Consider the following 69,935-nt stretch of genomic DNA (forward strand, 5'->3'; position numbering starts at 1 on the left):
GCCGCTCTCTCCGGCTCCCGGAGCCGAAGAAGCGGCTTCTTCGCGCAAAGACGATTGTACCGCTCACAGTGCTCTCTTAGCGCCGCTTCTGCCGAAAGACGCCCGGGAGCGGCGCTTAGTTCCGGAGAGCATCGTCCCTTCGTCTTTAGCGTCTTTTGTGGTCTATATCCTAGCAGAAAGCTTTTCCACTCTGTCTGGCAAGGAAAACCTGCGGGAGCACAGTAAACATCTCCCATCGTGTTCTGGACGTTGCACGGAGGTCTGAAAAGTGTTTGGCATAAAGAAATGAAAAGCTGTCCAAAACAGATTCTTATCAAATATTCATGTGACTGGAAAAGTCAGGAGAATGGTAAGGAACTGTTTTCTATCAGTTGGCAAGTTCAGCACACAATCCCAGTGTTGTACAGCTTCCTTCTTCACCTTTCCGATGCTGCCGCTCTCTCCGGCTCCCGGAGCCGAAGAAGCGGCTTCTTCGCGCAAAGACGATCGTACCGGTCACAGTGCTCTCTTAGCGCGGCTTCTGCCGAAAGACGCCCGGGAGCGGCGCTTAGCTCCGGAGAGCATCGTACCTTCGTCTTTAGCGTCTTTTGTGGTCTACACCTTAGCAAATAGCGTTTCCAGTCTGTCTGGCAAGGAAAACCTGCGGGAGCACAGAAAACATCTCCCATCGTGTTCTGGACATTGCACGGAGGTCTGCCATGTGTTTGGCATAAATAAAGGAAAAGCATTCCAAAACAGCTTCTTATCGAATATTCATGTGATTGGAAAAGTCAGGAGAATGGTAAGGTACTGTTTTCTATCAGTTGGCAAGTTGAGCACACAATCCCAGTGTTGGACAGCTTCCTTCTTCACCTGAGCCGAAGAAGCGACTTCTTCGCGCAAAGACGATTGTACCGGTCACAGTGCTCTCTTAGCGCCGCTTCTGCCGAAAGAAGCCCGGGAGCGGCTCTTAGCTCCGGAGAGCATCGTCCCTTCGTCTTTAGCGTCTTTTGTGGTCTACATCCTAGCAGAAAGCTTTTCCACTCTGTCTGGCAAGGAAAACCTGCGGGAGCACAGAAAACATCTCCCATCGTGTTCTGGACGTTGCACGGAAGTCTGCCAAGTGTTTGGCATAAAGAAAAGAAAAGCTGTCCAAAACAGCTTCTTATCGAATATTCATGTGACTGGAAAAGTCAGGAGAATGGTAAGGTACTGTTTTCTATCAGTTGGCAAGTTCAGCACACAATCCCAGTGTTGTACAGCTTCTTTCTTCACCTTTCCCATGTTGCCGCTCTCTCCGGCTCCCGGAGCCGAAGAAGCGGCTTCTTCGCGCAAAGACGATTGTACCGGTCACAGTGCTCTCTTAGCGCGGCTTCTGCCGAAAGACGCCCGGGAGCGGCGCTTAGCTCCGGAGAGCATCGTCCCTTCGTCTTTAGCGTCTTTTGTGGTCTACACCTTAGCAAATAGCGTTTCCAGTCTGTCTGGCAAAGAAAACCTGCGGGAGCACAGTAAACATCTCCCATCGTGTTCTGGACGTTGCACGGAGGTCTGCCAAGTGTTTGGCATAAAGAAATGAAAAGCTGTCCAAAACAGATTCTTATCGAATATTCATGTGACTGGAAAAGTCAGGAGAATGGTAAGGAACTGTTTTCTATCAGTTGGCAAGTTCAGCACACAATCCCAGTGTTGTACAGCTTCCTTCTTCACCTTTCCGATGCTGCCGCTCTCTCCGGCTCCCGGAGCCGAAGAAGCGGCTTCTTCGCGCAAAGACGATCGTACCGGTCACAGTGCTCTCTTAGCGCGGCTTCTGCCAAAAGACGCCCGGGAGCGGCGCTTAGCTCCGGAGAGCATCGTCCCTTCGTCTTTAGCGTCTTTTGTGGTCTACATCCTGGCAGAAAGCTTTTCCACTCTGTCTGGCAAGGAAAACCTGCGGGAGCACAGAAAACATCTCCCATCCTGTTCTGGACGTTGCACGGAGGTCTGCCATGTGTTTGGCATAAAGAAAGGAAAAGCTGTCCAAAACAGCTTCTTATCGAATATTCATGTGATTGGAAAAGTCAGGAGAATGGTAAGGTACTGTTTTCTATCAGTTGGCAAGTTTAGCACACAATCCCAGTGTTGTACAGCTTCCTTCTTCACCTGAGCCGAAGAAGCGACTTCGTCGCGCAAAGACGATTGTACCGCTCACAGTGCTCTCTTAGCGCCGCTTCTGCCGAAAGAAGCCCGGCAGCGGCTCTTAGCTCCGGAGAGCATCGTCCCTTCGTCTTTAGCGTCTTTTGTGGTCTACATCCTGGCAGAAAGCTTTTCCACTCTGTCTGGCAAGGAAAACCTGCGGGAGCACAGAAAACATCTCCCATCCTGTTCTGGACGTTGCACGGAGGTCTTCCATGTGTTTGGCATAAAGAAAGGAAAAGCTGTCCAAAACAGCTTCTTATCGAATATTCATGTGATTGGAAAAGTCAGGAGAATGGTAAGGTACTGTTTTCTATCAGTTGGCAAGTTGAGCACACAATCCCAGTGTTGTACAGCTTCCTTCTTCACCTGAGCCGAAGAAGCGGCTTCTTCGCGCAAAGACGATTGTACCGGTCACAGTGCTCTCTTAGCGCGGCTTCTGCCGAAAGAAGCCCGGGAGCGGCGCTTAGCTCCGGAGAGCATCGTCCATTCGCGTTTAGCGTCTTTTGTAGTCTACATTTTAGCACATAGCGTTTCCACTCTGTCTGGCAAGGAAAACCTGCGCCAGCACAGAAAACATCTCCCATCGTGTTCTGGACGTTGCACGGACGTCTGCCAAGTGTTTGGCACAAAGAAAGGAAAAGCTGTCCAAAACAGCTTCTTATCGAATATTCGTGTGATTAGAAAAGTCAGGAGAATGGTAAGGTACTGTTTTCTATCAGTTGGCAAGCTGCGCACACAATCCCAGTGTTGTAGAGCTTCTTTCTTCACCTTTCCGATGCTGCCGCTCTCTCCGGTTCCCGGAGCCGAAGAAGCGGCTTCTTCGCGCAAAGACGATTGTACCGGTCACAGTGCTCTCTTAGCGCGGCTTCTGCCGAAAGACGCCCGGGAGCGGCGCATAACTCCGGAGAGCATCGTCCCTTCGTCTTTAGCGTCTTTTGTGGTCTACACCTTAGCAAATAGCGTTTCCAGTCTGTCTGGCAAAGAAAACCTGCGGGAGCACAGTAAACATCTCCCATCGTGTTCTAGACATTGCACGGAGGTCTGCAAAGTGTTTGCTTGAAGAAATTAATAGTTGTCCAAAATAACTTTCTATCAAATATTCTTGTGATTGGAAAAGTCAGGAAAGTGGTAAGGTAATGTTTTCTATCAGTTGGCAAGTTGAGCACACAATCCCAGTGTTGGACAGCTTCCTTCTTCACCTTTCCCATGTTGCCGCTCTCTCCGGCTCCCTGAGCCGAAGAAGCGGCTTCTTCGCGTAAAGACGATTGTACCGGTCACAGTGCTCTCTTAGCGCGGCTTCTGCCGAAAGACGCCCGGGAGCGGCGCATAGCTCCGGAGAGCATCGTCCCTTCGTCTTTAGCGTCTTTTGTGGTCTACACCTTAGCAAATAGCGTTTCCAGTCTGTCTGGCAAAGAAAACCTGCGGGAGCACAGTAAACATCTCCCATCGTGTTCTGGACGTTGCACGGAGGTCTGCCAAGTGTTTGGCATAAAGAAATGAAAAGCTGTCCAAAACAGCTTCTTATCGAATATTCATGTGATTGGAAAAGTCAGGAGAATGGTAAGGAACTGTTTTCTATCAGTTGGCAAGTTCAGCACACAATCCCAGTGTTGTACAGCTTCTTTCTTCACCTTTCCCATGTTGCCGCTCTCTCCGGCTCCCTGAGCCGAAGAAGCGGCTTCTTCGCGCAAAGACGATTCTACCGGTCACAGTGCTCTCTTAGCGCGGCTTCTGCCGAAAGAAGCCCGGGAGCGGCGCATAGCTCCGGAGAGCATCGTACCTTCGTCTTTAGCGTCTTTTGTGGTCTACACCTTAGCAAATAGCGTTTCCAGTCTGTCTGGCAAAGAAAACCTGCGGGAGCACAGTAAACATCTCCCATCATGTTCTGGACATTGCACGGAGGTCTGCCAAGTGTTTGGCATAAAGAAAAGAAAAGCTGTCCAAAACAGCTTCTTATCGAATATTCATGTGATTGGAAAAGTCAGGAAAGTGGTAAGGTAATGTTTTCTATCAGTTGGCAAGTTGAGCACACAATCCCAGTGTTGGACAGCTTCCTTCTTCACCTGAGCCGAAGAAGCGACTTCTTCGCGCAAAGACGATTGTACCGGTCACAGTGCTCTCTTAGCGCGGCTTCTGCCGAAAGACGCCCGGGAGCGGCGCATAACTCCGGAGAGCATCGTCCCTTCGTCTTTAGCGTCTTTTGTGGTCTACACCTTCGCAAATAGCGTTTCCAGTCTGTCTGGCAAAGAAAACCTGCGGGAGCACAGTAAACATCTCCCATCGTGTTCTGGACGTTGCACGGAGGTCTGAAAAGTGTTTGGCATAAAGAAATGAAAAGCTGTCCAAAACAGATTCTTATCGAATATTCATGTGACTGGAAAAGTCAGGAGAATGGTAAGGAACTGTTTTCTATCAGTTGGCAAGTTCAGCACACAATCCCAGTGTTGTACAGCTTCCTTCTTCACCTTTCCGATGCTGCCGCTCTCTCCGGCTCCCGGAGCCGAAGAAGCGGCTTCTTCGCGCAAAGACGATCGTACCGGTCACAGTGCTCTCTTAGCGCGGCTTCTGCCGAAAGACGCCCGGGAGCGGCGCTTAGCTCCGGAGAGCATCGTCCCTTCGTCTTTAGCGTCTTTTGTGGTCTACATCCTGGCAGAAAGCTTTTCCACTCTGTCTGGCAAGAAAAACCTGCGGGAGCACAGAAAACATCTCCCATCGTGTTCTGGACGTTGCACGGACGTCTGCCAAGTGTTTGGCACAAAGAAAGGAAGAGCTGTCCAAAACAGCTTCTTATCGAATATTCGGGTGATTAGAAAAGTCAGGAGAATGGTAAGGTACTGTTTTCTATCAGTTGGCAAGCTGCGCACACAATCCCAGTGTTGTACAGCTTCTTTCTCCACCTTTCCCATGTTGCCGCTCTCTCCGGTTCCCGGAGCCGAAGAAGCGGCTTCTTCGCGCAAAGACGATCGTACCGGTCACAGTGCTCTCTTAGCGCGGCTTCTGCCGAAAGACGCCCGGGAGCGGCGCTTAGCTCCGGAGAGCATCGTACCTTCGTCTTTAGCGTCTTTTGTAGTCTACATTTTAGCACATAGCGTTTCCACTCTGTCTGGCAAGGAAAACCTGCGCCAGCACAGAAAACATCTCCCATCGTGTTCTGGACGTTGCACGGACGTCTGCCAAGTGTTTGGCACAAAGAAAGGTAAAGCTGTCCAAAACAGCTTCTTATCGAATATTCGTGTGATTAGAAAAGTCAGGAGAATGGTAAGGTACTGTTTTCTATCAGTTGGCAAGCTGCGCACACAATCCCAGTGTTGTAGAGCTTCTTTCTTCACCTTTCCCATGTTGCCGCTCTCTCCGGTTCCCGGAGCCGAAGAAGCGGCTTCTTAGCGCAAAGACGATTGTACCGGTCACAGTGCTCTCTTAGCGCGGCTTCTGCCGAAAGACGCCCGGGAGCGGCGCATAGCTCCGGAGAGCATCGCCCCTTCGTCTTTAGCGTCTTTTGTGGTCTACACCTTAGCAAATAGCGTTTCCAGTCTGTCTGGCAAAGAAAACCTGCGGGAGCACAGTAAACATCTCCCATCGTGTTCTAGACATTGCACGGAGGTCTGCAAAGTGTTTGCTTGAAGAAATTAATAGTTGTCCAAAATAACTTTCTATCAAATATTCTTGTGATTGGAAAAGTCAGGAAAGTGGTAAGGTACTGTTTTCTATCAGTTGGCAAGTTGAGCACACAATCCCAGTGTTGGACAGCTTCCTTCTTCACCTTTCCCATGTTGCCGCTCTCTCCGGCTCCCGGAGCCGAAGAAGCGGCTTGTTCGCGCAAAGACGATCGTACCGCTCACAGTGCTCTCTTAGCGCGGCTTCTGCCGAAGGACGCCCGGGAGCGGCGCTTAGCTCCGGAGAGCATCGTCCCTTCGTCTTTAGCGTCTTTTGTGGTCTACACCTGGCAGAAAGCTTTTCCACTCTGTCTGGCAAGGAAAACCTGCGGGAGCACAGAAAACATCTCCCATCCTGTTCTGGACGTTGCACGGAGGTCTTCCATGTGTTCGGCATAAAGATAGGAAAAGCTGTCCAAAACAGCTTCTTATCGAATATTCATGTGATTGGAAAAGTCAGGAGAATGGTAAGGTACTGTTTTCTATCAGTTGGCAAGTTGAGCACACAATCCCAGTGCTGTACAGCTTCCTTCTTCACCTGAGCCGAAGAAGCGGCTTCTTCGCGCAAAGACGATTGTACCGGTCACAGTGCTCTCTTAGCGCGGCTTCTGCCGAAAGACGCCCGGGAGCGGCGCATAGCTCCGGAGAGCATCGTCCCTTCGTCTTTAGCGTCTTTTGTGGTCTACACCTTAGCAAATAGCGTTTCCAGTCTGTCTGGCAAAGAAAACCTGCGGGAGCACAGTAAACATCTCCCATCGTGTTCTAGACATTGCACGGAGGTCTGCCAAGTGTTTGATTGAAGAAATTAATAGTTGTCCAAAATAACTTTCTATCAAATATTCTTGTGATTGGAAAAGTCAGGAAAGTGGTAAGGTAATGTTTTCTATCAGTTGGCAAGTTGAGCACACAATCCCAGTGTTGGACAGCTTCCTTCTTCACCTTTCCGATGCTGCCGCTCTCTCCGGCTCCCGGAGCCGAAGAAGCGGCTTCTTCGCGCAAAGACGATTGTACCGCTCACAGTGCTCTCTTAGCGCCGCTTCTGCCGAAAGACGCCCGGGAGCGGCGCTTAGTTCCGGAGAGCATCGTCCCTTCGTCTTTAGCGTCTTTTGTGGTCTATATCCTAGCAGAAAGCTTTTCCACTCTGTCTGGCAAGGAAAACCTGCGGGAGCACAGTAAACATCTCCCATCGTGTTCTGGACGTTGCACGGAGGTCTGAAAAGTGTTTGGCATAAAGAAATGAAAAGCTGTCCAAAACAGATTCTTATCGAATATTCATGTGACTGGAAAAGTCAGGAGAATGGTAAGGAACTGTTTTCTATCAGTTGGCAAGTTCAGCACACAATCCCAGTGTTGTACAGCTTCCTTCTTCACCTTTCCGATGCTGCCGCTCTCTCCGGCTCCCGGAGCCGAAGAAGCGGCTTCTTCGCGCAAAGACGATCGTACCGGTCACAGTGCTCTCTTAGCGCGGCTTCTGCCGAAAGACGCCCGGGAGCGGCGCTTAGCTCCGGAGAGCATCGTACCTTCGTCTTTAGCGTCTTTTGTGGTCTACACCTTAGCAAATAGCGTTTCCAGTCTGTCTGGCAAGGAAAACCTGCGGGAGCACAGAAAACATCTCCCATCGTGTTCTGGACATTGCACGGAGGTCTGCCATGTGTTTGGCATAAATAAAGGAAAAGCATTCCAAAACAGCTTCTTATCGAATATTCATGTGATTGGAAAAGTCAGGAGAATGGTAAGGTACTGTTTTCTATCAGTTGGCAAGTTGAGCACACAATCCCAGTGTTGGACAGCTTCCTTCTTCACCTGAGCCGAAGAAGCGACTTCTTCGCGCAAAGACGATTGTACCGGTCACAGTGCTCTCTTAGCGCCGCTTCTGCCGAAAGAAGCCCGGGAGCGGCTCTTAGCTCCGGAGAGCATCGTCCCTTCGTCTTTAGCGTCTTTTGTGGTCTACATCCTAGCAGAAAGCTTTTGCACTCTGTCTGGCAAGGAAAACCTGCGGGAGCACAGAAAACATCTCCCATCGTGTTCTGGACGGTGCACGGAAGTCTGCCAAGTGTTTGGCATAAAGAAAAGAAAAGCTGTCCAAAACAGCTTCTTATCGAATATTCATGTGACTGGAAAAGTCAGGAGAATGGTAAGGTACTGTTTTCTATCAGTTGGCAAGTTCAGCACACAATCCCAGTGTTGTACAGCTTCTTTCTTCACCTTTCCCATGTTGCCGCTCTCTCCGGCTCCCGGAGCCGAAGAAGCGGCTTCTTCGCGCAAAGACGATTGTACCGGTCACAGTGCTCTCTTAGCGCGGCTTCTGCCGAAAGACGCCCGGGAGCGGCGCTTAGCTCCGGAGAGCATCGTCCCTTCGTCTTTAGCGTCTTTTGTGGTCTACACCTTAGCAAATAGCGTTTCCAGTCTGTCTGGCAAAGAAAACCTGCGGGAGCACAGTAAACATCTCCCATCGTGTTCTGGACGTTGCACGGAGGTCTGCCAAGTGTTTGGCATAAAGAAATGAAAAGCTGTCCAAAACAGATTCTTATCGAATATTCATGTGACTGGAAAAGTCAGGAGAATGGTAAGGAACTGTTTTCTATCAGTTGGCAAGTTCAGCACACAATCCCAGTGTTGTACAGCTTCCTTCTTCACCTTTCCGATGCTGCCGCTCTCTCCGGCTCCCGGAGCCGAAGAAGCGGCTTCTTCGCGCAAAGACGATCGTACCGGTCACAGTGCTCTCTTAGCGCGGCTTCTGCCAAAAGACGCCCGGGAGCGGCGCTTAGCTCCGGAGAGCATCGTCCCTTCGTCTTTAGCGTCTTTTGTGGTCTACATCCTAGCAGAAAGCTTTTCCACTCTGTCTGGCAAGGAAAACCTGCGGGAGCACAGAAAACATCTCCCATCCTGTTCTGGACGTTGCACGGAGGTCTGCCATGTGTTTGGCATAAAGAAAGGAAAAGCTGTCCAAAACAGCTTCTTATCGAATATTCATGTGATTGGAAAAGTCAGGAGAATGGTAAGGTACTGTTTTCTATCAGTTGGCAAGTTTAGCACACAATCCCAGTGTTGTACAGCTTCCTTCTTCACCTGAGCCGAAGAAGCGACTTCGTCGCGCAAAGACGATTGTACCGCTCACAGTGCTCTCTTAGCGCCGCTTCTGCCGAAAGAAGCCCGGCAGCGGCTCTTAGCTCCGGAGAGCATCGTCCCTTCGTCTTTAGCGTCTTTTGTGGTCTACATCCTGGCAGAAAGCTTTTCCACTCTGTCTGGCAAGGAAAACCTGCGGGAGCACAGAAAACATCTCCCATCCTGTTCTGGACGTTGCACGGAGGTCTTCCATGTGTTTGGCATAAAGAAAGGAAAAGCTGTCCAAAACAGCTTCTTATCGAATATTCATGTGATTGGAAAAGTCAGGAGAATGGTAAGGTACTGTTTTCTATCAGTTGGCAAGTTGAGCACACAATCCCAGTGTTGTACAGCTTCCTTCTTCAGCTGAGCCGAAGAAGCGGCTTCTTCGCGCAAAGACGATTGTACCGGTCACAGTGCTCTCTTAGCGCGGCTTCTGCCGAAAGAAGCCCGGGAGCGGCGCTTAGCTCCGGAGAGCATCGTCCATTCGCGTTTAGCGTCTTTTGTAGTCTACATTTTAGCACATAGCGTTTCCACTCTGTCTGGCAAGGAAAACCTGCGCCAGCACAGAAAACATCTCCCATCGTGTTCTGGACGTTGCACGGACGTCTGCCAAGTGTTTGGCACAAAGAAAGGAAAAGCTGTCCAAAACAGCTTCTTATCGAATATTCGTGTGATTAGAAAAGTCAGGAGAATGGTAAGGTACTGTTTTCTATCAGTTGGCAAGCTGCGCACACAATCCCAGTGTTGTACAGCTTCTTTCTTCACCTTTCCCATGTTGCCGCTCTCTCCGGTTCCCGGAGCCGAAGAAGCGGCTTCTTCGCGCAAAGACGATTGTACCGGTCCCAGTGCTCTGTTAGCGCGGCTTCTGCCGAAAGAAGCCCGGGAGCGGCGCTTAGCTCCGGAGAGCATCGTCCCTTCGTCTTTAGCGTCTTTTGTGGTCTACACCTTAGCAAAAGCGTTTCCAGTCTGTCTGGCAAAGAAAACCTGCGGGAGCACAGTAAACATCTCCCATCATGTTCTGGACATTGCACGGAGGTCTGCCAAGTGTTTGGCATAAAGAAAAGAAAAGCTGTCCAAAACAGCTTCTTATCGAATATTCATGTGACTGGAAAAGTCAGGAAAGTGGTAAGGTAATGTTTTCTATCAGTTGGCAAGCTGCGCACACAATCCCAGTGATGTACAGCTTCCTTCTTCACCTTTCCGTTGCTGCCGCTCTCTCCGGCTCTCGGAGCCCAAGAAGCGGCTTCTTCGCGCAAAGACGATTCTACCGGTCACAGTGCTCTCTTAACGCGGCTTCTGCCGAAAGACGCCCGGGAGCGGCGCTTAGCTCCGGAGAGCATCGTACCTTCGTCTTTAGCGTCTTTTGTGGTCTACACCTTAGCAAATAGCGTTTCCAGTCTGTCTGGCAAGGAAAACCTGCGGGAGCACAGAAAACATCTCCCATCGTGTTCTGGACATTGCACGGAGGTCTGCCATGTGTTTGGCATAAATAAAGGAAAAGCATTCCAAAACAGCTTCTTATCGAATATTCATGTGATTGGAAAAGTCAGGAGAATGGTAAGGTACTGTTTTCTATCAGTTGGCAAGTTGAGCACACAATCCCAGTGTTGTACAGCTTCCTTCTTCACCTGAGCCGAAGAAGCGACTTCTTCGCGCAAAGACGATTGTACCGGTCACAGTGCTCTCTTAGCGCCGCTTCTGCCGAAAGAAGCCCGGGAGCGGCTCTTAGCTCCGGGGAGCATCGTCCCTTCGTCTTTAGCGTCTTTTGTGGTCTACATCCTGGCAGAAAGCTTTTCCACTCTGTCTGGCAAGGAAAACCTGCGGGAGCACAGAAAACATCTCCCATCGTGTTCTGGACGTTGCACGGAAGTCTGCCAAGTGTTTGGCATAAAGAAAAGAAAAGCTGTCCAAAACAGCTTCTTATCGAATATTCATGTGACTGGAAAAGTCAGGAGAATGGTAAGGTACTGTTTTCTATCAGTTGGCAAGTTCAGCACACAATCCCAGTGTTGTACAGCTTCTTTCTTCACCTTTCCCATGTTGCCGCTCTCTCCGGCTCCCGGAGCCGAAGAAGCGGCTTCTTCGCGCAAAGACGATTGTACCGGTCACAGTGCTCTCTTAGCGCGGCTTCTGCCGAAAGACGCCCGGGAGCGGCGCTTAGCTCCGGAGAGCATCGTCCCTTCGTCTTTAGCGTCTTTTGTGGTCTACACCTTAGCAAATAGCGTTTCCAGTCTGTCTGGCAAAGAAAACCTGCGGGAGCACAGTAAACATCTCCCATCGTGTTCTGGACGTTGCACGGAGGTCTGCCAAGTGTTTGGCATAAAGAAATGAAAAGCTGTCCAAAACAGATTCTTATCGAATATTCATGTGACTGGAAAAGTCAGGAGAATGGTAAGGAACTGTTTTCTATCAGTTGGCAAGTTGAGCACACAATCCCAGTGTTGTACAGCTTCCTTCTTCACCTTTCCGATGCTGCCGCTCTCTCCGGCTCCCGGAGCCGAAGAAGCGGCTTCTTCGCGCAAAGACGATCGTACCGGTCACAGTGCTCTCTTAGCGCGGCTTCTGCCAAAAGACGCCCGGGAGCGGCGCTTAGCTCCGGAGAGCATCGTCCCTTCGTCTTTAGCGTCTTTTGTGGTCTACATCCTGGCAGAAAGCTTTTCCACTCTGTCTGGCAAGGAAAACCTGCGGGAGCACAGAAAACATCTCCCATCGTGTTCTGGACGTTGCACGGAGGTCTGCCATGTGTTTGGCATAAAGGAAGGAAAAGCTGTCCAAAACAGCTTCTTATCGAATATTCATGTGATTGGAAAAGTCAGGAGAATGGTAAGGTACTGTTTTCTATCAGTTGGCAAGTTTAGCACACAATCCCAGTGTTGTACAGCTTCCTTCTTCACCTGAGCCGAAGAAGCGACTTCTTCGCGCAAAGACGATTGTACCGCTCACAGTGCTCTCTTAGCGCCGCTTCTGCCGAAAGAAGCCCGGCAGCGGCTCTTAGCTCCGGAGAGCATCGTCCCTTCGTCTTTAGCGTCTTTTGTGGTCTACATCCTGGCAGAAAGCTTTTCCACTCTGTCTGGCAAGGAAGACCTGCGGGAGCACAGAAAACATCTCCCATCCTGTTCTGGACGTTGCACGGAGGTCTTCCATGTGTTTGGCATAAAGAAAGGAAAAGCTGTCCAAAACAGCTTCTTATCGAATATTCATGTGATTGGAAAAGTCAGGAGAATGGTAAGGTACTGTTTTCTATCAGTTGGCAAGTTGAGCACACAATCCCAGTGTTGTACAGCTTCCTTCTTCACCTGAGCCGAAGAAGCGGCTTCTTCGCGCAAAGACGATTGTACCGGTCACAGTGCTCTCTTAGCGCGGCTTCTGCCGAAAGAAGCCCGGGAGCGGCGCTTAGCTCCGGAGAGCATCGTCCATTCGCGTTTAGCGTCTTTTGTAGTCTACATTTTAGCACATAGCGTTTCCACTCTGTCTGGCAAGGAAAACCTGCGCCAGCACAGAAAACATCTCCCATCGTGTTCTGGACGTTGCACGGACGTCTGCCAAGTGTTTGGCACAAAGAAAGGAAAAGCTGTCCAAAACAGCTTCTTATCGAATATTCGTGTGATTAGAAAAGTCAGGAGAATGGTAAGGTACTGTTTTCTATCAGTTGGCAAGCTGCGCACACAATCCCAGTGTTGTAGAGCTTCTTTCTTCACCTTTCCGATGCTGCCGCTCTCTCCGGTTCCCGGAGCCGAAGAAGCGGCTTCTTCGCGCAAAGACGATTGTACCGGTCACAGTGCTCTCTTAGCGCGGCTTCTGCCGAAAGACGCCCGGGAGCGGCGCATAACTCCGGAGAGCATCGTCCCTTCGTCTTTAGCGTCTTTTGTGGTCTACACCTTAGCAAATAGCGTTTCCAGTCTGTCTGGCAAAGAAAACCTGCGGGAGCACAGTAAACATCTCCCATCGTGTTCTAGACATTGCACGGAGGTCTGCAAAGTGTTTGCTTGAAGAAATTAATAGTTGTCCAAAATAACTTTCTATCAAATATTCTTGTGATTGGAAAAGTCAGGAAAGTGGTAAGGTAATGTTTTCTATCAGTTGGCAAGTTGAGCACACAATCCCAGTGTTGGACAGCTTCCTTCTTCACCTTTCCCATGTTGCCGCTCTCTCCGGCTCCCTGAGCCGAAGAAGCGGCTTCTTCGCGCAAAGACGATTGTACCGGTCACAGTGCTCTCTTAGCGCGGCTTCTGCCGAAAGAAGCCCGGGAGCGGCGCTTAGCTCCGGAGAGCATCGTACCTTCGTCTTTAGCGTCTTTTGTGGTCTACACCTTAGCAAATAGCGTTTCCAGTCTGTCTGGCAAAGAAAACCTGCGGGAGCACAGTAAACATCTCCCATCATGTTCTCTACATTGCACGGAGGTCTGCCAAGTGTTTGGCATAAAGAAAAGAAAAGCTGTCCAAAACAGCTTCTTATCGAATATTCATGTGACTGGAAAAGTCAGGAAAGTGGTAAGGTAATGTTTTCTATCAGTTGGCAAGTTGAGCACACAATCCCAGTGTTGGACAGCTTCCTTCTTCACCTTTCCGATGCTGCCGCTCTCTCCGGCTCCCGGAGCCGAAGAAGCGGCTTCTTCGCGCAAAGACGATTGTACCGCTCACAGTGCTCTCTTAGCGCCGCTTCTGCCGAAAGAAGCCCGGGAGCGGCTCTTAGCTCCGGGGAGCATCGTCCCTTCGTCTTTAGCGTCTTTTGTGGTCTACATCCTAGCAGAAAGCTTTTCCACTCTGTCTGGCAAGGAAAACCTGCGGGAGCACAGAAAACATCTCCCATCGTGTTCTGGACGTTGCACGGAAGTCTGCCAAGTGTTTGGCATAAAGAAAAGAAAAGCTGTCCAAAACAGCTTCTTATCGAATATTCATGTGACTGGAAAAGTCAGGAGAATGGTAAGGTACTGTTTTCTATCAGTTGGCAAGTTCAGCACACAATCCCAGTGTTGTACAGCTTCTTTCTTCACCTTTCCCATGTTGCCGCTCTCTCCGGCTCCCGGAGCCGAAGAAGCGGCTTCTTCGCGCAAAGACGATTGTACCGGTCACAGTGCTCTCTTAGCGCGGCTTCTGCCGAAAGACGCCCGGGAGCGGCGCATAGCTCCGGAGAGCATCGTCCCTTCGTCTTTAGCGTCTTTTGTGGTCTACACCTTAGCAAATAGCGTTTCCAGTCTGTCTGGCAAAGAAAACCTGCGGGAGCACAGTAAACATCTCCCATCGTGTTCTGGACGTTGCACGGAGGTCTGCCATGTGTTTGGCATAAAGAAAGGAAAAGCTGTCCAAAACAGCTTCTTATCGAATATTCATGTGACTGGAAAAGTCAGGAGAATGGTAAGGTACTGTTTTCTATCAGTTGGCAAGTTGAGCACACAATCCCAGTGTTGTACAGCTTCCTTCTTCACCTGAGCCGAAGAAGCGACTTCTTCGCGCAAAGACGATTGTACCGGTCACAGTGCTCTCTTAGCGCCGCTTCTGCCGAAAGAAGCCCGGGAGCGGCTCTTAGCTCCGGAGAGCATCGTCCCTTCGTCTTTAGCGTCTTTTGTGGTCTACATCCTAGCAGAAAGCTTTTCCACTCTGTCTGGCAAGGAAAACCTGCGGGAGCACAGAAAACATCTCCCATCGTGTTCTGGACGTTGCACGGAAGTCTGCCAAGTGTTTGGCATAAAGAAAAGAAAAGCTGTCCAAAACAGCTTCTTATCGAATATTCATGTGACTGGAAAAGTCAGGAGAATGGTAAGGTACTGTTTTCTATCAGTTGGCAAGTTCAGCACACAATCCCAGTGTTGTACAGCTTCTTTCTTCACCTTTCCCATGTTGCCGCTCTCTCCGGCTCCCGGAGCCGAAGAAGCGGCTTCTTCGCGCAAAGACGATTGTACCGGTCACAGTGCTCTCTTAGCGCGGCTTCTGCCGAAAGACGCCCGGGAGCGGCGCATAACTCCGGAGAGCATCGTCCCTTCGTCTTTAGCGTCTTTTGTGGTCTACACCTTCGCAAATAGCGTTTCCAGTCTGTCTGGCAAAGAAAACCTGCGGGAGCACAGTAAACATCTCCCATCGTGTTCTGGACGTTGCACGGAGGTCTGCCAAGTGTTTGGCATAAAGAAATGAAAAGCTGTCCAAAACAGATTCTTATCGAATATTCATGTGACTGGAAAAGTCAGGAGAATGGTAAGGAACTGTTTTCTATCAGTTGGCAAGTTCAGCACACAATCCCAGTGTTGTACAGCTTCCTTCTTCACCTTTCCGATGCTGCCGCTCTCTCCGGCTCCCGGAGCCGAAGAAGCGGCTTCTTCGCGCAAAGACGATCGTACCGGTCACAGTGCTCTCTTAGCGCGGCTTCTGCCAAAAGACGCCCGGGAGCGGCGCTTAGCTCCGGAGAGCATCGTCCCTTCGTCTTTAGCGTCTTTTGTGGTCTACATCCTGGCAGAAAGCTTTTCCACTCTGTCTGGCAAGGAAAACCTGCGGGAGCACAGAAAACATCTCCCATCCTGTTCTGGACGTTGCACGGAGGTCTGCCATGTGTTTGGCATAAAGAAAGGAAAAGCTGTCCAAAACAGCTTCTTATCGAATATTCATGTGATTGGAAAAGTCAGGAGAATGGTAAGGTACTGTTTTCTATCAGTTGGCAAGTTTAGCACACAATCCCAGTGTTGTACAGCTTCCTTCTTCACCTGAGCCGAAGAAGCGACTTCTTCGCGCAAAGACGATTGTACCGCTCACAGTGCTCTCTTAGCGCCGCTTCTGCCGAAAGAAGCCCGGCAGCGGCTCTTAGCTCCGGAGAGCATCGTCCCTTCGTCTTTAGCGTCTTTTGTGGTCTACATCCTGGCAGAAAGCTTTTCCACTCTGTCTGGCAAGGAAAACCTGCGGGAGCACAGAAAACATCTCCCATCCTGTTCTGGACGTTGCACGGAGGTCTTCCATGTGTTTGGCATAAAGAAAGGAAAAGCTGTCCAAAACAGCTTCTTATCGAATATTCATGTGATTGGAAAAGTCAGGAGAATGGTAAGGTACTGTTTTCTATCAGTTGGCAAGTTGAGCACACAATCCCAGTGTTGTACAGCTTCCTTCTTCAGCTGAGCCGAAGAAGCGGCTTCTTCGCGCAAAGACGATTGTACCGGTCACAGTGCTCTCTTAGCGCGGCTTCTGCCGAAAGAAGCCCGGGAGCGGCGCTTAGCTCCGGAGAGCATCGTCCATTCGCGTTTAGCGTCTTTTGTAGTCTACATTTTAGCACATAGCGTTTCCACTCTGTCTGGCAAGGAAAACCTGCGCCAGCACAGAAAACATCTCCCATCGTGTTCTGGACGTTGCACGGACGTCTGCCAAGTGTTTGGCACAAAGAAAGGAAAAGCTGTCCAAAACAGCTTCTTATCGAATATTCGTGTGATTAGAAAAGTCAGGAGAATGGTAAGGTACTGTTTTCTATCAGTTGGCAAGCTGCGCACACAATCCCAGTGTTGTACAGCTTCTTTCTTCACCTTTCCCATGTTGCCGCTCTCTCCGGTTCCCGGAGCCGAAGAAGCGGCTTCTTCGCGCAAAGACGATTGTACCGGTCACAGTGCTCTCTTAGCGCGGCTTCTGCCGAAAGAAGCCCGGGAGCGGCGCTTAGCTCCGGAGAGCATCGTCCCTTCGTCTTTAGCGTCTTTTGTGGTCTACACCTTAGCAAAAGCGTTTCCAGTCTGTCTGGCAAAGAAAACCTGCGGGAGCACAGTAAACATCTCCCATCATGTTCTGGACATTGCACGGAGGTCTGCCAAGTGTTTGGCATAAAGAAAAGAAAAGCTGTCCAAAACAGCTTCTTATCGAATATTCATGTGACTGGAAAAGTCAGGAAAGTGGTAAGGTAATGTTTTCTATCAGTTGGCAAGCTGCGCACACAATCCCAGTGTTGTACAGCTTCCTTCTTCACCTTTCCGTTGCTGCCGCTCTCTCCGGCTCTCGGAGCCCAAGAAGCGGCTTCTTCGCGCAAAGACGATTCTACCGGTCACAGTGCTCTCTTAACGCGGCTTCTGCCGAAAGACGCCCGGGAGCGGCGCTTAGCTCCGGAGAGCATCGTACCTTCGTCTTTAGCGTCTTTTGTGGTCTACACCTTAGCAAATAGCGTTTCCAGTCTGTCTGGCAAGGAAAACCTGCGGGAGCACAGAAAACATCTCCCATCGTGTTCTGGACATTGCACGGAGGTCTGCCATGTGTTTGGCATAAATAAAGGAAAAGCATTCCAAAACAGCTTCTTATCGAATATTCATGTGATTGGAAAAGTCAGGAGAATGGTAAGGTACTGTTTTCTATCAGTTGGCAAGTTGAGCACACAATCCCAGTGTTGTACAGCTTCCTTCTTCACCTGAGCCGAAGAAGCGACTTCTTCGCGCAAAGACGATTGTACCGGTCACAGTGCTCTCTTAGCGCCGCTTCTGCCGAAAGAAGCCCGGGAGCGGCTCTTAGCTCCGGGGAGCATCGTCCCTTCGTCTTTAGCGTCTTTTGTGGTCTACATCCTAGCAGAAAGCTTTTCCACTCTGTCTGGCAAGGAAAACCTGCGGGAGCACAGAAAACATCTCCCATCGTGTTCTGGACGTTGCACGGAAGTCTGCCAAGTGTTTGGCATAAAGAAAAGAAAAGCTGTCCAAAACAGCTTCTTATCGAATATTCATGTGACTGGAAAAGTCAGGAGAATGGTAAGGTACTGTTTTCTATCAGTTGGCAAGTTCAGCACACAATCCCAGTGTTGTACAGCTTCTTTCTTCACCTTTCCCATGTTGCCGCTCTCTCCGGCTCCCGGAGCCGAAGAAGCGGCTTCTTCGCGCAAAGACGATTGTACCGGTCACAGTGCTCTCTTAGCGCGGCTTCTGCCGAAAGACGCCCGGGAGCGGCGCTTAGCTCCGGAGAGCATCGTCCCTTCGTCTTTAGCGTCTTTTGTGGTCTACACCTTAGCAAATAGCGTTTCCAGTCTGTCTGGCAAAGAAAACCTGCGGGAGCACAGTAAACATCTCCCATCGTGTTCTGGACGTTGCACGGAGGTCTGCCAAGTGTTTGGCATAAAGAAATGAAAAGCTGTCCAAAACAGATTCTTATCGAATATTCATGTGACTGGAAAAGTCAGGAGAATGGTAAGGAACTGTTTTCTATCAGTTGGCAAGTTGAGCACACAATCCCAGTGTTGTACAGCTTCCTTCTTCACCTTTCCGATGCTGCCGCTCTCTCCGGCTCCCGGAGCCGAAGAAGCGGCTTCTTCGCGCAAAGACGATCGTACCGGTCACAGTGCTCTCTTAGCGCGGCTTCTGCCAAAAGACGCCCGGGAGCGGCGCTTAGCTCCGGAGAGCATCGTCCCTTCGTCTTTAGCGTCTTTTGTGGTCTACATCCTGGCAGAAAGCTTTTCCACTCTGTCTGGCAAGGAAAACCTGCGGGAGCACAGAAAACATCTCCCATCGTGTTCTGGACGTTGCACGGAGGTCTGCCATGTGTTTGGCATAAAGGAAGGAAAAGCTGTCCAAAACAGCTTCTTATCGAATATTCATGTGATTGGAAAAGTCAGGAGAATGGTAAGGTACTGTTTTCTATCAGTTGGCAAGTTTAGCACACAATCCCAGTGTTGTACAGCTTCCTTCTTCACCTGAGCCGAAGAAGCGACTTCTTCGCGCAAAGACGATTGTACCGCTCACAGTGCTCTCTTAGCGCCGCTTCTGCCGAAAGAAGCCCGGCAGCGGCTCTTAGCTCCGGAGAGCATCGTCCCTTCGTCTTTAGCGTCTTTTGTGGTCTACATCCTGGCAGAAAGCTTTTCCACTCTGTCTGGCAAGGAAGACCTGCGGGAGCACAGAAAACATCTCCCATCCTGTTCTGGACGTTGCACGGAGGTCTTCCATGTGTTTGGCATAAAGAAAGGAAAAGCTGTCCAAAACAGCTTCTTATCGAATATTCATGTGATTGGAAAAGTCAGGAGAATGGTAAGGTACTGTTTTCTATCAGTTGGCAAGTTGAGCACACAATCCCAGTGTTGTACAGCTTCCTTCTTCACCTGAGCCGAAGAAGCGACTTCTTCGCGCAAAGACGATTGTACCGCTCACAGTGCTCTCTTAGCGCCGCTTCTGCCGAAAGAAGCCCGGCAGCGGCTCTTAGCTCCGGAGAGCATCGTCCCTTCGTCTTTAGCGTCTTTTGTGGTCTACATCCTGGCAGAAAGCTTTTCCACTCTGTCTGGCAAGGAAGACCTGCGGGAGCACAGAAAACATCTCCCATCCTGTTCTGGACGTTGCACGGAGGTCTTCCATGTGTTTGGCATAAAGAAAGGAAAAGCTGTCCAAAACAGCTTCTTATCGAATATTCATGTGATTGGAAAAGTCAGGAGAATGGTAAGGTACTGTTTTCTATCAGTTGGCAAGTTGAGCACACAATCCCAGTGTTGTACAGCTTCCTTCTTCAGCTGAGCCGAAGAAGCGGCTTCTTCGCGCAAAGACGATTGTACCGGTCACAGTGCTCTCTTAGCGCGGCTTCTGCCGAAAGAAGCCCGGGAGCGGCGCTTAGCTCCGGAGAGCATCGTCCATTCGCGTTTAGCGTCTTTTGTAGTCTACATTTTAGCACATAGCGTTTCCACTCTGTCTGGCAAGGAAAACCTGCGCCAGCACAGAAAACATCTCCCATCGTGTTCTGGACGTTGCACGGACGTCTGCCAAGTGTTTGGCACAAAGAAAGGAAAAGCTGTCCAAAACAGCTTCTTATCGAATATTCGTGTGATTAGAAAAGTCAGGAGAATGGTAAGGTACTGTTTTCTATCAGTTGGCAAGCTGCGCACACAATCCCAGTGTTGTAGAGCTTCTTTCTTCACCTTTCCGATGCTGCCGCTCTCTCCGGTTCCCGGAGCCGAAGAAGCGGCTTCTTCGCGCAAAGACGATTGTACCGGTCACAGTGCTCTCTTAGCGCGGCTTCTGCCGAAAGACGCCCGGGAGCGGCGCATAACTCCGGAGAGCATCGTCCCTTCGTCTTTAGCGTCTTTTGTGGTCTACACCTTAGCAAATAGCGTTTCCAGTCTGTCTGGCAAAGAAAACCTGCGGGAGCACAGTAAACATCTCCCATCGTGTTCTAGACATTGCACGGAGGTCTGCAAAGTGTTTGCTTGAAGAAATTAATAGTTGTCCAAAATAACTTTCTATCAAATATTCTTGTGATTGGAAAAGTCAGGAAAGTGGTAAGGTAATGTTTTCTATCAGTTGGCAAGTTGAGCACACAATCCCAGTGTTGGACAGCTTCCTTCTTCACCTTTCCCATGTTGCCGCTCTCTCCGGCTCCCTGAGCCGAAGAAGCGGCTTCTTCGCGCAAAGACGATTGTACCGGTCACAGTGCTCTCTTAGCGCGGCTTCTGCCGAAAGAAGCCCGGGAGCGGCGCTTAGCTCCGGAGAGCATCGTACCTTCGTCTTTAGCGTCTTTTGTGGTCTACACCTTAGCAAATAGCGTTTCCAGTCTGTCTGGCAAAGAAAACCTGCGGGAGCACAGTAAACATCTCCCATCATGTTCTGGACATTGCACGGAGGTCTGCCAAGTGTTTGGCATAAAGAAAAGAAAAGCTGTCCAAAACAGCTTCTTATCGAATATTCATGTGACTGGAAAAGTCAGGAAAGTGGTAAGGTAATGTTTTCTATCAGTTGGCAAGTTGAGCACACAATCCCAGTGTTGGACAGCTTCCTTCTTCACCTTTCCGATGCTGCCGCTCTCTCCGGCTCCCGGAGCCGAAGAAGCGGCTTCTTCGCGCAAAGACGATTGTACCGCTCACAGTGCTCTCTTATCGCCGCTTCTGCCGAAAGAAGCCCGGGAGCGGCTCTTAGCTCCGGGGAGCATCGTCCCTTCGTCTTTAGCGTCTTTTGTGGTCTACATCCTAGCAGAAAGCTTTTCCACTCTGTCTGGCAAGGAAAACCTGCGGGAGCACAGAAAACATCTCCCATCGTGTTCTGGACGTTGCACGGAAGTCTGCCAAGTGTTTGGCATAAAGAAAAGAAAAGCTGTCCAAAACAGCTTCTTATCGAATATTCATGTGACTGGAAAAGTCAGGAGAATGGTAAGGTACTGTTTTCTATCAGTTGGCAAGTTCAGCACACAATCCCAGTGTTGTACAGCTTCTTTCTTCACCTTTCCCATGTTGCCGCTCTCTCCGGCTCCCGGAGCCGAAGAAGCGGCTTCTTCGCGCAAAGACGATTGTACCGGTCACAGTGCTCTCTTAGCGCGGCTTCTGCCGAAAGACGCCCGGGAGCGGCGCATAGCTCCGGAGAGCATCGTCCCTTCGTCTTTAGCGTCTTTTGTGGTCTACACCTTAGCAAATAGCGTTTCCAGTCTGTCTGGCAAAGAAAACCTGCGGGAGCACAGTAAACATCTCCCATCGTGTTCTGGACGTTGCACGGAGGTCTGCCATGTGTTTGGCATAAAGAAAGGAAAAGCTGTCCAAAACAGCTTCTTATCGAATATTCATGTGATTGGAAAAGTCAGGAGAATGGTAAGGTACTGTTTTCTATCAGTTGGCAAGTTGAGCACACAATCCCAGTGTTGTACAGCTTCCTTCTTCACCTGAGCCGAAGAAGCGACTTCTTCGCGCAAAGACGATTGTACCGGTCACAGTGCTCTCTTAGCGCCGCTTCTGCCGAAAGAAGCCCGGGAGCGGCTCTTAGCTCCGGAGAGCATCGTCCCTTCGTCTTTAGCGTCTTTTGTGGTCTACATCCTAGCAGAAAGCTTTTCCACTCTGTCTGGCAAGGAAAACCTGCGGGAGCACAGAAAACATCTCCCATCGTGTTCTGGACGTTGCACGGAAGTCTGCCAAGTGTTTGGCATAAAGAAAAGAAAAGCTGTCCAAAACAGCTTCTTATCGAATATTCATGTGACTGGAAAAGTCAGGAGAATGGTAAGGTACTGTTTTCTATCAGTTGGCAAGTTCAGCACACAATCCCAGTGTTGTACAGCTTCTTTCTTCACCTTTCCCATGTTGCCGCTCTCTCCGGCTCCCGGAGCCGAAGAAGCGGCTTCTTCGCGCAAAGACGATTGTACCGGTCACAGTGCTCTCTTAGCGCGGCTTCTGCCGAAAGAAGCCCGGGAGCGGCGCTTAGCTCCCGAGAGCATCGTCCCTTCGTCTTTAGCGTCTTTTGTGGTCTACACCTTCGCAAATAGCGTTTCCAGTCTGTCTGGCAAAGAAAACCTGCGGGAGCACAGTAAACATCTCCCATCGTGTTCTGGACGTTGCACGGAGGTCTGCCAAGTGTTTGGCATAAAGAAATGAAAAGCTGTCCAAAACAGATTCTTATCGAATATTCATGTGACTGGAAAAGTCAGGAGAATGGTAAGGAACTGTTTTCTATCAGTTGGAAGTTCAGCACACAATCCCAGTGTTGTACAGCTTCCTTCTTCACCTTTCCGATGATGCCGCTCTCTCCGGCTCCCGGAGCCCAAGAAGCGGCTTCTTCGCGCAAAGACGATCGTACCGGTCACAGTGCTCTCTTAGCGCGGCTTCTGCCGAAAGAAGCCCGGGAGCGGCGCTTAGCTCCGGAGAGCATCGTACCTTCGTCTTTAGCGTCTTTTGTGGTCTACATCCTGGCAGAAAGCTTTTCCACTCTGTCTGGCAAGAAAAACCTGCGGGAGCACAGAAAACATCTCCCATCGTGTTCTGGACGTTGCACGGACGTCTGCCAAGTGTTTGGCACAAAGAAAGGAAAAGCTGTCCAAAACAGCTTCTTATCGAATATTCGTGTGATTAGAAAAGTCAGGAGAATGGTAAGGTACTGTTTTCTATCAGTTGGCAAGCTGCGCACACAATCCCAGTGTTGTAGAGCTTCTTTCTTCACCTTTCCGATGCTGCCGCTCTCTCCGGTTCCCGGAGCCGAAGAAGCGGCTTCTTCGCGCAAAGACGATTGTACCGGTCACAGTGCTCTCTTAGCGCGGCTTCTGCCGAAAGACGCCCGGGAGCGGCGCATAACTCCGGAGAGCATCGTCCCTTCGTCTTTAGCGTCTTTTGTGGTCTACACCTTAGCAAATAGCGTTTCCAGTCTGTCTGGCAAAGAAAACCTGCGGGAGCACAGTAAACATCTCCCATCGTGTTCTAGACATTGCACGGAGGTCTGCAAAGTGTTTGCTTGAAGAAATTAATAGTTGTCCAAAATAACTTTCTATCAAATATTCTTGTGATTGGAAAAGTCAGGAAAGTGGTAAGGTAATGTTTTCTATCAGTTGGCAAGTTGAGCACACAATCCCAGTGTTGGACAGCTTCCTTCTTCACCTTTCCCATGTTGCCGCTCTCTCCGGCTCCCTGAGCCGAAGAAGCGGCTTCTTCGCGCAAAGACGATCGTACCGGTCACAGTGCTCTCTTAGCGCGGCTTCTGCCGAAAGAAGCCCGGGAGCGGCGCTTAGCTCCGGAGAGCATCGTACCTTCGTCTTTAGCGTCTTTTGTGGTCTACACCTTAGCAAATAGCGTTTCCAGTCTGTCTGGCAAAGAAAACCTGCGGGAGCACAGAAAACATCTCCCATCGTGTTCTGGACGTTGCACGGAAGTCTGCCAAGTGTTTGGCATAAAGAAAAGAAAAGCTGTCCAAAACAGCTTCTTATCGAATATTCATGTGACTGGAAAAGTCAGGAGAATGGTAAGGTACTGTTTTCTATCAGTTGGCAAGTTCAGCACACAATCCCAGTGTTGTACAGCTTCTTTCTTCACCTTTCCCATGTTGCCGCTCTCTCCGGCTCCCGGAGCCGAAGAAGCGGCTTCTTCGCGCAAAGACGATTGTACCGGTCACAGTGCTCTCTTAGCGCGGCTTCTGCCGAAAGACGCCCGGGAGCGGCGCATAGCTCCGGAGAGCATCGTCCCTTCGTCTTTAGCGTCTTTTGTGGTCTACACCTTAGCAAATAGCGTTTCCAGTCTGTCTGGCAAAGAAAACCTGCGGGAGCACAGTAAACATCTCCCATCGTGTTCTGGACGTTGCACGGAGGTCTGCCATGTGTTTGGCATAAAGAAAGGAAAAGCTGTCCAAAACAGCTTCTTATCGAATATTCATGTGATTGGAAAAGTCAGGAGAATGGTAAGGTACTGTTTTCTATCAGTTGGCAAGTTGAGCACACAATCCCAGTGTTGTACAGCTTCCTTCTTCACCTGAGCCGAAGAAGCGACTTCTTCGCGCAAAGACGATTGTACCGGTCACAGTGCTCTCTTAGCGCCGCTTCTGCCGAAAGAAGCCCGGCAGCGGCTCTTAGCTCCGGAGAGCATCGTCCCTTCGTCTTTAGCGTCTTTTGTGGTCTACATCCTAGCAGAAAGCTTTTCCACTCTGTCTGGCAAGGAAAACCTGCGGGAGCATAGAAAACATCTCCCATCGTGTTCTGGACGTTGCACGGAAGTCTGCCAAGTGTTTGGCATAAAGAAAAGAAAAGCTGTCCAAAACAGCTTCTTATCGAATATTCATGTGACTGGAAAAGTCAGGAGAATGGTAAGGTACTGTTTTCTATCAGTTGGCAAGTTCAGCACACAATCCCAGTGTTGTACAGCTTCTTTCTTCACCTTTCCCATGTTGCCGCTCTCTCCGGTTCCCGGAGCCGAAGAAGCGGCTTCTTCGCGCAAAGACGATTGTACCGGTCACAGTGCTCTCTTAGCGCGGCTTCTGCCGAAAGAAGCCCGGGAGCGGCGCTTAGCTCCGGAGAGCATCGTCCCTTCGTCTTTAGCGTCTTTTGTGGTCTACACCTTAGCAAAAGCGTTTCCAGTCTGTCTGGCAAAGAAAACCTGCGGGAGCACAGTAAACATCTCCCATCATGTTCTGGACATTGCACGGAGGTCTGCCAAGTGTTTGGCATAAAGAAAAGAAAAGCTGTCCAAAACAGCTTCTTATCGAATATTCATGTGACTGGAAAAGTCAGGAAAGTGGTAAGGTAATGTTTTCTATCAGTTGGCAAGCTGCGCACACAATCCCAGTGTTGTACAGCTTCCTTCTTCACCTTTCCGTTGCTGCCGCTCTCTCCGGCTCTCGGAGCCCAAGAAGCGGCTTCTTCGCGCAAAGACGATTCTACCGGTCACAGTGCTCTCTTAACGCGGCTTCTGCCGAAAGACGCCCGGGAGCGGCGCTTAGCTCCGGAGAGCATCGTACCTTCGTCTTTAGCGTCTTTTGTGGTCTACACCTTAGCAAATAGCGTTTCCAGTCTGTCTGGCAAGGAAAACCTGCGGGAGCACAGAAAACATCTCCCATCGTGTTCTGGACATTGCACGGAGGTCTGCCATGTGTTTGGCATAAATAAAGGAAAAGCATTCCAAAACAGCTTCTTATCGAATATTCATGTGATTGGAAAAGTCAGGAGAATGGTAAGGTACTGTTTTCTATCAGTTGGCAAGTTGAGCACACAATCCCAGTGTTGTACAGCTTCCTTCTTCACCTGAGCCGAAGAAGCGACTTCTTCGCGCAAAGACGATTGTACCGGTCACAGTGCTCTCTTAGCGCCGCTTCTGCCGAAAGAAGCCCGGGAGCGGCTCTTAGCTCCGGGGAGCATCGTCCCTTCGTCTTTAGCGTCTTTTGTGGTCTACATCCTAGCAGAAAGCTTTTCCACTCTGTCTGGCAAGGAAAACCTGCGGGAGCACAGAAAACATCTCCCATCGTGTTCTGGACGTTGCACGGAAGTCTGCCAAGTGTTTGGCATAAAGAAAAGAAAAGCTGTCCAAAACAGCTTCTTATCGAATATTTATGTGACTGGAAAAGTCAGGAGAATGGTAAGGGACTGTTTTCTATCAGTTGGCAAGTTCAGCACACAATCCCAGTGTTGTACAGCTTCTTTCTTCACCTTTCCCATGTTGCCGCTCTCTCCGGCTCCCGGAGCCGAAGAAGCGGCTTCTTCGCGCAAAGACGATTGTACCGGTCACAGTGCTCTCTTAGCGCGGCTTCTGCCGAAAGACGCCCGGGAGCGGCGCATAGCTCCGGAGAGCATCGTCCCTTCGTCTTTAGCGTCTTTTGTGGTCTACACCTTAGCAAATAGCGTTTCCAGTCTGTCTGGCAAAGAAAACCTGCGGGAGCACAGTAAACATCTCCCATCGTGTTCTGGACGTTGCACGGAGGTCTGCCAAGTGTTTGGCATAAAGAAATGAAAAGCTGTCCAAAACAGATTCTTATCGAATATTCATGTGACTGGAAAAGTCAGGAGAATGGTAAGGAACTGTTTTCTATCAGTTGGCAAGTTCAGCACACAATCCCAGTGTTGTACAGCTTCCTTCTTCACCTTTCCGATGCTGCCGCTCTCTCCGGCTCCCGGAGCCGAAGAAGCGGCTTCTTCGCGCAAAGACGATCGTACCGGTCACAGTGCTCTCTTAGCGCGGCTTCTGCCAAAAGACGCCCGGGAGCGGCGCTTAGCTCCGGAGAGCATCGTACCTTCGTCTTTAGCGTCTTTTGTGGTCTACATCCTGGCAGAAAGCTTTTCCACTCTGTCTGGCAAGGAAAACCTGCGGGAGCACAGAAAACATCTCCCATCGTGTTCTGGACGTTGCACGGAGGTCTGCCATGTGTTTGGCATAAAGGAAGGAAAAGCTGTCCAAAACAGCTTCTTATCGAATATTCATGTGATTGGAAAAGTCAGGAGAATGGTAAGGTACTGTTTTCTATCAGTTGGCAAGTTTAGCACACAATCCCAGTGTTGTACAGCTTCCTTCTTCACCTGAGCCGAAGAAGCGACTTCTTCGCGCAAAGACGATTGTACCGCTCACAGTGCTCTCTTAGCGCCGCTTCTGCCGAAAGAAGCCCGGCAGCGGCTCTTAGCTCCGGAGAGCATCGTCCCTTCGTCTTTAGCGTCTTTTGTGGTCTACATCCTGGCAGAAAGCTTTTCCACTCTGTCTGGCAAGGAAGACCTGCGGGAGCACAGAAAACATCTCCCATCCTGTTCTGGACGTTGCACGGAGGTCTTCCATGTGTTTGGCATAAAGAAAGGAAAAGCTGTCCAAAACAGCTTCTTATCGAATATTCATGTGATTGGAAAAGTCAGGAGAATGGTAAGGTACTGTTTTCTATCAGTTGGCAAGTTGAGCACACAATCCCAGTGTTGTACAGCTTCCTTCTTCACCTGAGCCGAAGAAGCGGCTTCTTCGCGCAAAGACGATTGTACCGGTCACAGTGCTCTCTTAGCGCGGCTTCTGCCGAAAGAAGCCCGGGAGCGGCGCTTAGCTCCGGAGAGCATCGTCCATTCGCGTTTAGCGTCTTTTGTAGTCTACATTTTAGCACATAGCGTTTCCACTCTGTCTGGCAAGGAAAACCTGCGCCAGCGCAGAAAACATCTCCCATCGTGTTCTGGACGTTGCACGGACGTCTGCCAAGTGTTTGGCACAAAGAAAGGAAAAGCTGTCCAAAACAGCTTCTTATCGAATATTCGTGTGATTAGAAAAGTCAGGAGAATGGTAAGGTACTGTTTTCTATCAGTTGGCAAGCTGCGCACACAATCCCAGTGTTGTAGAGCTTCTTTCTTCACCTTTCCGATGCTGCCGCTCTCTCCGGTTCCCGGAGCCGAAGAAGCGGCTTCTTCGCGCAAAGACGATTGTACCGGTCACAGTGCTCTCTTAGCGCGGCTTCTGCCGAAAGACGCCCGGGAGCGGCGCATAACTCCGGAGAGCATCGTCCCTTCGTCTTTAGCGTCTTTTGTGGTCTACACCTTAGCAAATAGCGTTTCCAGTCTGTCTGGCAAAGAAAACCTGCGGGAGCACAGTAAACATCTCCCATCGTGTTCTAGACATTGCACGGAGGTCTGCAAAGTGTTTGCTTGAAGAAATTAATAGTTGTCCAAAATAACTTTCTATCAAATATTCTTGTGATTGGAAAAGTCAGGAAAGTGGTAAGGTAATGTTTTCTATCAGTTGGCAAGTTGAGCACACAATCCCAGTGTTGGACAGCTTCCTTCTTCACCTTTCCCATGTTGCCGCTCTCTCCGGCTCCCTGAGCCGAAGAAGCGGCTTCTTCGCGCAAAGACGATCGTACCGGTCACAGTGCTCTCTTAGCGCGGCTTCTGCCGAAAGAAGCCCGGGAGCGGCGCTTAGCTCCGGAGAGCATCGTACCTTCGTCTTTAGCGTCTTTTGTGGTCTACACCTTAGCAAATAGCGTTTCCAGTCTGTCTGGCAAAGAAAACCTGCGGGAGCACAGAAAACATCTCCCATCGTGTTCTGGACGTTGCACGGAAGTCTGCCAAGTGTTTGGCATAAAGAAAAGAAAAGCTGTCCAAAACAGCTTCTTATCGAATATTCATGTGACTGGAAAAGTCAGGAGAATGGTAAGGTACTGTTTTCTATCAGTTGGCAAGTTCAGCACACAATCCCAGTGTTGTACAGCTTCTTTCTTCACCTTTCCCATGTTGCCGCTCTCTCCGGCTCCCGGAGCCGAAGAAGCGGCTTCTTCGCGCAAAGACGATTGTACCGGTCACAGTGCTCTCTTAGCGCGGCTTCTGCCGAAAGACGCCCGGGAGCGGCGCATAGCTCCGGAGAGCATCGTCCCTTCGTCTTTAGCGTCTTTTGTGGTCTACACCTTAGCAAATAGCGTTTCCAGTCTGTCTGGCAAAGAAAACCTGCGGGAGCACAGTAAACATCTCCCATCGTGTTCTGGACGTTGCACGGAGGTCTGCCATGTGTTTGGCATAAAGAAAGGAAAAGCTGTCCAAAACAGCTTCTTATCGAATATTCATGTGATTGGAAAAGTCAGGAGAATGGTAAGGTACTGTTTTCTATCAGTTGGCAAGTTGAGCACACAATCCCAGTGTTGTACAGCTTCCTTCTTCACCTGAGCCGAAGAAGCGACTTCTTCGCGCAAAGACGATTGTACCGGTCACAGTGCTCTCTTAGCGCCGCTTCTGCCGAAAGAAGCCCGGGAGCGGCTCTTAGCTCCGGAGAGCATCGTCCCTTCGTCTTTAGCGTCTTTTGTGGTCTACATCCTAGCAGAAAGCTTTTCCACTCTGTCTGGCAAGGAAAACCTGCGGGAGCACAGAAAACATCTCCCATCGTGTTCTGGACGTTGCACGGAAGTCTGCCAAGTGTTTGGCATAAAGAAAAGAAAAGCTGTCCAAAACAGCTTCTTATCGAATATTCATGTGACTGGAAAAGTCAGGAGAATGGTAAGGTACTGTTTTCTATCAGTTGGCAAGTTCAGCACACAATCCCAGTGTTGTACAGCTTCTTTCTTCACCTTTCCCATGTTGCCGCTCTCTCCGGCTCCCGGAGCCGAAGAAGCGGCTTCTTCGCGCAAAGACGATTGTACCGGTCACAGTGCTCTCTTAGCGCGGCTTCTGCCGAAAGACGCCCGGGAGCGGCGCATAACTCCGGAGAGCATCGTCCCTTCGTCTTTAGCGTCTTTTGTGGTCTACACCTTCGCAAATAGCGTTTCCAGTCTGTCTGGCAAAGAAAACCTGCGGGAGCACAGTAAACATCTCCCATCGTGTTCTGGACGTTGCACGGAGGTCTGCCAAGTGTTTGGCATAAAGAAATGAAAAGCTGTCCAAAACAGATTCTTATCGAATATTCATGTGACTGGAAAAGTCAGGAGAATGGTAAGGAACTGTTTTCTATCAGTTGGAAGTTCAGCACACAATCCCAGTGTTGTACAGCTTCCTTCTTCACCTTTCCGATGCTGCCGCTCTCTCCGGCTCCCGGAGCCCAAGAAGCGGCTTCTTCGCGCAAAGACGATCGTACCGGTCACAGTGCTCTCTTAGCGCGGCTTCTGCCGAAAGACGCCCGGGAGCGGCGCTTAGCTCCGGAGAGCATCGTACCTTCGTCTTTAGCGTCTTTTGTGGTCTACATCCTGGCAGAAAGCTTTTCCACTCTGTCTGGCAAGAAAAACCTGCGGGAGCACAGAAAACATCTCCCATCGTTTTCTGGACGTTGCACGGACGTCTGCCAAGTGTTTGGCACAAAGAAAGGAAAAGCTGTCCAAAACAGCTTCTTATCGAATATTCGTGTGATTAGAAAAGTCAGGAGAATGGTAAGGTAATGTTTTCTATCAGTTGGCAAGCTGCGCACACAATCCCAGTGTTGTACAGCTTCTTTCTTCACCTTTCCCATGTTGCCGCTCTCTCCGGTTCCCGGAGCCGAAGAAGCGGCTTCTTCGCGCAAAGACGATTGTACCGGTCACAGTGCTCTCTTAGCGCGGCTTCTGCCGAAAGAAGCCCGGGAGCGGCGCTTAGCTCCGGAGAGCATCGTACCTTCGTCTTTAGCGTCTTTTGTGGTCTACACCTTAGCAAAAGCGTTTCCAGTCTGTCTGGCAAAGAAAACCTGCGGGAGCACAGTAAACATCTCCCATCATGTTCTGGACATTGCACGGAGGTCTGCCAAGTGTTTGGCATAAAGAAAAGAAAAGCTGTCCAAAACAGCTTCTTATCGAATATTCATGTGACTGGAAAAGTCAGGAAAGTGGTAAGGTAATGTTTTCTATCAGTTGGCAAGCTGCGCACACAATCCCAGTGTTGTACAGCTTCCTTCTTCACCTTTCCGTTGCTGCCGCTCTCTCCGGCTCTCGGAGCCCAAGAAGCGGCTTCTTCGCGCAAAGACGATTCTACCGGTCACAGTGCTCTCTTAACGCGGCTTCTGCCGAAAGACGCCCGGGAGCGGCGCTTAGCTCCGGAGAGCATCGTACCTTCGTCTTTAGCGTCTTTTGTGGTCTACACCTTCGCAAATAGCGTTTCCAGTCTGTCTGGCAAGGAAAACCTGCGGGAGCACAGAAAACATCTCCCATCGTGTTCTGGACATTGCACGGAGGTCTGCCATGTGTTTGGCATAAATAAAGGAAAAGCATTCCAAAACAGCTTCTTATCGAATATTCATGTGATTGGAAAAGTCAGGAGAATGGTAAGGTACTGTTTTCTATCAGTTGGCAAGTTGAGCACACAATCCCAGTGTTGTACAGCTTCCTTCTTCACCTGAGCCGAAGAAGCGACTTCTTCGCGCAAAGACAATTGTACCGGTCACAGTGCTCTCTTAGCGCCGCTTCTGCCGAAAGAAGCCCGGGAGCGGCTCTTAGCTCCGGGGAGCATCGTCCCTTCGTCTTTAGCGTCTTTTGTGGTCTACATCCTAGCAGAAAGCTTTTCCACTCTGTCTGGCAAGGAAAACCTGCGGGAGCACAGAAAACATCTCCCATCGTGTTCTGGACGTTGCACGGAAGTCTGCCAAGTGTTTGGCATAAAGAAAAGAAAAGCTGTCCAAAACAGCTTCTTATCGAATATTCATGTGACTGGAAAAGTCAGGAGAATGGTAAGGTACTGTTTTCTATCAGTTGGCAAGTTCAGCACACAATCCCAGTGTTGTACAGCTTCTTTCTTCACCTTTCCCATGTTGCCGCTCTCTCCGGCTCCCGGAGCCGAAGAAGCGGCTTCTTCGCGCAAAGACGATTGTACCGGTCACAGTGCTCTCTTAGCGCGGCTTCTGCCGAAAGACTCCCGGGAGCGGCGCATAGCTCCGGAGAGCATCGTCCCTTCGTCTTTAGCGTCTTTTGTGGTCTACACCTTAGCAAATAGCGTTTCCAGTCTGTCTGGCAAAGAAAACCTGCGGGAGCACAGTAAACATCTCCCATCGTGTTCTGGACGTTGCACGGAGGTCTGCCAAGTGTTTGGCATAAAGAAATGAAAAGCTGTCCAAAACAGATTCTTATCGAATATTCATGTGACTGGAAAAGTCAGGAGAATGGTAAGGAACTGTTTTCTATCAGTTGGCAAGTTCAGCACACAATCCCAGTGTTGTACAGCTTCCTTCTTCACCTTTCCGATGCTGCCGCTGTCTCCGGCTCCCGGAGCCGTAGAAGCGGCTTCTTCGCGCAAAGACGATTGTACCGGTCACAGTGCTCTCTTAGCGCGGCTTCTGCCAAAAGACGCCCGGGAGCGGCGCTTAGCTCCGGAGAGCATCGTCCCTTCGTCTTTAGCGTCTTTTGTGGTCTACATCCTGGCAGAAAGCTTTTCCACTCTGTCTGGCAAGGAAAACCTGCGGGAGCACAGAAAACATCTCCCATCGTGTTCTGGACGTTGCACGGAGGTCTGCCATGTGTTTGGCATAAAGAAATGAAAAGCTGTCCAAAACAGCTTCTTATCGAATATTCATGTGATTGGAAAAGTCAGGAGAATGGTAAGGAACTGTTTTCTATCAGTTGGCAAGTTCAGCACACAATCCCAGTGTTGTACAGCTTCCTTCTTCACCTTTCCGATGCTGCCGCTCTCTCCGGCTCCCGGAGCCCAAGAAGCGGCTTCTTCGCGCAAAGACGATCGTACCGGTCACAGTGCTCTCTTAGCGCGGCTTCTGCCGAAAGACGCCCGGGAGCGGCGCTTAGCTCCGGAGAGCATCGTCCCTTCGTCTTTAGCGTCTTTTGTGGTCTACATCCTGGCAGAAAGCTTTTCCACTCTGTCTGGCAAGAAAAACCTGCGGGAGCACAGAAAACATCTCCCATCGTGTTCTGGACGTTGCACGGACGTCTGCCAAGTGTTTGGCACAAAGAAAGGAAAAGCTGTCCAAAACAGCTTCTTATCGAATATTCGTGTGATTAGAAAAGTCAGGAGAATGGTAAGGTAATGTTTTCTATCAGTTGGCAAGCTGCGCACACAATCCCAGTGTTGTACAGCTTCTTTCTTCACCTTTCCCATGTTGCCGCTCTCTCCGGTTCCCGGAGCCGAAGAAGCGGCTTCTTCGCGCAAAGACGATTGTACCGGTCACAGTGCTCTCTTAGCGCGGCTTCTGCCGAAAGAAGCCCGGGAGCGGCGCTTAGCTCCGGAGAGCATCGTACCTTCGTCTTTAGCGTCTTTTGTGGTCTACACCTTAGCAAAAGCGTTTCCAGTCTGTCTGGCAAAGAAAACCTGCGGGAGCACAGTAAACATCTCCCATCATGTTCTGGACATTGCACGGAGGTCTGCCAAGTGTTTGGCATAAAGAAAAGAAAAGCTGTCCAAAACAGCTTCTTATCGAATATTCATGTGACTGGAAAAGTCAGGAAAGTGGTAAGGTAATGTTTTCTATCAGTTGGCAAGCTGCGCACACAATCCCAGTGTTGTACAGCTTCCTTCTTCACCTTTCCGTTGCTGCCGCTCTCTCCGGCTCTCGGAGCCCAAGAAGCGGCTTCTTCGCGCAAAGACGATTCTACCGGTCACAGTGCTCTCTTAACGCGGCTTCTGCCGAAAGACGCCCGGGAGCGGCGCTTAGCTCCGGAGAGCATCGTACCTTCGTCTTTAGCGTCTTTTGTGGTCTACACCTTAGCAAATAGCGTTTCCAGTCTGTCTGGCAAGGAAAACCTGCGGGAGCACAGAAAACATCTCCCATCGTGTTCTGGACATTGCACGGAGGTCTGCCATGTGTTTGGCATAAATAAAGGAAAAGCATTCCAAAACAGCTTCTTAACGAATATTCATGTGATTGGAAAAGTCAGGAGAATGGTAAGGTACTGTTTTCTATCAGTTGGCAAGTTGAGCACACAATCCCAGTGTTGTACAGCTTCCTTCTTCACCTTTCCGATGCTGCCGCTCTCTCCGGCTCCCGGAGCCGAAGAAGCGGCTTCTTCGCGCAAAGACGATCGTACCGGTCACAGTGCTCTCTTAGCGCGGCTTCTGCCAAAAGACGCCCGGGAGCGGCGCTTAGCTCCGGAGAGCATCGTCCCTTCGTCTTTAGCGTCTTTTGTGGTCTACATCCTGGCAGAAAGCTTTTCCACTCTGTCTGGCAAGGAAAACCTGCGGGAGCACAGAAAACATCTCCCATCGTGTTCTGGACGTTGCACGGAGGTCTGCCATGTGTTTGGCATAAAGGAAGGAAAAGCTGTCCAAAACAGCTTCTTATCGAATATTCATGTGATTGGAAAAGTCAGGAGAATGGTAAGGTACTGTTTTCTATCAGTTGGCAAGTTTAGCACACAATCCCAGTGTTGTACAGCTTCCTTCTTCACCTGAGCCGAAGAAGCGACTTCTTCGCGCAAAGACGATTGTACCGCTCACAGTGCTCTCTTAGCGCCGCTTCTGCCGAAAGAAGCCCGGCAGCGGCTCTTAGCTCCGGAGAGCATCGTCCCTTCGTCTTTAGCGTCTTTTGTGGTCTACATCCTGGCAGAAAGCTTTTCCACTCTGTCTGGCAAGGAAGACCTGCGGGAGCACAGAAAACATCTCCCATCCTGTTCTGGACGTTGCACGGAGGTCTTCCATGTGTTTGGCATAAAGAAAGGAAAAGCTGTCCAAAACAGCTTCTTATCGAATATTCATGTGATTGGAAAAGTCAGGAGAATGGTAAGGTACTGTTTTCTATCAGTTGGCAAGTTGAGCACACAATCCCAGTGTTGTACAGCTTCCTTCTTCACCTGAGCCGAAGAAGCGGCTTCTTCGCGCAAAGACGATTGTACCGGTCACAGTGCTCTCTTAGCGCGGCTTCTGCCGAAAGAAGCCCGGGAGCGGCGCTTAGCTCCGGAGAGCATCGTCCATTCGCGTTTAGCGTCTTTTGTAGTCTACATTTTAGCACATAGCGTTTCCACTCTGTCTGGCAAGGAAAACCTGCGCCAGCACAGAAAACATCTCCCATCGTGTTCTGGACGTTGCACGGACGTCTGCCAAGTGTTTGGCACAAAGAAAGGAAAAGCTGTCCAAAACAGCTTCTTATCGAATATTCGTGTGATTAGAAAAGTCAGGAGAATGGTAAGGTACTGTTTTCTATCAGTTGGCAAGCTGCGCACACAATCCCAGTGTTGTAGAGCTTCTTTCTTCACCTTTCCGATGCTGCCGCTCTCTCCGGTTCCCGGAGCCGAAGAAGCGGCTTCTTCGCGCAAAGACGATTGTACCGGTCACAGTGCTCTCTTAGCGCGGCTTCTGCCGAAAGACGCCCGGGAGCGGCGCATAACTCCGGAGAGCATCGTCCCTTCGTCTTTAGCGTCTTTTGTGGTCTACACCTTAGCAAATAGCGTTTCCAGTCTGTCTGGCAAAGAAAACCTGCGGGAGCACAGTAAACATCTCCCATCGTGTTCTAGACATTGCACGGAGGTCTGCAAAGTGTTTGCTTGAAGAAATTAATAGTTGTCCAAAATAACTTTCTATCAAATATTCTTGTGATTGGAAAAGTCAGGAAAGTGGTAAGGTAATGTTTTCTATCAGTTGGCAAGTTGAGCACACAATCCCAGTGTTGGACAGCTTCCTTCTTCACCTTTCCCATGTTGCCGCTCTCTCCGGCTCCCTGAGCCGAAGAAGCGGCTTCTTCGCGCAAAGACGATTGTACCGGTCACAGTGCTCTCTTAGCGCGGCTTCTGCCGAAAGAAGCCCGGGAGCGGCGCTTAGCTCCGGAGAGCATCGTACCTTCGTCTTTAGCGTCTTTTGTGGTCTACACCTTAGCAAATAGCGTTTCCAGTCTGTCTGGCAAAGAAAACCTGCGGGAGCACAGTAAACATCTCCCATCATGTTCTGGACATTGCACGGAGGTCTGCCAAGTGTTTGGCATAAAGAAAAGAAAAGCTGTCCAAAACAGCTTCTTATCGAATATTCATGTGACTGGAAAAGTCAGGAAAGTGGTAAGGTAATGTTTTCTATCAGTTGGCAAGTTGAGCACACAATCCCAGTGTTGGACAGCTTCCTTCTTCACCTTTCCGATGCTGCCGCTCTCTCCGGCTCCCGGAGCCGAAGAAGCGGCTTCTTCGCGCAAAGACGATTGTACCGCTCACAGTGCTCTCTTAGCGCCGCTTCTGCCGAAAGAAGCCCGGGAGCGGCTCTTAGCTCCGGGGAGCATCGTACCTTCGTCTTTAGCGTCTTTTGTGGTCTACATCCTAGCAGAAAGCTTTTCCACTCTGTCTGGCAAGGAAAACCTGCGGGAGCACAGAAAACATCTCCCATCGTGTTCTGGACGTTGCACGGAAGTCTGCCAAGTGTTTGGCATAAAGAAAAGAAAAGCTGTCCAAAACAGCTTCTTATCGAATATTCATGTGACTGGAAAAGTCAGGAGAATGGTAAGGTACTGTTTTCTATCAGTTGGCAAGTTCAGCACACAATCCCAGTGTTGTACAGCTTCTTTCTTCACCTTTCCCATGTTGCCGCTCTCTCCGGCTCCCGGAGCCGAAGAAGCGGCTTCTTCGCGCAAAGACGATTGTACCGGTCACAGTGCTCTCTTAGCGCGGCTTCTGCCGAAAGACTCCCGGGAGCGGCGCATAGCTCCGGAGAGCATCGTCCCTTCGTCTTTAGCGTCTTTTGTGGTCTACACCTTAGCAAATAGCGTTTCCAGTCTGTCTGGCAAAGAAAACCTGCGGGAGCACAGGAAACATCTCCCATCGTGTTCTGGACGTTGCACGGAGGTCTGCCAAGTGTTTGGCATAAAGAAATGAAAAGCTGTCCAAAACAGATTCTTATCGAATATTCATGTGACTGGAAAAGTCAGGAGAATGGTAAGGAACTGTTTTCTATCAGTTGGCAAGTTCAGCACACAATCCCAGTGTTGTACAGCTTCCTTCTTCACCTTTCCGATGCTGCCGCTGTCTCCGGCTCCCGGAGCCGAAGAAGCGGCTTCTTCGCGCAAAGACGATCGTACCGGTCACAGTGCTCTCTTAGCGCGGCTTCTGCCAAAAGACGCCCGGGAGCGGCGCTTAGCTCCGGAGAGCATCGTCCCTTCGTCTTTAGCGTCTTTTGTGGTCTACATCCTGGCAGAAAGCTTTTCCACTCTGTCTGGCAAGGAAAACCTGCGGGAGCACAGAAAACATCTCCCATCGTGTTCTGGACGTTGCACGGAGGTCTGCCATGTGTTTGGCATAAAGAAAGGAAAAGCTGTCCAAAACAGCTTCTTATCGAATATTCATGTGATTGGAAAAGTCAGGAGAATGGTAAGGAACTGTTTTCTATCAGTTGGCAAGTTCAGCACACAATCCCAGTGTTGTACAGCTTCCTTCTTCACCTTTCCGATGCTGCCGCTCTCTCCGGCTCCCGGAGCCCAAGAAGCGGCTTCTTCGCGCAAAGACGATCGTACCGGTCACAGTGCTCTCTTAGCGCGGCTTCTGCCGAAAGACGCCCGGGAGCGGCGCTTAGCTCCGGAGAGCATCGTACCTTCGTCTTTAGCGTCTTTTGTGGTCTACATCCTGGCAGAAAGCTTTTCCACTCTGTCTGGCAAGAAAAACCTGCGGGAGCACAGAAAACATCTCCCATCGTGTTCTGGACGTTGCACGGACGTCTGCCAAGTGTTTGGCACAAAGAAAAGAAAAGCTGTCCAAAACAGCTTCTTATCGAATATTCGTGTGATTAGAAAAGTCAGGAGAATGGTAAGGTAATGTTTTCTATCAGTTGGCAAGCTGCGCACACAATCCCAGTGTTGTACAGCTTCTTTCTTCACCTTTCCCATGTTGCCGCTCTCTCCGGTTCCCGGAGCCGAAGAAGCGGCTTCTTCGCGCAAAGACGATTGTACCGGTCACAGTGCTCTCTTAGCGCGGCTTCTGCCGAAAGAAGCCCGGGAGCGGCGCTTAGCTCCGGAGAGCATCGTCCCTTCGTCTTTAGCGTCTTTTGTGGTCTACACCTTAGCAAAAGCGTTTCCAGTCTGTCTGGCAAAGAAAACCTGCGGGAGCACAGTAAACATCTCCCATCATGTTCTGGACATTGCACGGAGGTCTGCCAAGTGTTTGGCATAAAGAAAAGAAAAGCTGTCCAAAACAGCTTCTTATCGAATATTCATGTGACTGGAAAAGTCAGGAAAGTGGTAAGGTAATGTTTTCTATCAGTTGGCAAGCTGCGCACACAATCCCAGTGTTGTACAGCTTCCTTCTTCACCTTTCCGTTGCTGCCGCTCTCTCCGGCTCTCGGAGCCCAAGAAGCGGCTTCTTCGCGCAAAGACGATTGTACCGGTCACAGTGCTCTCTTAACGCGGCTTCTGCCGAAAGACGCCCGGGAGCGGCGCTTAGCTCCGGAGAGCATCGTACCTTCGTCTTTAGCGTCTTTTGTGGTCTACACCTTAGCAAATAGCGTTTCCAGTCTGTCTGGCAAGGAAAACCTGCGGGAGCACAGAAAACATCTCCCATCGTGTTCTGGACATTGCACGGAGGTCTGCCATGTGTTTGGCATAAATAAAGGAAAAGCATTCCAAAACAGCTTCTTATCGAATATTCATGTGATTGGAAAAGTCAGGAGAATGGTAAGGTACTGTTTTCTATCAGTTGGCAAGTTGAGCACACAATCCCAGTGTTGTACAGCTTCCTTCTTCACCTGAGCCGAAGAAGCGACTTCTTCGCGCAAAGACGATTGTACCGGTCACAGTGCTCTCTTAGCGCCGCTTCTGCCGAAAGAAGCCCGGGAGCGGCTCTTAGCTCCGGGGAGCATCGTCCCTTCGTCTTTAGCGTCTTTTGTGGTCTACATCCTAGCAGAAAGCTTTTCCACTCTGTCTGGCAAGGAAAACCTGCGGGAGCACAGAAAACATCTCCCATCGTGTTCTGGACGTTGCACGGAAGTCTGCCAAGTGTTTGGCATAAAGAAAAGAAAAGCTGTCCAAAACAGCTTCTTATCGAATATTCATGTGACTGGAAAAGTCAGGAGAATGGTAAGGTACTGTTTTCTATCAGTTGGCAAGTTCAGCACACAATCCCAGTGTTGTACAGCTTCTTTCTTCACCTTTCCCATGTTGCCGCTCTCTCCGGCTCCCGGAGCCGAAGAAGCGGCTTCTTCGCGCAAAGACGATTGTACCGGTCACAGTGCTCTCTTAGCGCGGCTTCTGCCGAAAGACGCCCGGGAGCGGCGCATAGCTCCGGAGAGCATCGTCCCTTCGTCTTTAGCGTCTTTTGTGGTCTACACCTTAGCAAATAGCGTTTCCAGTCTGTCTGGCAAAGAAAACCTGCGGGAGCACAGTAAACATCTCCCATCGTGTTCTGGACGTTGCACGGAGGTCTGCCAAGTGTTTGGCATAAAGAAATGAAAAGCTGTCCAAAACAGATTCTTATCGAATATTCATGTGACTGGAAAAGTCAGGAGAATGGTAAGGAACTGTTTTCTATCAGTTGGCAAGTTCAGCACACAATCCCAGTGTTGTACAGCTTCCTTCTTCACCTTTCCGATGCTGCCGCTCTCTCCGGCTCCCGGAGCCGAAGAAGCGGCTTCTTCGCGCAAAGACGATCGTACCGGTCACAGTGCTCTCTTAGCGCGGCTTCTGCCAAAAGACGCCCGGGAGCGGCGCTTAGCTCCGGAGAGCATCGTCCCTTCGTCTTTAGCGTCTTTTGTGGTCTACATCCTGGCAGAAAGCTTTTCCACTCTGTCTGGCAAGGAAAACCTGCGGGAGCACAGAAAACATCTCCCATCGTGTTCTGGACGTTGCACGGAGGTCTGCCATGTGTTTGGCATAAAGGAAGGAAAAGCTGTCCAAAACAGCTTCTTATCGAATATTCATGTGATTGGAAAAGTCAGGAGAATGGTAAGGTACTGTTTTCTATCAGTTGGCAAGTTTAGCACACAATCCCAGTGTTGTACAGCTTCCTTCTTCACCTGAGCCGAAGAAGCGACTTCTTCGCGCAAAGACGATTGTACCGCTCACAGTGCTCTCTTAGCGCCGCTTCTGCCGAAAGAAGCCCGGCAGCGGCTCTTAGCTCCGGAGAGCATCGTCCCTTCGTCTTTAGCGTCTTTTGTGGTCTACATCCTGGCAGAAAGCTTTTCCACTCTGTCTGGCAAGGAAGACCTGCGGGAGCACAGAAAACATCTCCCATCCTGTTCTGGACGTTGCACGGAGGTCTTCCATGTGTTTGGCATAAAGAAAGGAAAAGCTGTCCAAAACAGCTTCTTATCGAATATTCATGTGATTGGAAAAGTCAGGAGAATGGTAAGGTACTGTTTTCTATCAGTTGGCAAGTTGAGCACACAATCCCAGTGTTGTACAGCTTCCTTCTTCACCTGAGCCGAAGAAGCGGCTTCTTCGCGCAAAGACGATTGTACCGGTCACAGTGCTCTCTTAGCGCGGCTTCTGCCGAAAGAAGCCCGGGAGCGGCGCTTAGCTCCGGAGAGCATCGTCCATTCGCGTTTAGCGTCTTTTGTAGTCTACATTTTAGCACATAGCGTTTCCACTCTGTCTGGCAAGGAAAACCTGCGCCAGCACAGAAAACATCTCCCATCGTGTTCTGGACGTTGCACGGACGTCTGCCAAGTGTTTGGCACAAAGAAAGGAAAAGCTGTCCAAAACAGCTTCTTATCGAATATTCGTGTGATTAGAAAAGTCAGGAGAATGGTAAGGTACTGTTTTCTATCAGTTGGCAAGCTGCGCACACAATCCCAGTGTTGTAGAGCTTCTTTCTTCACCTTTCCGATGCTGCCGCTCTCTCCGGTTCCCGGAGCCGAAGAAGCGGCTTCTTCGCGCAAAGACGATTGTACCGGTCACAGTGCTCTCTTAGCGCGGCTTCTGCCGAAAGACGCCCGGGAGCGGCGCATAACTCCGGAGAGCATCGTCCCTTCGTCTTTAGCGTCTTTTGTGGTCTACACCTTAGCAAATAGCGTTTCCAGTCTGTCTGGCAAAGAAAACCTGCGGGAGCACAGTAAACATCTCCCATCGTGTTCTAGACATTGCACGGAGGTCTGCAAAGTGTTTGCTTGAAGAAATTAATAGTTGTCCAAAATAACTTTCTATCAAATATTCTTGTGATTGGAAAAGTCAGGAAAGTGGTAAGGTAATGTTTTCTATCAGTTGGCAAGTTGAGCACACAATCCCAGTGTTGGACAGCTTCCTTCTTCACCTTTCCCATGTTGCCGCTCTCTCCGGCTCCCTGAGCCGAAGAAGCGGCTTCTTCGCGTAAAGACGATTGTACCGGTCACAGTGCTCTCTTAGCGCGGCTTCTGCCGAAAGACGCCCGGGAGCGGCGCATAGCTCCGGAGAGCATCGTCCCTTCGTCTTTAGCGTCTTTTGTGGTCTACACCTTAGCAAATAGCGTTTCCAGTCTGTCTGGCAAAGAAAACCTGCGGGAGCACAGTAAACATCTCCCATCGTGTTCTGGACGTTGCACGGAGGTCTGCCAAGTGTTTGGCATAAAGAAAAGAAAAGCTGTCCAAAACAGCTTCTTATCGAATATTCATGTGACTGGAAAAGTCAGGAAAGTGGTAAGGTAATGTTTTCTATCAGTTGGCAAGTTGAGCACACAATCCCAGTGTTGGACAGCTTCCTTCTTCACCTTTCCGATGCTGCCGCTCTCTCCGGCTCCCGGAGCCGAAGAAGCGGCTTCTTCGCGCAAAGACGATTGTACCGCTCACAGTGCTCTCTTAGCGCCGCTTCTGCCGAAAGAAGCCCGGGAGCGGCTCTTAGCTCCGGGGAGCATCGTCCCTTCGTCTTTAGCGTCTTTTGTGGTCTACATCCTAGCAGAAAGCTTTTCCACTCTGTCTGGCAAGGAAAACCTGCGGGAGCACAGAAAACATCTCCCATCGTGTTCTGGACGTTGCACGGAAGTCTGCCAAGTGTTTGGCATAAAGAAAAGAAAAGCTGTCCAAAACAGCTTCTTATCGAATATTCATGTGACTGGAAAAGTCAGGAGAATGCTAAGGTACTGTTTTCTATCAGTTGGCAAGTTGAGCACACAATCCCAGTGTTGTACAGCTTCTTTCTTCACCTTTCCCATGTTGCCGCTCTCTCCGGCTCCCGGAGCCGAAGAAGCGGCTTCTTCGCGCAAAGACGATTGTACCGGTCACAGTGCTCTCTTAGCGCGGCTTCTGCCGAAAGACGCCCGGGAGCGGCGCATAGCTCCGGAGAGCATCGTCCCTTCGTCTTTAGCGTCTTTTGTGGTCTACACCTTAGCAAATAGCGTTTCCAGTCTGTCTGGCAAAGAAAACCTGCGGGAGCACAGTAAACATCTCCCATCGTGTTCTGGACGTTGCACGGAGGTCTGCCATGTGTTTGGCATAAAGAAAGGAAAAGCTGTCCAAAACAGCTTCTTATCGAATATTCGTGTGATTAGAAAAGTCAGGAGAATGGTAAGGTACTGTTTTCTATCAGTTGGCAAGTTGAGCACACAATCCCAGTGTTGTACAGCTTCCTTCTTCACCTGAGCCGAAGAAGCGACTTCTTCGCGCAAAGACGATTGTACCGGTCACAGTGCTCTCTTAGCGCCGCTTCTGCCGAAAGAAGCCCGGGAGCGGCTCTTAGCTCCGGAGAGCATCGTCCCTTCGTCTTTAGCGTCTTTTGTGGTCTACATCCTAGCAGAAAGCTTTTCCACTCTGTCTGGCAAGGAAAACCTGCGGGAGCACAGAAAACATCTCCCATCGTGTTCTGGACGTTGCACGGAAGTCTGCCAAGTGTTTGGCATAAAGAAAAGAAAAGCTGTCCAAAACAGCTTCTTATCGAATATTCATGTGACTGGAAAAGTCAGGAGAATGGTAAGGTACTGTTTTCTATCAGTTGGCAAGTTCAGCACACAATCCCAGTGTTGTACAGCTTCTTTCTTCACCTTTCCCATGTTGCCGCTCTCTCCGGCTCCCGGAGCCGAAGAAGCGGCTTCTTCGCGCAAAGACGATTGTACCGGTCACAGTGCTCTCTTAGCGCGGCTTCTGCCGAAAGACGCCCGGGAGCGGCGCATAACTCCGGAGAGCATCGTCCCTTCGTCTTTAGCGTCTTTTGTGGTCTACACCTTCGCAAATAGCGTTTCCAGTCTGTCTGGCAAAGAAAACCTGCGGGAGCACAGTAAACATCTCCCATCGTGTTCTGGACGTTGCACGGAGGTCTGCCAAGTGTTTGGCATAAAGAAATGAAAAGCTGTCCAAAACAGATTCTTATCGAATATTCATGTGACTGGAAAAGTCAGGAGAATGGTAAGGAACTGTTTTCTATCAGTTGGCAAGTTGAGCACACAATCCCAGTGTTGTACAGCTTCCTTCTTCACCTTTCCGATGCTGCCGCTCTCTCCGGCTCCCGGAGCCCAAGAAGCGGCTTCTTCGCGCAAAGACGATCGTACCGCTCACAGTGCTCTCTTAGCGCGGCTTCTGCCGAAAGACGCCCGGGAGCGGCGCTTAGCTCCGGAGAGCATCGTACCTTCGTCTTTAGCGTCTTTTGTGGTCTACATCCTGGCAGAAAGCTTTTCCACTCTGTCTGGCAAGAAAAACCTGCGGGAGCACAGAAAACATCTCCCATCGTGTTCTGGACGTTGCACGGACGTCTGCCAAGTGTTTGGCACAAAGAAAGGAAAAGCTGTCCAAAACAGCTTCTTATCGAATATTCGTGTGATTAGAAAAGTCAGGAGAATGGTAAGGTAATGTTTTCTATCAGTTGGCAAGCTGCGCACACAATCCCAGTGTTGTAGAGCTTCTTTCTTCACCTTTCCCATGTTGCCGCTCTCTCCGGTTCCCGGAGCCGAAGAAGCGGCTTCTTCGCGCAAAGACGATTGTACCGGTCACAGTGCTCTCTTAGCGCGGCTTCTGCCGAAAGAAGCCCGGGAGCGGCGCTTAGCTCCGGAGAGCATCGTACCTTCGTCTTTAGCGTCTTTTGTGGTCTACACCTTAGCAAAAGCGTTTCCAGTCTGTCTGGCAAAGAAAACCTGCGGGAGCACAGTAAACATCTCCCATCATGTTCTGGACATTGCACGGAGGTCTGCCAAGTGTTTGGCATAAAGAAAAGAAAAGCTGTCCAAAACAGCTTCTTATCGAATATTCATGTGACTGGAAAAGTCAGGAAAGTGGTAAGGTAATGTTTTCTATCAGTTGGCAAGCTGCGCACACAATCCCAGTGTTGTACAGCTTCCTTCTTCACCTTTCCGTTGCTGCCGCTCTCTCCGGCTCTCGGAGCCCAAGAAGCGGCTTCTTCGCGCAAAGACGATTCTACCGGTCACAGTGCTCTCTTAACGCGGCTTCTGCCGAAAGACGCCCGGGAGCGGCGCTTAGCTCCGGAGAGCATCGTACCTTCGTCTTTAGCGTCTTTTGTGGTCTACACCTTCGCAAATAGCGTTTCCAGTCTGTCTGGCTAGGAAAACCTGCGGGAGCACAGAAAACATCTCCCATCGTGTTCTGGACATTGCACGGAGGTCTGCCATGTGTTTGGCATAAATAAAGGAAAAGCATTCCAAAACAGCTTCTTATCGAATATTCATGTGATTGGAAAAGTCAGGAGAATGGTAAGGTACTGTTTTCTATCAGTTGGCAAGTTGAGCACACAATCCCAGTGTTGTACAGCTTCCTTCTTCACCTGAGCCGAAGAAGCGACTTCTTCGCGCAAAGACGATTGTACCGGTCACAGTGCTCTCTTAGCGCCGCTTCTGCCGAAAGAAGCCCGGGAGCGGCTCTTAGCTCCGGGGAGCATCGTCCCTTCGTCTTTAGCGTCTTTTGTGGTCTACATCCTAGCAGAAAGCTTTTCCACTCTGTCTGGCAAGGAAAACCTGCGGGAGCACAGAAAACATCTCCCATCGTGTTCTGGACGTTGCACGGAAGTCTGCCAAGTGTTTGGCATAAAGAAAAGAAAAGCTGTCCAAAACAGCTTCTTATCGAATATTCATGTGACTGGAAAAGTCAGGAGAATGGTAAGGTACTGTTTTCTATCAGTTGGCAAGTTCAGCACACAATCCCAGTGTTGTACAGCTTCTTTCTTCACCTTTCCCATGTTGCCGCTCTCTCCGGCTCCCGGAGCCGAAGAAGCGGCTTCTTCGCGCAAAGACGATTGTACCGGTCACAGTGCTCTCTTAGCGCGGCTTCTGCCGAAAGACTCCCGGGAGCGGCGCATAGCTCCGGAGAGCATCGTCCCTTCGTCTTTAGCGTCTTTTGTGGTCTACACCTTAGCAAATAGCGTTTCCAGTCTGTCTGGCAAAGAAAACCTGCGGGAGCACAGTAAACATCTCCCATCGTGTTCTGGACGTTGCACGGAGGTCTGCCAAGTGTTTGGCATAAAGAAATGAAAAGCTGTCCAAAACAGATTCTTATCGAATATTCATGTGACTGGAAAAGTCAGGAGAATGGTAAGGAACTGTTTTCTATCAGTTGGCAAGTTCAGCACACAATCCCAGTGTTGTACAGCTTCCTTCTTCACCTTTCCGATGCTGCCGCTCTCTCCGGCTCCCGGAGCCGAAGAAGCGGCTTCTTCGCGCAAAGACGATCGTACCGGTCACAGTGCTCTCTTAGCGCGGCTTCTGCCAAAAGACGCCCGGGAGCGGCGCTTAGCTCCGGAGAGCATCGTCCCTTCGTCTTTAGCGTCTTTTGTGGTCTACATCCTGGCAGAAAGCTTTTCCACTCTGTCTGGCAAGGAAAACCTGCGGGAGCACAGAAAACATCTCCCATCCTGTTCTGGACGTTGCACGGAGGTCTGCCATGTGTTTGGCATAAAGAAAGGAAAAGCTGTCCAAAACAGCTTCTTATCGAATATTCATGTGATTGGAAAAGTCAGGAGAATGGTAAGGTACTGTTTTCTATCAGTTGGCAAGTTTAGCACACAATCCCAGTGTTGTACAGCTTCCTTCTTCACCTGAGCCGAAGAAGCGACTTCTTCGCGCAAAGACGATTGTACCGCTCACAGTGCTCTCTTAGCGCCGCTTCTGCCGAAAGAAGCCCGGCAGCGGCTCTTAGCTCCGGAGAGCATCGTCCCTTCGTCTTTAGCGTCTTTTGTGGTCTACATCCTGGCAGAAAGCTTTTCCACTCTGTCTGGCAAGGAAAACCTGCGGGAGCACAGAAAACATCTCCCATCCTGTTCTGGACGTTGCACGGAGGTCTTCCATGTGTTTGGCATAAAGAAAGGAAAAGCTGTCCAAAACAGCTTCTTATCGAATATTCATGTGATTGGAAAAGTCAGGAGAATGGTAAGGTACTGTTTTCTATCAGTTGGCAAGTTGAGCACACAATCCCAGTGTTGTACAGCTTCCTTCTTCACCTGAGCCGAAGAAGCGGCTTCTTCGCGCAAAGACGATTGTACCGGTCACAGTGCTCTCTTAGCGCGGCTTCTGCCGAAAGAAGCCCGGGAGCGGCGCTTAGCTCCGGAGAGCATCGTCCATTCGCGTTTAGCGTCTTTTGTAGTCGACATTTTAGCACATAGCGTTTCCACTCTGTCTGGCAAGGAAAACCTGCGCCAGCACAGAAAACATCTCCCATCGTGTTCTGGACGTTGCACGGACGTCTGCCAAGTGTTTGGCACAAAGAAAGGAAAAGCTGTCCAAAACAGCTTCTTATCGAATATTCGTGTGATTAGAAAAGTCAGGAGAATGGTAAGGTACTGTTTTCTATCAGTTGGCAAGCTGCGCACACAATCCCAGTGTTGTAGAGCTTCTTTCTTCACCTTTCCGATGCTGCCGCTCTCTCCGGTTCCCGGAGCCGAAGAAGCGGCTTCTTCGCGCAAAGACGATTGTACCGGTCACAGTGCTCTCTTAGCGCGGCTTCTGCCGAAAGACGCCCGGGAGCGGCGCATAACTCCGGAGAGCATCGTCCCTTCGTCTTTAGCGTCTTTTGTGGTCTACACCTTAGCAAATAGCGTTTCCAGTCTGTCTGGCAAAGAAAACCTGCGGGAGCACAGTAAACATCTCCCATCGTGTTCTAGACATTGCACGGAGGTCTGCAAAGTGTTTGCTTGAAGAAATTAATAGTTGTCCAAAATAACTTTCTATCAAATATTCTTGTGATTGGAAAAGTCAGGAAAGTGGTAAGGTAATGTTTTCTATCAGTTGGCAAGTTGAGCACACAATCCCAGTGTTGGACAGCTTCCTTCTTCACCTTTCCCATGTTGCCGCTCTCTCCGGCTCCCTGAGCCGAAGAAGCGGCTTCTTCGCGTAAAGACGATTGTACCGGTCACAGTGCTCTCTTAGCGCGGCTTCTGCCGAAAGACGCCCGGGAGCGGCGCATAGCTCCGGAGAGCATCGTCCCTTCGTCTTTAGCGTCTTTTGTGGTCTACACCTTAGCAAATAGCGTTTCCAGTCTGTCTGGCAAAGAAAACCTGCGGGAGCACAGTAAACATCTCCCATCGTGTTCTGGACGTTGCACGGAGGTCTGCCAAGTGTTTGGCATAAAGAAATGAAAAGCTGTCCAAAACAGATTCTTATCGAATATTCATGTGATTGGAAAAGTCAGGAGAATGGTAAGGAACTGTTTTCTATCAGTTGGCAAGTTCAGCACACAATCCCAGTGTTGTACAGCTTCTTTCTTCACCTTTCCCATGTTGCCGCTCTCTCCGGCTCCCTGAGCCGAAGAAGCGGCTTCTTCGCGCAAAGACGATTCTACCGGTCACAGTGCTCTCTTAGCGCGGCTTCTGCCGAAAGAAGCCCGGGAGCGGCGCTTAGCTCCGGAGAGCATCGTACCTTCGTCTTTAGCGTCTTTTGTGGTCTACACCTTAGCAAATAGCGTTTCCAGTCTGTCTGGCAAAGAAAACCTGCGGGAGCACAGTAAACATCTCCCATCATGTTCTGGACATTGCACGGAGGTCTGCCAAGTGTTTGGCATAAAGAAAAGAAAAGCTGTCCAAAACAGCTTCTTATCGAATATTCATGTGACTGGAAAAGTCAGGAAAGTGGTAAGGTAATGTTTTCTATCAGTTGGCAAGTTGAGCACACAATCCCAGTGTTGGACAGCTTCCTTCTTCACCTTTCCGATGCTGCCGCTCTCTCCGGTTCCCGGAGCCGAAGAAGCGGCTTCTTCGCGCAAAGACGATTGTACCGCTCACAGTGCTCTCTTAGCGCCGCTTCTGCCGAAAGAAGCCCGGGAGCGGCTCTTAGCTCCGGGGAGCATCGTCCCTTCGTCTTTAGCGTCTTTTGTGGTCTACATCCTAGCAGAAAGCTTTTCCACTCTGTCTGGCAAGGAAAACCTGCGGGAGCACAGAAAACATCTCCCATCGTGTTCTGGACGTTGCACGGAAGTCTGCCAAGTGTTTGGCATAAAGAAAAGAAAAGCTGTCCAAAACAGCTTCTTATCGAATATTCATGTGACTGGAAAAGTCAGGAGAATGGTAAGGTACTGTTTTCTATCAGTTGGCAAGTTCAGCACACAATCCCAGTGTTGTACAGCTTCTTTCTTCACCTTTCCCATGTTGCCGCTCTCTCCGGCTCCCGGAGCCGAAGAAGCGGCTTCTTCGCGCAAAGACGATTGTACCGCTCACAGTGCTCTCTTAGCGCGGCTTCTGCCGAAAGACGCCCGGGAGCGGCGCATAGCTCCGGAGAGCATCGTCCCTTCGTCTTTAGCGTCTTTTGTGGTCTACACCTTAGCAAATAGCGTTTCCAGTCTGTCTGGCAAAGAAAACCTGCGGGAGCACAGTAAACATCTCCCATCGTGTTCTGGACGTTGCACGGAGGTCTGCCAAGTGTTTGGCATAAAGAAAGGAAAAGCTGTCCAAAACAGATTCTTATCGAATATTCATGTGACTGGAAAAGTCAGGAGAATGGTAAGGAACTGTTTTCTATCAGTTGGCAAGTTCAGCACACAATCCCAGTGTTGTACAGCTTCCTTCTTCACCTTTCCGATGCTGCCGCTCTCTCCGGCTCCCGGAGCCGAAGATGCGGCTTCTTCGCGCAAAGACGATCGTACCGGTCACAGTGCTCTCTTAGCGCGGCTTCTGCCGAAAGACGCCCGGGAGCGGCGCTTAGCTCCGGAGAGCATCGTCCCTTCGTCTTTAGCGTCTTTTGTGGTCTACATCCTGGCAGAAAGCTTTTCCAGTCTGTCTGGCAAGGAAAACCTGCGGGAGCACAGAAAACATCTCCCATCCTGTTCTGGACGTTGCACGGAGGACTGCCATGTGTTTGGCATAAAGAAAGGAAAAGCTGTCCAAAACAGCTTCTTATCGAATATTCATGTGATTGGAAAAGTCAGGAGAATGGTAAGGTACTGTTTTCTATCAGTTGGCAAGTTGAGCACACAATCCCAGTGTTGTACAGCTTCCTTCTTCACCTGAGCCGAAGAAGCGACTTCTTCGCGCAAAGACGATTGTACCGGTCACAGTGCTCTCTTAGCGCCGCTTCTGCCGAAAGAAGCCCGGGAGCGGCTCTTAGCTCCGGAGAGCATCGTCCCTTCGTCTTTAGCGTCTTTTGTGGTCTACATCCTAGCAGAAAGCTTTTCCACTCTGTCTGGCAAGGAAAACCTGCGGGAGCACAGAAAACATCTCCCATCGTGTTCTGGACGTTGCACGGAAGTCTGCCAAGTGTTTGGCATAAAGAAAAGAAAAGCTGTCCAAAACAGCTTCTTATCGAATATTCATGTGACTGGAAAAGTCAGGAGAATGGTAAGGTACTGTTTTCTATCAGTTGGCAAGTTCAGCACACAATCCCAGTGTTGTACAGCTTCTTTCTTCACCTTTCCCATGTTGCCGCTCTCTCCGGCTCCCGGAGCCGAAGAAGCGGCTTCTTCGCGCAAAGACGATTGTACCGGTCACAGTGCTCTCTTAGCGCGGCTTCTGCCGAAAGACGCCCGGGAGCGGCGCATAACTCCGGAGAGCATCGTCCCTTCGTCTTTAGCGTCTTTTGTGGTCTACACCTTCGCAAATAGCGTTTCCAGTCTGTCTGGCAAAGAAAACCTGCGGGAGCACAGTAAACATCACCCATCGTGTTCTGGACGTTGCACGGAGGTCTGCCAAGTGTTTGGCATAAAGAAGTGAAAAGCTGTCCAAAACAGATTCTTATCGAATATTCATGTGACTGGAAAAGTCAGGAGAATGGTAAGGAACTGTTTTCTATCAGTTGGCAAGTTCAGCACACAATCCCAGTGTTGTACAGCTTCCTTCTTCACCTCTCCGATGCTGCCGCTCTCTCCGGCTCCCGGAGCCCAAGAAGCGGCTTCTTCGCGCAAAGACGATCGTACCGGTCACAGTGCTCTCTTAGCGCGGCTTCTGCCGAAAGACGCCCGGGAGCGGCGCTTAGCTCCGGAGAGCATCGTCCCTTCGTCTTTAGCGTCTTTTGTGGTCTACATCCTGGCAGAAAGCTTTTCCACTCTGTCTGGCAAGAAAAACCTGCGGGAGCACAGAAAACATCTCCCATCGTGTTCTGGACGTTGCACGGACGTCTGCCAAGTGTTTGGCACAAAGAAAGGAAAAGCTGTCCAAAACAGCTTCTTATCGAATATTCGTGTGATTAGAAAAGTCAGGAGAATGGTAAGGTAATGTTTTCTATCAGTTGGCAAGCTGCGCACACAATCCCAGTGTTGTACAGCTTCTTTCTTCACCTTTCCCATGTTGCCGCTCTCTCCGGTTCCCGGAGCCGAAGAAGCGGCTTCTTCGCGCAAAGACGATTGTACCGGTCACAGTGCTCTCTTAGCGCGGCTTCTGCCGAAAGAAGCCCGGGAGCGGCGCTTAGCTCCGGAGAGCATCGTACCTTCGTCTTTAGCGTCTTTTGTGGTCTACACCTTAGCAAAAGCGTTTCCAGTCTGTCTGGCAAAGAAAACCTGCGGGAGCACAGTAAACATCTCCCATCATGTTCTGGACATTGCACGGAGGTCTGCCAAGTGTTTGGCATAAAGAAAAGAAAAGCTGTCCAAAACAGCTTCTTATCGAATATTCATGTGACTGGAAAAGTCAGGAGAATGGTAAGGAACTGTTTTCTATCAGTTGGCAAGTTCAGCACACAATCCCAGTGTTGTACAGCTTCCTTCTTCACCTTTCCGATGCTGCCGCTCTCTCCGGCTCCCGGAGCCGAAGAAGCGGCTTCTTCGCGCAAAGACGATTGTACCGGTCACAGTGCTCTCTTAGCGCGGCTTCTGCCGAAAGACGCCCGGGAGCGGCGCTTAGCTCCGGAGAGCATCGTCCCTTCGTCTTTAGCGTCTTTTGTGGTCTACATCCTGGCAGAAAGCTTTTCCACTCTGTCTGGCAAGGAAAACCTGCGGGAGCACAGAAAACATCTCCCATCGTGTTCTGGACGTTGCACGGAGGTCTGCCATGTGTTTGGCATAAAGAAAGGAAAAGCTGTCCAAAACAGCTTCTTATCGAATATTCATGTGATTGGAAAAGTCAGGAGAAGGGTAAGGTACTGTTTTCTATCAGTTGGCAAGTTTAGCACACAATCCCAGTGTTGTACAGCTTCCTTCTTCACCTGAGCCGAAGAAGCGACTTCTTCGCGCAACGACGATTGTACCGCTCACAGTGCTCTCTTAGCGCCGCTTCTGCCGAAAGAAGCCCGGCAGCGGCTCTTAGCTCCGGAGAGCATCGTCCCTTCGTCTTTAGCGTCTTTTGTGGTCTACATCCTGGCAGAAAGCTTTTCCACTCTGTCTGGCAAGGAAAACCTGCGGGAGCACAGAAAACATCTCCCATCCTGTTCTGGACGTTGCACGGAGGTCTTCCATGTGTTTGGCATAAAGAAAGGAAAAGCTGTCCAAAACAGCTTCTTATCGAATATTCATGTGATTGGAAAAGTCAGGAGAATGGTAAGGTACTGTTTTCTATCAGTTGGCAAGTTGAGCACACAATCCCAGTGTTGTACAGCTTCCTTCTTCACCTGAGCCGAAGAAGCGGCTTCTTCGCGCAAAGACGATTGTACCGGTCACAGTGCTCTCTTAGCGCGGCTTCTGCCGAAAGAAGCCCGGGAGCGGCGCTTAGCTCCGGAGAGCATCGTCCATTCGCGTTTAGCGTCTTTTGTAGTCTACATTTTAGCACATAGCGTTTCCACACTGTCTGGCAAGGAAAACCTGCGCCAGCACAGAAAACATCTCCCATCGTGTTCTGGACGTTGCACGGACGTCTGCCAAGTGTTTGGCACAAAGAAAAGAAAAGCTGTCCAAAACAGCTTCTTATCGAATATTCGTGTGATTAGAAAAGTCAGGAGAATGGTAAGGTACTGTTTTCTATCAGTTGGCAAGCTGCGCACACAATCCCATTGTTGTAGAGCTTCTTTCTTCACCTTTCCCATGTTGCCGCTCTCTCCGGTTCCCGGAGCCGAAGAAGCGGCTTCTTAGCGCAAAGACGATTGTACCGGTCACAGTGCTCTCTTAGCGCGGCTTCTGCCGAAAGACGCCCGGGAGCGGCGCATAGCTCCGGAGAGCATCGTCCCTTCGTCTTTAGCGTCTTTTGTGGTCTACACCTTAGCAAATAGCGTTTCCAGTCTGTCTGGCAAAGAAAACCTGCGGGAGCACAGTAAACATCTCCCATCGTGTTCTAGACATTGCACGGAGGTCTGCAAAGTGTTTGCTTGAAGAAATTAATAGTTGTCCAAAATAACTTTCTATCAAATATTCTTGTGATTGGAAAAGTCAGGAAAGTGGTAAGGTAATGTTTTCTATCAGTTGGCAAGTTGAGCACACAATCCCAGTGTTGGACAGCTTCCTTCTTCACCTTTCCCATGTTGCCGCTCTCTCCGGCTCCCTGAGCCGAAGAAGCGGCTTCTTCGCGTAAAGACGATTGTACCGGTCACAGTGCTCTCTTAGCGCGGCTTCTGCCGAAAGACGCCCGGGAGCGGCGCATAGCTCCGGAGAGCATCGTCCCTTCGTCTTTAGCGTCTTTTGTGGTCTACACCTTAGCAAATAGCGTTTCCAGTCTGTCTGGCAAAGAAAACCTGCGGGAGCACAGTAAACATCTCCCATCATGTTCTGGACATTGCACGGAGGTCTGCCAAGTGTTTGGCATAAAGAAAAGAAAAGCTGTCCAAAACAGCTTCTTATCGAATATTCATGTGACTGGAAAAGTCAGGAAAGTGGTAAGGTAATGTTTTCTATCAGTTGGCAAGTTGAGCACACAATCCCAGTGTTGGACAGCTTCCTTCTTCACCTTTCCGATGCTGCCGCTCTCTCCGGCTCCCGGAGCCGAAGATGCGGCTTCTTCGCGCAAAGACGATTGTACCGCTCACAGTGCTCTCTTAGCGCCGCTTCTGCCGAAAGAAGCCCGGGAGCGGCTCTTAGCTCCGGGGAGCATCGTCCCTTCGTCTTTAGCGTCTTTTGTGGTCTACATCCTAGCAGAAAGCTTTTCCACTCTGTCTGGCAAGGAAAACCTGCGGGAGCACAGAAAACATCTCCCATCCTGTTCTGGACGTTGCACGGAAGTCTGCCAAGTGTTTGGCATAAAGAAAAGAAAAGCTGTCCAAAACAGCTTCTTATCGAATATTCATGTGACTGGAAAAGTCAGGAGAATGGTAAGGTACTGTTTTCTATCAGTTGGCAAGTTCAGCACACAATCCCAGTGTTGTACAGCTTCTTTCTTCACCTTTCCCATGTTGCCGCTCTCTCCGGCTCCCGGAGCCGAAGAAGCGGCTTCTTCGCGCAAAGACGATTGTACCGGTCACAGTGCTCTCTTAGCGCGGCTTCTGCCGAAAGACGCCCGGGAGCGGCGCATAGCTCCGGAGAGCATCGTCCCTTCGTCTTTAGCGTCTTTTGTGGTCTACACCTTAGCAAATAGCGTTTCCAGTCTGTCTGGCAAAGAAAACCTGCGGGAGCACAGTAAACATCTCCCATCGTGTTCTGGACGTTGCACGGAGGTCTGCCAAGTGTTTGGCATAAAGAAAGGAAAAGCTGTCCAAAACAGATTCTTATCGAATATTCATGTGACTGGAAAAGTCAGGAGAATGGTAAGGAACTGTTTTCTATCAGTTGGCAAGTTCAGCACACAATCCCAGTGTTGTACAGCTTCCTTCTTCACCTTTCCGATGCTGCCGCTCTCTCCGGCTCCCGGAGCCGAAGATGCGGCTTCTTCGCGCAAAGACGATCGTACCGGTCACAGTGCTCTCTTAGCGCGGCTTCTGCCGAAAGACGCCCGGGAGCGGCGCTTAGCTCCGGAGAGCATCGTCCCTTCGTCTTTAGCGTCTTTTGTGGTCTACATCCTGGCAGAAAGCTTTTCCAGTCTGTCTGGCAAGGAAAACCTGCGGGAGCACAGAAAACATCTCCCATCCTGTTCTGGACGTTGCACGGAGGACTGCCATGTGTTTGGCATAAAGAAAGGAAAAGCTGTCCAAAACAGCTTCTTATCGAATATTCATGTGATTGGAAAAGTCAGGAGAATGGTAAGGTACTGTTTTCTATCAGTTGGCAAGTTGAGCACACAATCCCAGTGTTGTACAGCTTCCTTCTTCACCTGAGCCGAAGAAGCGACTTCTTCGCGCAAAGACGATTGTACCGGTCACAGTGCTCTCTTAGCGCCGCTTCTGCCGAAAGAAGCCCGGGAGCGGCTCTTAGCTCCGGAGAGCATCGTCCCTTCGTCTTTAGCGTCTTTTGTGGTCTACATCCTAGCAGAAAGCTTTTCCACTCTGTCTGGCAAGGAAAACCTGCGGGAGCACAGAAAACATCTCCCATCGTGTTCTGGACGTTGCACGGAAGTCTGCCAAGTGTTTGGCATAAAGAAAAGAAAAGCTGTCCAAAACAGCTTCTTATCGAATATTCATGTGACTGGAAAAGTCAGGAGAATGGTAAGGTACTGTTTTCTATCAGTTGGCAAGTTCAGCACACAATCCCAGTGTTGTACAGCTTCTTTCTTCACCTTTCCCATGTTGCCGCTCTCTCCGGCTCCCGGAGCCGAAGAAGCGGCTTCTTCGCGCAAAGACGATTGTACCGGTCACAGTGCTCTCTTAGCGCGGCTTCTGCCGAAAGACGCCCGGGAGCGGCGCATAACTCCGGAGAGCATCGTCCCTTCGTCTTTAGCGTCTTTTGTGGTCTACACCTTCGCAAATAGCGTTTCCAGTCTGTCTGGCAAAGAAAACCTGCGGGAGCACAGTAAACATCTCCCATCGTGTTCTGGACGTTGCACGGAGGTCTGCCAAGTGTTTGGCATAAAGAAATGAAAAGCTGTCCAAAACAGATTCTTATCGAATATTCATGTGACTGGAAAAGTCAGGAGAATGGTAAGGAACTGTTTTCTATCAGTTGGCAAGTTCAGCACACAATCCCAGTGTTGTACAGCTTCCTTCTTCACCTCTCCGATGCTGCCGCTCTCTCCGGCTCCCGGAGCCCAAGAAGCGGCTTCTTCGCGCAAAGACGATCGTACCGGTCACAGTGCTCTCTTAGCGCGGCTTCTGCCGAAAGACGCCCGGGAGCGGCGCTTAGCTCCGGAGAGCATCGTCCCTTCGTCTTTAGCGTCTTTTGTGGTCTACATCCTGGCAGAAAGCTTTTCCACTCTGTCTGGCAAGAAAAACCTGCGGGAGCACAGAAAACATCTCCCATCGTGTTCTGGACGTTGCACGGACGTCTGCCAAGTGTTTGGCACAAAGAAAGGAAAAGCTGTCCAAAACAGCTTCTTATCGAATATTCGTGTGATTAGAAAAGTCAGGAGAATGGTAAGGTAATGTTTTCTATCAGTTGGCAAGCTGCGCACACAATCCCAGTGTTGTACAGCTTCTTTCTTCACCTTTCCCATGTTGCCGCTCTCTCCGGCTCCCGGAGCCGAAGAAGCGGCTTCTTCGCGCAAAGACGATTGTACCGGTCACAGTGCTCTCTTAGCGCGGCTTCTGCCGAAAGAAGCCCGGGAGCGGCGCTTAGCTCCGGAGAGCATCGTACCTTCGTCTTTAGCGTCTTTTGTGGTCTACACCTTAGCAAAAGCGTTTCCAGTCTGTCTGGCAAAGAAAACCTGCGGGAGCACAGTAAACATCTCCCATCATGTTCTGGACATTGCACGGAGGTCTGCCAAGTGTTTGGCATAAAGAAAAGAAAAGCTGTCCAAAACAGCTTCTTATCGAATATTCATGTGACTGGAAAAGTCAGGAGAATGGTAAGGAACTGTTTTCTATCAGTTGGCAAGTTCAGCACACAATCCCAGTGTTGTACAGCTTCCTTCTTCACCTTTCCGATGCTGCCGCTCTCTCCGGCTCCCGGAGCCGAAGAAGCGGCTTCTTCGCGCAAAGACGATTGTACCGGTCACAGTGCTCTCTTAGCGCGGCTTCTGCCGAAAGACGCCCGGGAGCGGCGCTTAGCTCCGGAGAGCATCGTCCCTTCGTCTTTAGCGTCTTTTGTGGTCTACATCCTGGCAGAAAGCTTTTCCACTCTGTCTGGCAAGGAAAACCTGCGGGAGCACAGAAAACATCTCCCATCGTGTTCTGGACGTTGCACGGAGGTCTGCCATGTGTTTGGCATAAAGAAAGGAAAAGCTGTCCAAAACAGCTTCTTATCGAATATTCATGTGATTGGAAAAGTCAGGAGAAGGGTAAGGTACTGTTTTCTATCAGTTGGCAAGTTTAGCACACAATCCCAGTGTTGTACAGCTTCCTTCTTCACCTGAGCCGAAGAAGCGACTTCTTCGCGCAACGACGATTGTACCGCTCACAGTGCTCTCTTAGCGCCGCTTCTGCCGAAAGAAGCCCGGCAGCGGCTCTTAGCTCCGGAGAGCATCGTCCCTTCGTCTTTAGCGTCTTTTGTGGTCTACATCCTGGCAGAAAGCTTTTCCACTCTGTCTGGCAAGGAAAACCTGCGGGAGCACAGAAAACATCTCCCATCCTGTTCTGGACGTTGCACGGAGGTCTTCCATGTGTTTGGCATAAAGAAAGGAAAAGCTGTCCAAAACAGCTTCTTATCGAATATTCATGTGATTGGAAAAGTCAGGAGAATGGTAAGGTACTGTTTTCTATCAGTTGGCAAGTTGAGCACACAATCCCAGTGTTGTACAGCTTCCTTCTTCACCTGAGCCGAAGAAGCGGCTTCTTCGCGCAAAGACGATTGTACCGGTCACAGTGCTCTCTTAGCGCCGCTTCTGCCGAAAGAAGCCCGGGAGCGGCTCTTAGCTCCGGAGAGCATCGTCCCTTCGTCTTTAGCGTCTTTTGTGGTCTACATCCTGGCAGAAAGCTTTTCCACTCTGTCTGGCAAGAAAAACCTGCGGGAGCACAGAAAACATCTCCCATCGTGTTCTGGACGTTGCACGGACGTCTGCCAAGTGTTTGGCACAAAGAAAGGAAAAGCTGTCCAAAACAGCTTCTTATCGAATATTCGTGTGATTAGAAAAGTCAGGAGAATGGTAAGGTAATGTTTTCTATCAGTTGGCAAGCTGCGCACACAATCCCAGTGTTGTACAGCTTCTTTCTTCACCTTTCCCATGTTGCCGCTCTCTCCGGCTCCCGGAGCCGAAGAAGCGGCTTCTTCGCGCAAAGACGATTGTACCGGTCACAGTGCTCTCTTAGCGCGGCTTCTGCCGAAAGACGCCCGGGAGCGGCGCATAGCTCCGGAGAGCATCGTCCCTTCGTCTTTAGCGTCTTTTGTGGTCTACACCTTAGCAAATAGCGTTTCCAGTCTGTCTGGCAAAGAAAACCTGCGGGAGCACAGTAAACATCTCCCATCGTGTTCTGGACGTTGCACGGAGGTCTGCCAAGTGTTTGGCATAAAGAAAGGAAAAGCTGTCCAAAACAGATTCTTATCGAATATTCATGTGACTGGAAAAGTCAGGAGAATGGTAAGGAACTGTTTTCTATCAGTTGGCAAGTTCAGCACACAATCCCAGTGTTGTACAGCTTCCTTCTTCACCTTTCCGATGCTGCCGCTCTCTCCGGCTCCCGGAGCCGAAGATGCGGCTTCTTCGCGCAAAGACGATCGTACCGGTCACAGTGCTCTCTTAGCGCGGCTTCTGCCGAAAGACGCCCGGGAGCGGCGCTTAGCTCCGGAGAGCATCGTCCCTTCGTCTTTAGCGTCTTTTGTGGTCTACATCCTGGCAGAAAGCTTTTCCAGTCTGTCTGGCAAGGAAAACCTGCGGGAGCACAGAAAACATCTCCCATCCTGTTCTGGACGTTGCACGGAGGACTGCCATGTGTTTGGCATAAAGAAAGGAAAAGCTGTCCAAAACAGCTTCTTATCGAATATTCATGTGATTGGAAAAGTCAGGAGAATGGTAAGGTACTGTTTTCTATCAGTTGGCAAGTTGAGCACACAATCCCAGTGTTGTACAGCTTCCTTCTTCACCTGAGCCGAAGAAGCGACTTCTTCGCGCAAAGACGATTGTACCGGTCACAGTGCTCTCTTAGCGCCGCTTCTGCCGAAAGAAGCCCGGGAGCGGCTCTTAGCTCCGGAGAGCATCGTCCCTTCGTCTTTAGCGTCTTTTGTGGTCTACATCCTAGCAGAAAGCTTTTCCACTCTGTCTGGCAAGGAAAACCTGCGGGAGCACAGAAAACATCTCCCATCGTGTTCTGGACGTTGCACGGAAGTCTGCCAAGTGTTTGGCATAAAGAAAAGAAAAGCTGTCCAAAACAGCTTCTTATCGAATATTCATGTGACTGGAAAAGTCAGGAGAATGGTAAGGTACTGTTTTCTATCAGTTGGCAAGTTCAGCACACAATCCCAGTGTTGTACAGCTTCTTTCTTCACCTTTCCCATGTTGCCGCTCTCTCCGGCTCCCGGAGCCGAAGAAGCGGCTTCTTCGCGCAAAGACGATTGTACCGGTCACAGTGCTCTCTTAGCGCGGCTTCTGCCGAAAGACGCCCGGGAGCGGCGCATAACTCCGGAGAGCATCGTCCCTTCGTCTTTAGCGTCTTTTGTGGTCTACACCTTCGCAAATAGCGTTTCCAGTCTGTCTGGCAAAGAAAACCTGCGGGAGCACAGTAAACATCTCCCATCGTGTTCTGGACGTTGCACGGAGGTCTGCCAAGTGTTTGGCATAAAGAAATGAAAAGCTGTCCAAAACAGATTCTTATCGAATATTCATGTGACTGGAAAAGTCAGGAGAATGGTAAGGAACTGTTTTCTATCAGTTGGCAAGTTCAGCACACAATCCCAGTGTTGTACAGCTTCCTTCTTCACCTCTCCGATGCTGCCGCTCTCTCCGGCTCCCGGAGCCCAAGAAGCGGCTTCTTCGCGCAAAGACGATCGTACCGGTCACAGTGCTCTCTTAGCGCGGCTTCTGCCGAAAGACGCCCGGGAGCGGCGCTTAGCTCCGGAGAGCATCGTCCCTTCGTCTTTAGCGTCTTTTGTGGTCTACATCCTGGCAGAAAGCTTTTCCACTCTGTCTGGCAAGAAAAACCTGCGGGAGCACAGAAAACATCTCCCATCGTGTTCTGGACGTTGCACGGACGTCTGCCAAGTGTTTGGCACAAAGAAAGGAAAAGCTGTCCAAAACAGCTTCTTATCGAATATTCGTGTGATTAGAAAAGTCAGGAGAATGGTAAGGTAATGTTTTCTATCAGTTGGCAAGCTGCGCACACAATCCCAGTGTTGTACAGCTTCTTTCTTCACCTTTCCCATGTTGCCGCTCTCTCCGGCTCCCGGAGCCGAAGAAGCGGCTTCTTCGCGCAAAGACGATTGTACCGGTCACAGTGCTCTCTTAGCGCGGCTTCTGCCGAAAGAAGCCCGGGAGCGGCGCTTAGCTCCGGAGAGCATCGTACCTTCGTCTTTAGCGTCTTTTGTGGTCTACACCTTAGCAAAAGCGTTTCCAGTCTGTCTGGCAAAGAAAACCTGCGGGAGCACAGTAAACATCTCCCATCATGTTCTGGACATTGCACGGAGGTCTGCCAAGTGTTTGGCATAAAGAAAAGAAAAGCTGTCCAAAACAGCTTCTTATCGAATATTCATGTGACTGGAAAAGTCAGGAGAATGGTAAGGAACTGTTTTCTATCAGTTGGCAAGTTCAGCACACAATCCCAGTGTTGTACAGCTTCCTTCTTCACCTTTCCGATGCTGCCGCTCTCTCCGGCTCCCGGAGCCGAAGAAGCGGCTTCTTCGCGCAAAGACGATTGTACCGGTCACAGTGCTCTCTTAGCGCGGCTTCTGCCGAAAGACGCCCGGGAGCGGCGCTTAGCTCCGGAGAGCATCGTCCCTTCGTCTTTAGCGTCTTTTGTGGTCTACATCCTGGCAGAAAGCTTTTCCACTCTGTCTGGCAAGGAAAACCTGCGGGAGCACAGAAAACATCTCCCATCGTGTTCTGGACGTTGCACGGAGGTCTGCCATGTGTTTGGCATAAAGAAAGGAAAAGCTGTCCAAAACAGCTTCTTATCGAATATTCATGTGATTGGAAAAGTCAGGAGAAGGGTAAGGTACTGTTTTCTATCAGTTGGCAAGTTTAGCACACAATCCCAGTGTTGTACAGCTTCCTTCTTCACCTGAGCCGAAGAAGCGACTTCTTCGCGCAACGACGATTGTACCGCTCACAGTGCTCTCTTAGCGCCGCTTCTGCCGAAAGAAGCCCGGCAGCGGCTCTTAGCTCCGGAGAGCATCGTCCCTTCGTCTTTAGCGTCTTTTGTGGTCTACATCCTGGCAGAAAGCTTTTCCACTCTGTCTGGCAAGGAAAACCTGCGGGAGCACAGAAAACATCTCCCATCCTGTTCTGGACGTTGCACGGAGGTCTTCCATGTGTTTGGCATAAAGAAAGGAAAAGCTGTCCAAAACAGCTTCTTATCGAATATTCATGTGATTGGAAAAGTCAGGAGAATGGTAAGGTACTGTTTTCTATCAGTTGGCAAGTTGAGCACACAATCCCAGTGTTGTACAGCTTCCTTCTTCACCTGAGCCGAAGAAGCGGCTTCTTCGCGCAAAGACGATTGTACCGGTCACAGTGCTCTCTTAGCGCCGCTTCTGCCGAAAGAAGCCCGGGAGCGGCTCTTAGCTCCGGAGAGCATCGTCCCTTCGTCTTTAGCGTCTTTTGTGGTCTACATCCTGGCAGAAAGCTTTTCCACTCTGTCTGGCAAGAAAAACCTGCGGGAGCACAGAAAACATCTCCCATCGTGTTCTGGACGTTGCACGGACGTCTGCCAAGTGTTTGGCACAAAGAAAGGAAAAGCTGTCCAAAACAGCTTCTTATCGAATATTCGTGTGATTAGAAAAGTCAGGAGAATGGTAAGGTAATGTTTTCTATCAGTTGGCAAGCTGCGCACACAATCCCAGTGTTGTACAGCTTCTTTCTTCACCTTTCCCATGTTGCCGCTCTCTCCGGTTCCCGGAGCCGAAGAAGCGGCTTCTTCGCGCAAAGACGATTGTACCGGTCACAGTGCTCTCTTAGCGCGGCTTCTGCCGAAAGAAGCCCGGGAGCGGCGCTTAGCTCCGGAGAGCATCGTACCTTCGTCTTTAGCGTCTTTTGTGGTCTACACCTTAGCAAAAGCGTTTCCAGTCTGTCTGGCAAAGAAAACCTGCGGGAGCACAGTAAACATCTCCCATCATGTTCTGGACATTGCACGGAGGTCTGCCAAGTGTTTGGCATAAAGAAAAGAAAAGCTGTCCAAAACAGCTTCTTATCGAATATTCATGTGACTGGAAAAGTCAGGAGAATGGCAAGGAACTGTTTTCTATCAGTTGGCAAGTTCAGCACACAATCCCAGTGTTGTACAGCTTCCTTCTTCACCTTTCCGATGCTGCCGCTCTCTCCGGCTCCCGGAGCCGAAGAAGCGGCTTCTTCGCGCAAAGACGATTGTACCGGTCACAGTGCTCTCTTAGCGCGGCTTCTGCCGAAAGACGCCCGGGAGCGGCGCTTAGCTCCGGAGAGCATCGTCCCTTCGTCTTTAGCGTCTTTTGTGGTCTACATCCTGGCAGAAAGCTTTTCCACTCTGTCTGGCAAGGAAAACCTGCGGGAGCACAGAAAACATCTCCCATCGTGTTCTGGACGTTGCACGGAGGTCTGCCATGTGTTTGGCATAAAGAAAGGAAAAGCTGTCCAAAACAGCTTCTTATCGAATATTCATGTGATTGGAAAAGTCAGGAGAAGGGTAAGGTACTGTTTTCTATCAGTTGGCAAGTTTAGCACACAATCCCAGTGTTGTACAGCTTCCTTCTTCACCTGAGCCGAAGAAGCGACTTCTTCGCGCAACGACGATTGTACCGCTCACAGTGCTCTCTTAGCGCCGCTTCTGCCGAAAGAAGCCCGGCAGCGGCTCTTAGCTCCGGAGAGCATCGTCCCTTCGTCTTTAGCGTCTTTTGTGGTCTACATCCTGGCAGAAAGCTTTTCCACTCTGTCTGGCAAGGAAAACCTGCGGGAGCACAGAAAACATCTCCCATCCTATTCTGGACGTTGCACGGAGGTCTTCCATGTGTTTGGCATAAAGAAAGGAAAAGCTGTCCAAAACAGCTTCTTATCGAATATTCATGTGATTGGAAAAGTCAGGAGAATGGTAAGGTACTGTTTTCTATCAGTTGGCAAGTTGAGCACACAATCCCAGTGTTGTACAGCTTCCTTCTTCACCTGAGCCGAAGAAGCGGCTTCTTCGCGCAAAGACGATTGTACCGGTCACAGTGCTCTCTTAGCGCGGCTTCTGCCGAAAGAAGCCCGGGAGCGGCGCTTAGCTCCGGAGAGCATCGTCCATTCGCGTTTAGCGTCTTTTGTAGTCTACATTTTAGCACATAGCGTTTCCACACTGTCTGGCAAGGAAAACCTGCGCCAGCACAGAAAACATCTCCCATCGTGTTCTGGACGTTGCACGGACGTCTGCCAAGTGTTTGGCACAAAGAAAAGAAAAGCTGTCCAAAACAGCTTCTTATCGAATATTCGTGTGATTAGAAAAGTCAGGAGAATGGTAAGGTACTGTTTTCTATCAGTTGGCAAGCTGCGCACACAATCCCATTGTTGTAGAGCTTCTTTCTTCACCTTTCCCATGTTGCCGCTCTCTCCGGTTCCCGGAGCCGAAGAAGCGGCTTCTTAGCGCAAAGACGATTGTACCGGTCACAGTGCTCTCTTAGCGCGGCTTCTGCCGAAAGACGCCCGGGAGCGGCGCATAGCTCCGGAGAGCATCGTCCCTTCGTCTTTAGCGTCTTTTGTGGTCTACACCTTAGCAAATAGCGTTTCCACTCTGTCTGGCAAAGAAAACCTGCGGGAGCACAGTAAACATCTCCCATCGTGTTCTAGACATTGCACGGAGGTCTGCAAAGTGTTTGCTTGAAGAAATTAATAGTTGTCCAAAATAACTTTCTATCAAATATTCTTGTGATTGGAAAAGTCAGGAAAGTGGTAAGGTAATGTTTTCTATCAGTTGGCAAGTTGAGCACACAATCCCAGTGTTGGACAGCTTCCTTCTTCACCTTTCCCATGTTGCCGCTCTCTCCGGCTCCCTGAGCCGAAGAAGCGGCTTCTTCGCGTAAAGACGATTGTACCGGTCACAGTGCTCTCTTAGCGCGGCTTCTGCCGAAAGACGCCCGGGAGCGGCGCATAGCTCCGGAGAGCATCGTCCCTTCGTCTTTAGCGTCTTTTGTGGTCTACACCTTAGCAAATAGCGTTTCCAGTCTGTCTGGCAAAGAAAACCTGCGGGAGCACAGTAAACATCTCCCATCGTGTTCTGGACGTTGCACGGAGGTCTGCCAAGTGTTTGGCATAAAGAAATGAAAAGCTGTCCAAAACAGCTTCTTATCGAATATTCATGTGATTGGAAAAGTCAGGAGAATGGTAAGGAACTGTTTTCTATCAGTTGGCAAGTTCAGCACACAATCCCAGTGTTGTACAGCTTCTTTCTTCACCTTTCCCATGTTGCCGCTCTCTCCGGCTCCCTGAGCCGAAGAAGCGGCTTCTTCGCGCAAAGACGATTGTACCGGTCACAGTGCTCTCTTAGCGCGGCTTCTGCCGAAAGAAGCCCGGGAGCGGCGCTTAGCTCCGGAGAGCATCGTACCTTCGTCTTTAGCGTCTTTTGTGGTCTACACCTTAGCAAATAGCGTTTCCAGTCTGTCTGGCAAAGAAAACCTGCGGGAGCACAGTAAACATCTCCCATCATGTTCTGGACATTGCACGGAGGTCGGCCAAGTGTTTGGCATAAAGAAAAGAAAAGCTGTCCAAAACAGCTTCTTATCGAATATTCATGTGATTGGAAAAGTCAGGAAAGTGGTAAGGTAATGTTTTCTATCAGTTGGCAAGTTGAGCACACAATCCCAGTGTTGGACAGCTTCCTTCTTCACCTGAGCCGAAGAAGCGACTTCTTCGCGCAAAGACGATTGTACCGCTCACAGTGCTCTCTTAGCGCGGCTTCTGCCGAAAGACGCCCGGGAGCGGCGCATAACTCCGGAGAGCATCGTCCCTTCGTCTTTAGCGTCTTTTGTGGTCTACACCTTCGCAAATAGCGTTTCCAGTCTGTCTGGCAAAGAAAACCTGCGGGAGCACAGTAAACATCTCCCATCGTGTTCTGGACGTTGCACGGAGGTCTGAAAAGTGTTTGGCATAAAGAAATGAAAAGCTGTCCAAAACAGCTTCTTATCGAATATTCATGTGACTGGAAAAGTCAGGAGAATGGTAAGGAACTGTTTTCTATCAGTTGGCAAGTTCAGCACACAATCCCAGTGTTGTACAGCTTCCTTCTTCACCTTTCCGATGCTGCCGCTCTCTCCGGCTCCCGGAGCCGAAGAAGCGGCTTCTTCGCGCAAAGACGATCGTACCGGTCACAGTGCTCTCTTAGCGCGGCTTCTGCCGAAAGACGCCCGGGAGCGGCGCTTAGCTCCGGAGAGCATCGTACCTTCGTCTTTAGCGTCTTTTGTGGTCTACATCCTGGCAGAAAGCTTTTCCACTCTGTCTGGCAAGAAAAACCTGCGGGAGCACAGAAAACATCTCCCATCGTGTTCTGGACGTTGCACGGACGTCTGCCAAGTGTTTGGCACAAAGAAAGGAAAAGCTGTCCAAAACAGCTTCTTATCGAATATTCGTGTGATTAGAAAAGTCAGGAGAATGGTAAGGTACTGTTTTCTATCAGTTGGCAAGCTGCGCACACAATCCCAGTGTTGTACAGCTTCTTTCTCCACCTTTCCCATGTTGCCGCTCTCTCCGGTTCCCGGAGCCGAAGAAGCGGCTTCTTCGCGCAAAGACGATCGTACCGGTCACAGTGCTCTCTTAGCGCGGCTTCTGCCGAAAGACGCCCGGGAGCGGCGCTTAGCTCCGGAGAGCATCGTACCTTCGTATTTAGCGTCTTTTGTAGTCTACATTTTAGCACATAGCGTTTCCACTCTGTCTGGCAAGGAAAACCTGCGCCAGCACAGAAAACATCTCCCATCGTGTTCTGGACGTTGCACGGACGTCTGCCAAGTGTTTGGCACACAGAAAAGAAAAGCTGTCCAAAACAGCTTCTTATCGAATATTCGTGTGATTAGAAAAGTCAGGAGAATGGTAAGGTACTGTTTTCTATCAGTTGGCAAGCTGCGCACACAATCCCATTGTTGTAGAGCTTCTTTCTTCACCTTTCCCATGTTGCCGCTCTCTCCGGTTCCCGGAGCCGAAGAAGCGGCTTCTTAGCGCAAAGACGATTGTACCGGTCACAGTGCTCTCTTAGCGCGGCTTCTGCCGAAAGACGCCCGGGAGCGGCGCATAGCTCCGGAGAGCATCGTCCCTTCGTCTTTAGCGTCTTTTGTGGTCTACACCTTAGCAAATAGCGTTTCCACTCTGTCTGGCAAAGAAAACCTGCGGGAGCACAGTAAACATCTCCCATCGTGTTCTAGACATTGCACGGAGGTCTGCAAAGTGTTTGCTTGAAGAAATTAATAGTTGTCCAAAATAACTTTCTATCAAATATTCTTGTGATTGGAAAAGTCAGGAAAGTGGTAAGGTAATGTTTTCTATCAGTTGGCAAGTTGAGCACACAATCCCAGTGTTGGACAGCTTCCTTCTTCACCTTTCCCATGTTGCCGCTCTCTCCGGCTCCCTGAGCCGAAGAAGCGGCTTCTTCGCGTAAAGACGATTGTACCGGTCACAGTGCTCTCTTAGCGCGGCTTCTGCCGAAAGACGCCCGGGAGCGGCGCATAGCTCCGGAGAGCATCGTCCCTTCGTCTTTAGCGTCTTTTGTGGTCTACACCTTAGCAAATAGCGTTTCCAGTCTGTCTGGCAAAGAAAACCTGCGGGAGCACAGTAAACATCTCCCATCGTGTTCTGGACGTTGCACGGAGGTCTGCCAAGTGTTTGGCATAAAGAAATGAAAAGCTGTCCAAAACAGCTTCTTATCGAATATTCATGTGATTGGAAAAGTCAGGAGAATGGTAAGGAACTGTTTTCTATCAGTTGGCAAGTTCAGCACACAATCCCAGTGTTGTACAGCTTCTTTCTTCACCTTTCCCATGTTGCCGCTCTCTCCGGCTCCCTGAGCCGAAGAAGCGGCTTCTTCGCGCAAAGACGATTCTACCGGTCACAGTGCTCTCTTAGCGCGGCTTCTGCCGAAAGAAGCCCGGGAGCGGCGCTTAGCTCCGGAGAGCATCGTACCTTCGTCTTTAGCGTCTTTTGTGGTCTACACCTTAGCAAATAGCGTTTCCAGTCTGTCTGGCAAAGAAAACCTGCGGGAGCACAGTAAACATCTCCCATCATGTTCTGGACATTGCACGGATGTCGGCCAACTGTTTGGCATAAAGAAAAGAAAAGCTGTCCAAAACAGCTTCTTATCGAATATTCATGTGATTGGAAAAGTCAGGAAAGTGGTAAGGTAATGTTTTCTATCAGTTGGCAAGTTGAGCACACAATCCCAGTGTTGGACAGCTTCCTTCTTCACCTGAGCCGAAGAAGCGACTTCTTCGCGCAAAGACGATTGTACCGCTCACAGTGCTCTCTTAGCGCGGCTTCTGCCGAAAGACGCCCGGGAGCGGCGCATAACTCCGGAGAGCATCGTCCCTTCGTCTTTAGCGTCTTTTGTGGTCTACACCTTCGCAAATAGCGTTTCCAGTCTGTCTGGCAAAGAAAACCTGCGGGAGCACAGTAAACATCTCCCATCGTGTTCTGGACGTTGCACGGAGGTCTGAAAAGTGTTTGGCATAAAGAAATGAAAAGCTGTCCAAAACAGCTTCTTATCGAATATTCATGTGACTGGAAAAGTCAGGAGAATGGTAAGGAACTGTTTTCTATCAGTTGGCAAGTTCAGCACACAATCCCAGTGTTGTACAGCTTCCTTCTTCACCTTTCCGATGCTGCCGCTCTCTCCGGCTCCCGGAGCCGAAGAAGCGGCTTCTTCGCGCAAAGACGATCGTACCGGTCACAGTGCTCTCTTAGCGCGGCTTCTGCCGAAAGACGCCCGGGAGCGGCGCTTAGCTCCGGAGAGCATCGTACCTTCGTCTTTAGCGTCTTTTGTGGTCTACATCCTGGCAGAAAGCTTTTCCACTCTGTCTGGCAAGAAAAACCTGCGGGAGCACAGAAAACATCTCCCATCGTGTTCTGGACGTTGCACGGACGTCTGCCAAGTGTTTGGCACAAAGAAAGGAAAAGCTGTCCAAAACAGCTTCTTATCGAATATTCGTGTGATTAGAAAAGTCAGGAGAATGGTAAGGTACTGTTTTCTATCAGTTGGCAAGCTGCGCACACAATCCCAGTGTTGTACAGCTTCTTTCTCCACCTTTCCCATGTTGCCGCTCTCTCCGGTTCCCGGAGCCGAAGAAGCGGCTTCTTCGCGCAAAGACGATCGTACCGGTCACAGTGCTCTCTTAGCGCGGCTTCTGCCGAAAGACGCCCGGGAGCGGCGCTTAGCTCCGGAGAGCATCGTACCTTCGTATTTAGCGTCTTTTGTAGTCTACATTTTAGCACATAGCGTTTCCACTCTGTCTGGCAAGGAAAACCTGCGCCAGCACAGAAAACATCTCCCATCGTGTTCTGGACGTTGCACGGAGGTCTGCCAAGTGTTTGGCATAAAGAAATGAAAAGCTGTCCAAAACAGATTCTTATCGAATATTCATGTGACTGGAAAAGTCAGGAGAATGGTAAGGAACTGTTTTCTATCAGTTGGCAAGTTCAGCACACAATCCCAGTGTTGTACAGCTTCCTTCTTCACCTTTCCGATGCTGCCGCTCTCTCCGGCTCCCGGAGCCGAAGAAGCGGCTTCTTCGCGCAAAGACGATCGTACCGGTCACAGTGCTCTCTTAGCGCGGCTTCTGCCAAAAGACGCCCGGGAGCGGCGCTTAGCTCCGGAGAGCATCGTCCCTTCGTCTTTAGCGTCTTTTGTGGTCTACATCCTGGCAGAAAGCTTTTCCACTCTGTCTGGCAAGGAAAACCTGCGGGAGCACAGAAAACATCTCCCATCGTGTTCTGGACGTTGCACGGAGGTCTGCCATGTGTTTGGCATAAAGAAAGGAAAAGCTGTCCAAAACAGCTTCTTATCGAATATTCATGTGATTGGAAAAGTCAGGAGAATGGTAAGGTACTGTTTTCTATCAGTTGGCAAGTTGAGCACACAATCCCAGTGTTGTACAGCTTCCTTCTTCACCTGAGCCGAAGAAGCGACTTCTTCGCGCAAAGACGATTGTACCGCTCACAGTGCTCTCTTAGCGCCGCTTCTGCCGAAAGAAGCCCGGCAGCGGCTCTTAGCTCCGGAGAGCATCGTCCCTTCGTCTTTAGCGTCTTTTGTGGTCTACATCCTGGCAGAAAGCTTTTCCACTCTGTCTGGCAAGGAAAACCTGCGGGAGCACAGAAAACATCTCCCATCCTGTTCTGGACGTTGCACGGAGGTCTTCCATGTGTTTGGCATAAAGAAAGGAAAAGCTGTCCAAAACAGCTTCTTATCGAATATTCATGTGATTGGAAAAGTCAGGAGAATGGTAAGGTACTGTTTTCTATCAGTTGGCAAGTTGAGCACACAATCCCAGTGTTGTACAGCTTCCTTCTTCACCTGAGCCGAAGAAGCGGCTTCTTCGCGCAAAGACGATTGTACCGGTCACAGTGCTCTCTTAGCGCGGCTTCTGCCGAAAGAAGCCCGGGAGCGGCGCTTAGCTCCGGAGAGCATCGTCCATTCGCGTTTAGCGTCTTTTGTAGTCTACATTTTAGCACATAGCGTTTCCACACTGTCTGGCAAGGAAAACCTGCGCCAGCACAGAAAACATCTCCCATCGTGTTCTGGACGTTGCACGGACGTCTGCCAAGTGTTTGGCACAAAGAAAAGAAAAGCTGTCCAAAACAGCTTCTTATCGAATATTCGTGTGATTAGAAAAGTCAGGAGAATGGTAAGGTACTGTTTTCTATCAGTTGGCAAGCTGCGCACACAATCCCATTGTTGTAGAGCTTCTTTCTTCACCTTTCCCATGTTGCCGCTCTCTCCGGTTCCCGGAGCCGAAGAAGCGGCTTCTTAGCGCAAAGACGATTGTACCGGTCACAGTGCTCTCTTAGCGCGGCTTCTGCCGAAAGACGCCCGGGAGCGGCGCATAGCTCCGGAGAGCATCGTCCCTTCGTCTTTAGCGTCTTTTGTGGTCTACACCTTAGCAAATAGCGTTTCCACTCTGTCTGGCAAAGAAAACCTGCGGGAGCACAGTAAACATCTCCCATCGTGTTCTAGACATTGCACGGAGGTCTGCAAAGTGTTTGCTTGAAGAAATTAATAGTTGTCCAAAATAACTTTCTATCAAATATTCTTGTGATTGGAAAAGTCAGGAAAGTGGTAAGGTAATGTTTTCTATCAGTTGGCAAGTTGAGCACACAATCCCAGTGTTGGACAGCTTCCTTCTTCACCTTTCCCATGTTGCCGCTCTCTCCGGCTCCCTGAGCCGAAGAAGCGGCTTCTTCGCGTAAAGACGATTGTACCGGTCACAGTGCTCTCTTAGCGCGGCTTCTGCCGAAAGACGCCCGGGAGCGGCGCATAGCTCCGGAGAGCATCGTCCCTTCGTCTTTAGCGTCTTTTGTGGTCTACACCTTAGCAAATAGCGTTTCCAGTCTGTCTGGCAAAGAAAACCTGCGGGAGCACAGTAAACATCTCCCATCGTGTTCTGGACGTTGCACGGAGGTCTGCCAAGTGTTTGGCATAAAGAAATGAAAAGCTGTCCAAAACAGCTTCTTATCGAATATTCATGTGATTGGAAAAGTCAGGAGAATGGTAAGGAACTGTTTTCTATCAGTTGGCAAGTTCAGCACACAATCCCAGTGTTGTACAGCTTCTTTCTTCACCTTTCCCATGTTGCCGCTCTCTCCGGCTCCCTGAGCCGAAGAAGCGGCTTCTTCGCGCAAAGACGATTCTACCGGTCACAGTGCTCTCTTAGCGCGGCTTCTGCCGAAAGAAGCCCGGGAGCGGCGCTTAGCTCCGGAGAGCATCGTACCTTCGTCTTTAGCGTCTTTTGTGGTCTACACCTTAGCAAATAGCGTTTCCAGTCTGTCTGGCAAAGAAAACCTGCGGGAGCACAGTAAACATCTCCCATCATGTTCTGGACATTGCACGGAGGTCGGCCAAGTGTTTGGCATAAAGAAAAGAAAAGCTGTCCAAAACAGCTTCTTATCGAATATTCATGTGATTGGAAAAGTCAGGAAAGTGGTAAGGTAATGTTTTCTATCAGTTGGCAAGTTGAGCACACAATCCCAGTGTTGGACAGCTTCCTTCTTCACCTGAGCCGAAGAAGCGACTTCTTCGCGCAAAGACGATTGTACCGCTCACAGTGCTCTCTTAGCGCGGCTTCTGCCGAAAGACGCCCGGGAGCGGCGCATAACTCCGGAGAGCATCGTCCCTTCGTCTTTAGCGTCTTTTGTGGTCTACACCTTCGCAAATAGCGT

The sequence above is a fragment of the Ammospiza nelsoni genome, chromosome 4 (genome assembly GCF_027579445.1).
Source record: "Ammospiza nelsoni isolate bAmmNel1 chromosome 4, bAmmNel1.pri, whole genome shotgun sequence".
In the NCBI taxonomy this organism is placed as follows: Eukaryota; Metazoa; Chordata; class Aves; order Passeriformes; family Passerellidae; genus Ammospiza; species Ammospiza nelsoni.